The sequence below is a fragment of the Alligator mississippiensis genome, chromosome 2, assembly GCF_030867095.1.
Source record: "Alligator mississippiensis isolate rAllMis1 chromosome 2, rAllMis1, whole genome shotgun sequence".
NCBI lineage: Eukaryota > Metazoa > Chordata > Crocodylia > Alligatoridae > Alligator > Alligator mississippiensis.
In genome coordinates, this window is record NC_081825.1 from 277,796,993 (window position 1) to 277,868,931 (window position 71,939).

Here is a 71,939-nt window from a genome sequence, read left to right on the forward strand (position 1 = left end):
CAAAGGCAGTGAATCACCTGGTAAGAGATGCAATCCAGCAATTAGTGCAGCTTTTACTCATTTTGCAGAAGCCAAGGCTTACCAAGCCAATGAAAACTGCCAAGGCCATGGCAGTGGCCTCAGTAAAAGATAAACCCCCTGACCTCCCTGAATTGTTGAGAAAAGCCGGAGAAAGCCAGCCCAAGACACCGCAATCAAAAATGTGGAAAGACTTGTTAGCTGCTTGTTTCAATAAGGTGCAAATCAATAGACTGCCCACCAATGTCTTGCAAGGGTGGTGGGCTAAACACTGTACCAAGAGGGCAAACCCAAAAGCAGAGCCTTTTGCGTCACCAACAGTGTCGCCGAAGAGATTCTCTGCCCTGAGGGCAAAACTGTCAACATTTTCCCAGGCACATGCGGGGCCGCCAGCCTTTACCCTGCCTAATCATGTGGCCTAGGGAGTCCAGCCGGCCAAACCCCCAAAGAAAGGGGTCACAATGGGGGCAGTAGCAAGCCAGAGACTGGTATTAATATTAATATTAATATTAACCCCTTAATTCGGATACCTGTACAGATTTAATTAAATGGAAGAAAAAAGTCAGCTAACATGCTACTAGACACTGGTACCCAGCTATGCGTTTTAGACTGTGCAGAATGGAAAGGGGCACGGGAAACCCCCTACTAGATAGTAGGAGTGGGAGGCGTCAAACGACCAAAACGCCTGGTCCGACCCAAGTTCACCTTGCCTAATGGTTCCGTAGTAACAGCAGCTGCTGTAATGCTCCGGAGAGGGCCAAATTTGCTGGGTCTGAACTTGATGCAGGGGCAGCAGATTATCCTTAAGCAGGAAACCTGGCAGTTTGGCTGTGCCACGGCCCAAAAGAGCGAGCAGGAAGACGTGATGATGGCAGCAGCCCGATACTCCATGACCCCGCTTGCCTTGCCGGCCATGAAAGGGGTACACCAACCTAAAAACCACACACCCCCTGAGGCAACGCAACTCATCCAGGACATTATCAATCTGCAGCTGGAGGATGAAACCATCATTTGAAATCATTCCCTGTACAATGACCTGGTGGGACCGGTACGTAAACCAAATGGGGATTGTCGATTAACTGTTGATTTTAGGGCTTTAAATGCCAACACCGACCATCTGACAGCCACAGTCCCATCCATGCCTGCACAGATGGAAAGCATTAGGTGCTATGGCCCCCAGTGGATGGGATCCATAGATATTAAGGACATGTTCTTTGCTATCCCCATCCATGAAAATCACTGGCCTTTGTTTACCTTCACATGGCTGGGACAGCAGTACACCTACAAAGTCCTACCTCAGGACTGGGTGCACAGCCCCACCCTGTCCCCTGGAGTGCTAGCCGCAGAATGGCTGCATCGGCAGTATGGGCACCCTGACTGCGATGGCACTGCTCACCTAGCAGCCACCTGGGGCATTCACCTAACTAAAAGGAAAGCACAAGAATTATTCAACTCCTGCATCACCTGCTGGGAGGTCCAAGCTCAACTACCCCTTTGTCACTGTGCGATAGAAAGGTAATACGGCAAGTTTAGTAATGTGATTTTATAGACCTGCTTCCCCATGCTCCCAGAAAGCGATGTGTTTGTAGCCGTAGAAACAGCCACTGAAATGATGTTCGCCCGGGCCTCCACCAAGGCCACTGCACAGGACACCTGCGCAGCACTAGAAAACTTGTTAACCATCTACCCACCTCCCGTAGAGCTGCAAAGTGACAATGGTTCACATTTTCGCAACCATTTTGTCTATGAGTGGGCCGCAAAACATCATGTGCTGTGGACCTATCACATTGCCTATTACCAGCATTCTAATGGATTATTAGAATGAGCCAATGGTATCTTAAAGTGTAACCTGCGAATGGCCTTTGGTTTGGCCTTCAAGGACTGAGACTTGCACCTAGATCGCTCAGTCAACTGGGCCAACAATTTGCCCCACGCTGGAGTAAGCCCCATGCAGCAAGCCTTTGGTCAAAGCGGGCCCCGCAAGCTGGCAGTGGAATGGCCAAGGGGTGGCTGGGGGAAACTCCAGGTGGAAGACCAGGTAGTAGTTAGGCATCCACAGAGGGACAAATGGGAAGGGGTGCTAATGGCACGGGACATATATAACTCATGGTGGGTGTCAAGGTCAGATCCATCTAATAGGAGCCAGACTCCATTTTTCCTTGTTCCTGTAGATTGGGTCCATCCGCAGGCACAGCCGTAGTGGCCTCAGGGCGCTCTGGAGTCATCATCCTGCTTTAGTACAATGTTGCCACCCTCATCCAGCAATGAAGGGGTGGAACGCCATGATGATGGGACTGCTATCATTTGCTATTGTTTGACTAATGTATGGTATTCCCATGCTCCCGCACCCCAGATTGCACCCACTGCCACGGCCTTGGACACACTGGGATACTGGAAGCACCCAGCTGCAATCAAAAAAGTGCGAAACTGACCTCTCAGTCATCGGCGATGGATTGTGAACTGTCAAGGGGGAATCTGTCACTGTTACTGTGGGACAGGGTGGTTACTCTGTTTCCTCCCATATGCCAAAATCGGGAAAAACATGTGTGGGACAGGGGGAAATTGTTGTGTTTTCTTCCAATGGCCCTGTTGCTGTTATATTCTGCCTGCAGGTATGCTGCCCACCCTGGGGTCCCAATGTGACCACTGCTGCAACCCCACCTGCAGCTCAAAATTCTACAACCACCCAGAGCCCAAAGAGGCAACCAAACCCTCCAACCCTACCTCCATGGGAGACAATAACTCCAGCGGTTCCTCTGCCCAATGACACTTTGGCACAATAGTGTACAGCTCACCAAATACACCGGTCCTCCAGGTATAGCAAGGTACTACGGTGGTTTAAAAACAGCTCTTATGCTGTCAAGTGGTGGTCCATGGAATGGGAAGCCAACACGTCCCATGTTCTGGGTATTTTGTGGTTCTGCCATGTGGATGAAGTGGGACATGCTTATGGAACTGAATATACCATAGATGCATATCTCCAATAAGTTTGGGAAAATCTGCAGGGCACAGCCCTGGTCAACCCAGAACAACTGGCTGAGCCCATGGGGGGCACCGTACCAGAATCATTTCTGCAAGATACCAAAGCCATAGTTGTACCTGGGTAGTGTGCATTTAAGTACACAGATGGGGACACACCCAAGCAGATATACTCCTTCGACCGACCCGGTTGGGAGATTTACCAATCCCAAAGGGAAGAAGGAAGATGGTTAAACACCTGAACAGGAGAACACCTAGCCACTTTTTGCATTAAGCAGGGATGTCTGTTGTTAATCCAGAAGGAGCCACCACAGGTGTACCTGCTACCTTGCTTATCTAATGTCACTCCCTGGTGGAGGTCCCAGACCAGGGCTCCAGTCCTCCTTGTTCAATGCCTGTATCACATTTAACCCCAAGCAATGGTTTGTCAGAACAGGATTTCCTAACTTCTCTGTCGGTGCTCGGTTGGCAGAAAATATGCTGTGCTGGGCCTGGCCAACTCTTTTCCAACCCACAGCCCAGCCTCCAATCACCCAGAAAAAGAGGGATACCCTAGATCCTGTGTGGAACAGGCTTAATTCAGCCATGGGCGTTTGGAACATAGATAAATCTCAGAAAAACACCCAAAATTATGGATATATGAGAAGCCATAGATTTTCTCACTAAAGGGGGTATGATTGATAACATGGCCCTAGAATACACTGATGAATTAGCAGCAACCATGGGCCGAGAAGCAGCACAAATAAGTTACCTGTTAATGCATGCAGCCTTTAAAGCCGATGTTAATCAAACTTGTGCCCAAGTGCAGCTTTCACTTAACTTTCACTTCTCCCAGGTGATGAGAGATCTCAAACACAAATGCATCTTGGGAGAGAATGGTCTGGGTGATATGACTGGATCTGACACGATTGGCATAGAGTGACAGGAACTTTGCCTCAGAGGCCTAGATGTTGAGAATAGGGTGATTGTGGCATATAAAAATCTGGAATTTTGGTATTGGGGGATGTGTGTGTGTGTGTGAAGATTTTGTGAATTGCAATTGTGTGTGAAGGAGTGTATAAGGGTGTGAATCTATGACTAAGTGTTGTAGTGGACACTGTGGCTCTTGAATGTGTTTAGTTCCATTGGGGTATTTTGATTTGGCCTTATGAGTGGAGTTGGATTGTGAGTATTTGTGTGGCTGGTAGTTCATCCCATGGGGTGAGTAAGATACAGACCCTGATAGCCCAATCTACTGCACTGATCTCCTGAAATCTTCCTGCTTTCACCCAAATTGGATTGGCTTCTTTTGGATTTGGGTTACCAGATTGACTTTGACTTTGCTTGCTGCTCAATACTCCAATATTGGGAAAGTATAAAGTGCATCTGTGTGTACTTTGTGTTTATATTTCTTAAATTGTTGCTGCTGTTGTTGTCTTTTACTAGAGCTGTGCAAAGCTTCGGGCGCTGATTCAATTCAGAGGAGATTCAGTCTGATTCAGTGACCAAAGCTCTGAATCCAAATCGAATCAGGGGATCATTTAAAAGGTCTGAATCAATTTGAAGTTCATCAAATCAATTTGGAAAACATTTGGAGATCTTCAGTGATTTGGGCAGTCCTCGCTGGCTGTAGCAAGGAGCTGGACCCAGAATCCATGCTAGTAAGTAGGGAGTAGGGGAGGGAAGGCTGGAGGAGTGGGGAGGGGACTATGGGGGGACCCTTGCCAGGCCCCATCCCTTGCCTGCTCCCCCAGCCCCCCTGAGAAGTCCTCAAACTACTTCTGCTATCCCAGCCCCCCCCCAACGGTTCCCCTGCCCGGCCCCAGCTCCCGGTTGTTTTAAACAAAGCCCCCACTCACTGGGTGCTGCCAGGTGGGGGGGGTGATCCCCGCTGCCCCCCACTGCCCTATGCTGCATGGGGGAGCTCTGCCATAAGCCCCCCGATACCCGCCCACTCTCCCATCCCCCCCCATGGCTGCCCCACCTGTCTTAGCTCCTGGCCCTTTAAAAAAAACCAAACAACCCCAGGCACACTAGCTGCTGCAGTGGCCTTGGGGCTTCTGGGGGCTCACCCCCCATGCAGCACGGGGCAGTGGGGACGAGAAGGGATCACCACCCCCCGGCGAGCAGGAGTTGGTAAGTGGGGTTGGGAGCGGCAGCCATTGAGAGTGGGTGGGGAATGGGGCCTGTGTGATTTGAAGATTTGCCCGATTCGGTAGCAGCCAAATCTCCAAATCAGATTCGACCAAATCAATTTAGGACAGTGATTCGAATCACCAAATCAAATCACTGTCCTCCAAATCAGCTGAATCCAAAATGAATACTAGCCTCTTCGCACAGGCCTATCCTTTACCTCTGTTAATATTCCCTATTGCCTTCTCAATAAATCTCTGTTCATATTTTAAATTTTAAAACTGATTCCCTATGGGTGTATATACACATGCCTCTTTTAAGAGGGCTTAACCTAAAATAGCCACTTTTAAGGCACATTATGGGCTCATGTCCACACACGTGTGCCCATAATGCACCTTAAAAATGGAAATTTAAGGCTACGTGACCCTAAATTTGATATCTGCATAAAACCAAAATTTTACTCAGATTTTGATAAAGCAGGTATCAAATTTAGGTGCGAATAGCTAAGTTGCATTAGTCCATGTGTAGACATGCTAATGGTCTTTAATGCAGTATGAGATATATATTACACTGCATTGATAAGCATTAGTGCATCTACACTTGGGCTAATGCAACTTAGCTAAGCTATTTGCTTAGCTAAAGCAAAGGCACATTCAGTTTAGGTGCATGTAAATACACATATAGACATGCCTGTGTGTATCAATAATAACCTTCTCAGCAAAACTCAAGGCTGGCACACTCACTTCTCAGTGTGCTGGACAACCACACTGAGAGTGAGACTGATACTAACCTACCATTATTGCTCACCATCACCCCAGCAGGTTCTTTTCCTAAATCTATTTGTTCCCACTACATTACCAAAGACAAAGAAATAATAGAAAGGAAACTAAGAAATTAGAAATGTGTACCAGAGAACCAAATTTTGTAGTTGAGGGAAATGCAGTTTAATATGCCCAGTAAAAAAGGACAGTGAAAGCAGATGGTCAATAAAAGAGAAAAATCTGTCAAGTAATTCAGAAAAAAAATTGGGAGTGGTGGCACATTAAACATCTGTTTGCGATGCACAGTAGATATCACTATCCCAGGGGAGCTGGGATGCCAAAGGAACCCCGGGGCAGCAAGGAGTCCTACTCACCTCCTGCAGGTCCGGAAGAGCCAGGGGAGGCATGTACGCCAAGGACGCCGGCGCGGGTAATCAGCCGGGCATTTATCCGGCTGCGGCAGAGCAGCAGGGGTAGAGGACGCCTCCTGGAAGAATCAAAAAGCAGCCCCGCCGAGGCAGTGGGGCGGTTGAGGAGGAGAGACCACGGGAGGGAACTCCAGCATGGAGGAGATCAGCCGCCGCTCTTGGCCGCAGCGAGAGCAAGGGGTGGAGCCAGGGCAGGCTCTGAGAGAGCCGGCAACACAACCGGCAGTAGTGTTGACGGTGGGACCGGCTCCAACGCTGTCGGCAGCACCGGTGAGGGAGCCAGCCGTATTGTAGGCAGGAGAGCCGGTGGAGGAACTGGTGATGTCGGGAGCAGCAGAGCCGGAGGAGAAACTGACTGCGTTCCAGGCAGTAGAGCCGAAGGAGGGACCGGGGGCGTCTGGGACAGCGAAGCCCATGGGGAAATTGACAACATTGCAAGCAGCAGAGCCGGTGAAGGAACCGGCGGCGCCTGGAGCAGCAGAGCCAGTGAGGAAACTGGCTGCATCGCGGGTAGCAGAGCCGGGGAAGGAACCGGTAGCATCCTGAGCAGCAAAGCCGGTGGAGGAACTGGCTGCGCTGCAGGCAGAAGAGCCAGTGAAGGAACCAGCCACTTCGGAAGCAGCAGAGCCAGGGCCGGGACAAGCGGCCAGATTAAGGAAGGAGCCGAGGTGGAAGGTCTGGGCTGGCGGCCCTGGCAGACGCCATATTGAGCCGGAGACCTGTACAGACGGCTGGCAGGTTGGGGGTGAGACAGTGGCGGGCCTAGGACATTGGGGAAGCCAAGATAAGGTAGAACCACAGGTGGCGAGTGGCTGGGGTGTAGGGGAGGACGGAGCCCCAAGACCACCCCCTGGGGACCATGCCAGCTCTGGTGGCTACCCCAAGGAAGGACCCCCCACTGAGATTACATTCAAAGTCATGGCAGGTGAGTTCAGGGGTCCTCCTGACTTCAGCAGAGGTAGCCTCTGGGGCCCACCTGTAAGCCCGGGGCCCGCAAGATCTAGGGCTCGGGCGAAGGCAGTGCGGGAACACCTACTAGAGCGGAGGCGGGTACAAAGTGGTGCATTGGCTGGGAACATGGAAGACCCGGACATGGCGGCCTATGCCACTGCCCAACCCGTGCCTATGACCATGGCTGATGTTCTCGGGCAGAACTTGCAGGCCCTCACCCAAATCCTCGATTCCCAGCAGCAGATGTTCAACCACCAGCAGGAATGGCTCAGACGTAGCCAGGTGTCATTTAAGATGCCGAAAATGACAAAGGATGACGACCCCGAGGATTACATCGAGGCCTTCGAGCGCCATGCCCTGATGACAGGCCTTCCCCAGGACTACTGGGCCAGCCAGTTGGGGGCCCTGGTTGTTGGTGAGGCACAGGCTGCCTATCGGGCCTTCCTGAGGGATGAGGCCCGAAACTACGAACGGGTGAAACAGGCGATACTTTACCGGCTGGAGATCAGCCCCGATCATTATCGATGCCTGTTCCGGGCCAGGAAAGGGCCCGACAAGAGACGGCCCCGGGTACTACTGCAGCTGCTTTGGGACCTTCTTGATAAATGGGTGAACCCCATGGGGTCCAACCGTGAGGACCTGGCCGATCAAATCGTCCTGGAGCAATTCCAGAATGACCTGGAGGAGAGGACGCAGCGCTGGGTCCGGCAACACTCCCCACAGAATTGTGAAGAGGCTTTGAAGCTGGCAGAGGCTTTCGCGGCTGCGGAGGCTAGCTATCCAAGGGAAAGGAGGAGCCTGGGACCGGTACCGGCGGTGCTGAAGGAAGCAGAATGGCGGCGCCCCCCCATTTGAGGGCCTGGCAGGGAGGTAGTCTGTTTCCACTGCGGGCAGAATGGGCACATCTCGTGGGAATGCCCCAGTCAGCCCGCTGAGTGGTGGGTTCTGGCTGACAAACCCCGAGGCTTCCCTGACCGGCACCGCGGCCAGGAGACAGGCGAACCCATGGATTGCAGCTATGCCAGCTGTGAAGGAAATGCAACATGGAGCCGCCCGGTGGTTAAGGCCTGGGTGGACGGGCACCCAGTGCAGGCCACTCTTGACTCCGGGTGTGCTCAATCCATGATAAGGGTGGATATGGTCCGGCGGCAAGCGGGAAGAGAGGTCCCGCCGGTGACAGTGGCCTGCCTCCATGGCGAGGTCGAGCGGCTAGGACAGCAGTGGGTCCAGCTGTGCGTCATGGAACACCAGGGGGAACTCCTGGTGGGAGTGGTGCCTAAACTGGCATGTGAGATGCTGCTAGGCAGGGTTTGGACACCCATCTATGATATATTGGAGCTGGTGAGAGATGTGGAGCAGGCTTGCAAAAAGATGGGAAGTCATGAAGGTTGGCTGGGGGAGTTAGAGGAGGACCCCGACGCCATTGAGGAATCCGTAAGCCTTGACCTAGATGGCATCACCAGCAGTAGACAGTTTCAGGAGGTGCAGGTCGAGGACCCAGAGCTCAGAACCCTCTGGAAACAACCCCACAGTGAGAGGGATGAGGACGGATCATCAACAGAAGAGCGCCCCCGTTTCGAGGTAAGGAACCACCTCCTTTACTGGGTACCGGGCCATAGGCAGGAGGGCCCCATAGAAGCGCAACTGGTGGTACCGAACCAATTCCGCCAGGTGATCTGGCAGTTGGCCCATGAGAGCCCTGTGGGAGGCCATTTAGGGCAAGATAAAACCCTGGCAAAGGTGAGCCGGTGGTTCTTTTGGCCTGGGATGGGGGAGGAAGTGGCTCGAGGGTGCGCGGCCTGCCCGGAGTGCCAGAAGACCCGGACTGAACGTCCTGCCAGGGCCTCACTACAGCCAATGCCAGTCATAGACACCCCCTTTTCAAGGGTGGCCTTGGACGTCGTGGGACCTTTACCCTGCAGCAGCTCCGGCCACCAGTATATCCTAGTTATGGTGGATTACGCAACGCGTTATCCAGAGGCCATCCCGTTGCGGACAGTAACTGCGCCTCAGGTGGCAGAAGAACTAATAAAGTGGATCGCAAGGATGGGGGTCCCAAGGGAAATCTTGACTGATCAGGGTAGAAATTTCATGTCAGGCTTCATGAGGATGGTGTGTAAAACACTGCAGATCCGGCAGATACGAACCTCGGTGTACCACCCTCAAACCAATGGGTTGGTAGAGCACCTAAATGGTACCATTAAGAGGGTATTGAGACGGTGTATTCAAGGGGACCCTCAGAAATGGGATCTACTTTTGCCGTTGGCGCTATTCACTCTTAGGGATACTGTCGCAGGGCACCTCGGTGCCCCTGCTCCTAGAAAGGAGAAACTGCCAGTGAGCGAGTGAGTGCGCCCTGGCCTGACATAACGAGCCCAGCTGAGGCTTGCTCAGGTAATGAGCGCAGCTGCGGGTTGCCGGAGCAACCAAGGGGAACCAGCTGCCTGTAGGAGGCAGGACCTGGCCCTTATAAAGCTCAGGGCTGAGGCCAGGCTGGCAGTTCTCTGCCAGCAGCCGGAGAGGCAGGAGCTCCCTCAGCCGAGATATGGGGAGAAGCCCAACGAGCGAGTACAGCTCATGATAGCCCTGAGAGGATTGGGCACTAAAGGTTTAGCCACTGGGCTTTATGTTTGTGTTACAGCCAGGAGGCTTGTGTTTGTTTGGCTCTGTATATTACACCCGGAGGCTTGGGTGAGGCTGTAGGGGTTGGAGGAGGCCTCAATTATAGGGACCCCAAAGAGTGTGGGGTGCCCTAGCGCCAAGAGGGCGCATTATTTTCATAGCGCCAGGGAAGGCGCAGCTCGCACGCCAGTGCGTGAGCAACTGGCGGCGAGGAGCGCGGCCAGTGGGTCGCGGGCGCAACCCGTAGGTTGCAGACGGGGGACTGAGACCCCGGATTGCGTGCGGGGTACATAGACCCCAGCCCCAGGGAGAGGGGCGATCTGATTGAGAAGCCCCGTGGGGGGCACGGTGGGCCCCAAAGAGGGGCGCGCCAGTGTATATGATTAAGAAGCCCCGTGGGGGCGCGGCGAGCCCCAAAGAGGGGGAGCGCCATTGTATATGATTAAGAAGCCCCGTGGGGGCGCGGCGAGCCCCAAAGAGGGGGAGCGCCATACTGAGGAGCCCTAGAGAGAGGGGCAATTACTGAGAAACCCGAGATGGGCATAGCGAGCCCGGCCGCAGGCTAGTGCGGCAACACCCCTCAGACTGAGGCAGGGCGCTGCGGATGCCCCGAGAAGACAGGGAGTAGCAGCGCGGTGAGCCGGGGTCAGAGAGGGTATCCGTGCTGTTGGCCAGGGAAGGGCTGGGGCCCGCTAGGGAGTCCCTGAGCGGGACCGTACCATCAGGGGAGGCCCAGCGGGAGGCTGGGCACGAGAGAGACAGACCCAACAATGTCTATTACATCTGCGAGGCTTGGGGCGTGGTATTAGGGGCTGGTAGGAGCCACGCATAGCCCACAAGGCTAGGGTGTCTGGGGAACACCCACTATATCGGGAGACCCCCAGGGGGTCCGGAAGAACCGCGGGGACAGAGGTCCCGAGTAGCCGTGCCCAGGGAAAACACAAGGCAGCCTCCCAACATTATATTGACCAACAAGACGTGGCGGGCGAGAATTAGAGGGTGTCTTGGGCCGGCCTGACATGGAGCGAGGGACCTTAAGGAGATCACAGCCCTCCGCGAGGACCCCGCCGTGACAGATACCCTGCAAGATTCCTTGAAATTTTCCCCCTTCAAGCTGGTTCTGGGGCATCGTCCCCAAAGATCGTTACAGGTCCTACAGGATGAGTGGGAACAGGATAGTGGGGTAGAACCACAGGTGGCAAGTGGCTGGGGTGTAGGGGAGGACGGAGCCCCAAGACTGCCCGCTGGGGACCATGCCAACTCTGGTGGCTACCCCAAGGAAGGACCCCGCACTGAGATTACATTCAAAGTCATGGCAGGAGAGTTCAGGGGTCCTCCTGACTTCAGCAGAGGTAGCCTCTGGGGCCCACCTGTAAGCCCGGGGCCTGCAAGATCTAGAGCTCAGGCGAAGGGAGCGTGGAAACACCTACTAGAACGGAGGCGGGTACAATCACCTTAAGAAATCCTTGTCTCTTTCATATTCAGGTATTGTATCATGGAATGGAAAGGTAACAAACTGTTTATATACAGCTCAGTTATGACTGCAATGCCACAAGTAATTGGACAAATAGTTGCTTGTGAATGCAGGGACAAGACTCAATAGCTCGAGGTCCCTTTCACTCCTCCACAAGGCCCTGAATATGGACTTATCACTTGGCCAGAAGAGGTTGTTTTTGTTTGTCCTTCAAATTTGAAGATGACTGTAACATCACAGGTTGGTTTAGTTTCTGTGGACACATGAATGGCTGATCAGGTCAATTTGTGCTTTGGACTGTCTACTGCACACTGAGCAAGAGATGCTGCTTTGGGTTGCTTAGAGGTTACTAAGTACATGTACAAGCACACACTTGCACATACAAAAACAAAGGATTCTAGGAAGCCCACTAGAGGTATCTCTATGCAGGTGTAAAATAGCTTTGCCACGTGTTAAGTACATAGTTGATGTTATGTTTGACAGACTGTTTAGACCATGTGTCCTACCTGTAGAAATCCTGACCCATAGAAATGACATAAAACAATTTAATTTTTTTAACTTTGTTTATTAATTTCCATTCCTGTGACCATACACAGACAACCATATTATTCAAGGTCAAACATAAAGGCCAGGAAATATACCACGAGCTTGGTAGAGAAACAAAACATTGAGAGGTGTCCTAAAACAAGAGGAAAATAGCATGAAGGTAACATAAAAGTATGAAAAAAGTAATAGGCATCTTCACTATAAATGTGATCTGAGAACTTTTTGTATCCTAGCACTAAAGACAGACCCTGTACAACTGTGACTATACAGGGAACCCCCACTTAATGCTGTTTCGCTTAGCGCTATTTCGCTATAACGCTCGTTTTAAATTCATACCTGATTTCACTTAGTGCTCAGCGAGTTTCCTTATAATGCTTATGGTTGCCATCTTGGGTCATTAAAAACAACTGTGGTCGCCATCTTGGGTCATCAAATACTTTTGGTTTTGCTTAACACTCATTTTGCTTAATGCTTGGTTTTTCAGGAACCAATTAAGAGCGCTAAGCGGGAGTTTCCTGTATTAAGTACAAAGCAGGCATGGAGCTCAGTGCAGATATTTTAAGGTATATTTTGGGATCATAAAGTGCTTGCACCTCAAGACCCTGTGATTTTAAATAAGCAGTTATGTAAAGGGTAGTGTAAGTTACAGGATAATGGTTGGATGCTACAAATGCTTACTGCTGAAGTGGTGTTTGCTACCATGAGTGATTCCACTGGGGCAGATACATTCTTCCCCTGGCACAGAAACACAGGGAAAATGTTTTTCCTGTTTGCATGGAGACAACTTGGGTTTTGGCATGGGCTAGAATAGCTGCCTGGTTGACCCAAGTAGCATTGTTGTTCAATGACTTAGTGGGCTACTTCAGGAGTGTTGAATTGCTAGGACAGATCTGTCAACACTCCTGAAGTGGCCCATTATGGAGAGCTTGGTCATACCTTCTCTTATTGCAGTTCTCTTGTCTGACCCAGTTCTTCAGTCTCCCCTGGAATGCCCCTGGGCTTCAGGCTCCTACAGAGGTAGCATATGGGCCCTCTGTCTCAGTGCTAATCAATAGGACAGTGGTTCTCAGCCTTTCTAGATTGAAGGCACCCCTTGGAAAATACCAGCTCTCAGTTTTCACTTGTTTTTTGACTGAAAAAAAGAATAGAGCAAATCTTCTGCTGCAAAGAACTCAGAAAGACCACAGCAGGGAAGAATCTTTGGGTTTATCTGGTGAATTATGTTTAAAAACTAAACAATATTAAATTGCTTGGCACCCTGTGGCAACCTTAAAAGGATCTCAAGGCACCCCAGGGTACTTGGCACCATGCTGGGAATCACTGCACTAGGGAGATCATAGAACTTCCTCATAGAAATGCAGGGTAGAAGTGATCTGAAGATATCACCTGGCTCCACCCTCTACATTAAGGAAGGATCAAATATACCTGGATTATTGCTGATGGCTGTTTGTCTAATTTTTTTCTTTAAAACTTCCCATGAAGAAAATTACACAACATCACAAGGTAGCCTCTTCCAGTGTGCCCCCCACCCCGTCCTTTTGCAACAGCCTAACTAGCATAAGAGGACCATACTGGGCCATGGATCAGCAGTGGGTGACAAACAGCAGTAAGCACTACACTTACTAACACAAATTTACTAGACTGAACTGTAAATTGGCAAACAAATAGATGCAAGTGGTAAAACAGTGCAACTTGTACTGATTTGCCAGTCAATGTGTATGCAAAAAAGTGTGCTTTACATAGAGTAGAGGTGGATGGGAGGAAGAAGCAGACATAATTTAGTCATCTCCATGCCTATTTCTGCTCTTCACCTCTTGAAAAATGTTTCTTTGCTGTCTAACAAAGAATCTTTCCTTTTACACATGTATTGAGTCCTGCCCAAACTCAACCTTTTTTTTCTTTTAATATGAGCCCAGACTAATATGCCATGATTTCATCTTCCAATCACTTAAATAAAGAAAGTCTCAGCTAATAAAGAAAACATGCAGCATCACAGGGGGAAATGTAAGAGTCCTCTGAAGCCAACTCCATACTGATCAGGTCATAATGTTTATTTAACAATGATTGTAATCAGGCATAGTTAGTATCCAGAAGCAGAGTAACTAGTTATCCTTTGGTATCAGGATTTTCCCCCAAAAGAGTACACTGTTTTTAAACTGTATAAAAAACAGGAATGGTCTCTCGAATTTTATGTTACTAGGAGCAGCCATTGGCACTATTTCCACGGCAGTACCTGCTGCAGCTTCAGTACCAGACTCATGCACTTTCACCATGGCCTTGTGAATAGCCTACAAGGAAATAAATAAATATTACTGTTCTGCGAGTTGAAAGCAGCTCACTGAAAATGAACTTAACTTCTTTGGATCTTGAAGTGCTGATAGAAACAACTGATTAGGAATGGGCAGTAGACAAGTGTGATTGAAAAGCACAAAGCAAAAACGTATTTATATTATTTTGACAACTGATAAAGTGGCTGGGGGGGGGGGAATTAATAATCTATATGCAGCAAGGGAAGAAAAAAATTTTATCTCTATTCCAGAGGCATAGTAATACTATCATGAACACTGACCTTGTTTTCTCTATTACTTATATAAGTGTGAATCAGGACTAGTCCACACTGTTGTCAATGGACGGCATGTGCATGGGCATGTGTGTGTGCGCATGTGTGTGTGCACACATGCTCAGGAAGTACCCACACCTCTTGAAAAAAGAAGAGATTTTAAATTGTTTAGAAGGAAAAAAATACCTAATATTTTAAAACAGTGGGTCTCATCATTTAAGAACTATATACCTGTAATCCCCTATTGCCTTCTTTCCAAGCCATTATAGTTCAACTTTAGTTAAGTCCATAAGGATCATCAGTCTGAGAACTTTACAATTACACATGCCCTATACCTATAGGGTAAATTGCATTGGTTAATAATGATTGCAGAACAACCCCCTTAACCAGCAGGCAGAATTGTATAAATGGAGGCTTGTGTGTATGTGAAGGAGCATGATTGTTGTCCAGTGGTTTTAAAAAAAATCCTCTTGTACATTTCCTTGACCATCATGGTTGCAACAACACTCCAACCTGGTTGGTGGTTAGGGTACTCATCTGTGGGGGAGCAAGTGGGAGGAGAAGCAGAGCCTGAGACTTTCACAGGAATGACTGTTTAATTTAAAGTACAGAATCAGTCCTTGCAACAGGATTCTCTCTATCAGGGATGCCTTGAGTTCTAAGCTACAGACACCTTGTTTGTGCTTTCTCTTAGGCTCAAAGAATCTTGAATTCATTGCTGTACAATGGCTTAGCTTCAAAAGGTGTGGAGAGTGTGTGCATGCAGCCTAACCTATAGACTAGTGCAGTGGTTTTCAAGGTTTTTTAATTTGCAACCCCTAAAAATCATTGAAGCACCCTCATGCCCCAGACAGTGGCATCAGCATTTACATGTGTGGTGCTGCAGTTTATTTGTTTACTCCAGCCTAATAGCCCTGCATGTGTAGATGCTGAGACATTTACTGGAGAGCTTATTAATCTATTCCACAGTAAATGTCTTATACAGATGCACCCAGTGAGATGGTGAAGACGTTGTGTAGCATGGGCCTGTACAACAGAGAAACCTTCTGGGCCAAACACTGTATTGCTGTAATTTGATACAACTGAACAGCATAAGCAGCCTAACTAGTTTTGGATGAGTATTACACGTCTTCACCCACTTTTTACCAATGGCAAAGACCTTTTAAATGGGTTTCTGCTCAGAGACATTGTAAAGGAATGCTTTTAAACATAAAACATTAAACTGAAAGAAACATAATTTACCTCTGAAACCCTGTGCCTGGGTGTCCCAGTTATTCCAGACAGGTCAGCTTTATCGGTGAATAAATCAATGATGCCCATTCTATTAAGCAAGCCTTTTAGTTCATACGTCTCAGAAAGGTTGAATTTTGGAAGATACAGCTCCACTAGCCTGTCCAAAGAGGAATGCAAGAAAATTATTAAACATTTCAATCCAATATCAGAGTACTCTGCAGGCTCAGTAGGGACAACTTCTTGTTCTCATCGACTATGTCTACACATATGCTTTACCACAGAGTAAACTAATTAGCTGCAGAGTGAAGCATCACTGCCTATATGTGTGATGGTATTAGGCCACAGTAAACTAATTTTCTACTGTTCGGAATAGTAGGGTAATTAACTGTGATTAAAAGCACATGTAGCTATTGATCGTTGGTGTAAATTTTGCCCAGTCAGCCCAGCTAGCAGGGGGCCAGACCCCTGCTTGCCACTAGCCACATAGATCTGCACTTCTAGCACTCTTGTGCCCCGGCCAGCCCCTCTGCTACCCAAAGCCACCACCCAAAACCCAGGGCCCAGCAGTCCTGGCATAAATTGCTCTGCCCTGGCTCAAATAGCTTCTGTCCTGGGTGACATATAGACATTGCACCTGGGAGTAGTTTACTCTGACTCAAACTGCTCCAGAGTTTATTGCTTTGGATTATTTGCATCTGTAGACAGACCCACTGTCCCACATAGTGGGCATGGCTACACAAGACATTTACTACAGAGCTGAATAATTAACTTAGCAATAACCATATCAGTGTCTATATGTGCACCCCTACTGGGGTGCAGGAAAATAATAAACTCCAAAAAGGGTAGTAATTCTTGTAAATAGAAGTACTACTCTGCTGTGGAGTTTTTTTCATGCGCAACAGTGCACAAGTAAAGACTGACCTGGCTCACCAGGCATGAAGGTGCTTCAGTGCAGGGGCTGTCTGCTAGGGCTGTGTGAAATTTCACCCGGTATTTCATTTCGAAGCTGTTCTGATGCGTTTTGAGCTCAAAACAGCAAAATCGACATGAAACAAAAGCCTTCGAAACAGCTTCAAAATGAAACAAGGGAACTTGAAATGTTTCAAAAAGTTTTGAAATGTTTGAGTTTCAAAGCCAGGCTTACTTGCTTCAGTGCTGGTCCCAGCCGGCAGGACCTGCCTCTTGTCTTCTGGCAGGCAGTTCGGAGGCTTCCCACACCCCAGGAATGCTGTGGGGGCTGTGCTGGAGTCCTCCCAGGGGTGCAAGCCCCCCAATCTACCTGCCAGATGACAGCCCACACCCAGCGCTGGGAAGATTGATGCTGCCATACTGGAGCTGGCTTGAGGAGGATGCGGGGCCTGGTGCAGATCAGCTCATGCAGGGACCCTACCCCACTCCGGGATCAGGGCAGCAGGTCCCCACATGAGCTGATCTTCACCGACCCTGCTGGCCCCAGGCAGCAGCACCTGGCTCCTATCAGCCGGTACCTGCGGGAGGGCTGTGGGGGCTGTGCTGGAGTCCTCCTGAGGGTGCATGCCCTCGATATGCCTGTAGGGTGACAGGAACTGGATGCTTCCACCTGGGGCCAGCAGTGGCACCAAGCTTCCCGGTGCCAGTCCCAGGCAGCAGCACCCAGCTTCTCTCACCTGGCAGGCAGATTGGGTGCTCGTACCCCCAGGAGGACTCCAGCACAGCCCCTGCAGCCCTCCTGAGGGTGCAGGCAAGCCCCTGATCTGCCTGCTGGATGAGAGGACCCAGGTGCTGCTACCTGGGACCGGTGGCAGCACTGATCTTCCCAGCACTGGTCCCAGGTGGCAGCACCCAGCTTCTCTCATTTGGCAGGCAGATCAGGGGCTCGCACCCCCATTAGGACTCTGGCACGGCCCCTGCAACCCTCCCAGGGGTGCGGGCAAGCCCCCAATCTGCCTGCCTGCTGCATTTTATATTTCCCCATAATAACCTATGGGTGAAACATCGAAACAGCGTTGAAACAGCAAAACAATTTCGATTAAATGAAATGGAACAGTGCTTTATAAATGAAATGAAACTTGAAATTAAACACTGTTCTGTCGAATCATTGAAACAGAAGTTGAATCAGAACGGTGCTGTTTTGCACAGCTCTATTGTCTGCCTGCCAACCCAGCTCTGAAGCAGCCTTGTGCCCCAGCCAGGCCCTCCTCAACACGTGGAGCCCAGTCAGAGCATCCCCAGGCTGGCAGGTTGACCCCCAAGGCCCCAAGCCACCCAGGGCTGCTTCGACCTGGCTCAATGTGCTGTGGTCCAGACACACGTGTAAACAGCACATCCAGGAGCTTCCCAGGAGCTGTAAACTCTGGAGTTTATTTCTGCTTATTAGTGACACGTAGACACACCCAGTAGGTTTAAGACCTGTGACAGAGATTTCATCTGATATTAATTTTTCAGAAACAGGAAGTTTCAGAATAAATGACCTTGGAAGTGAAGAGAAAGAATGGAAGAGAAGGTAAGAGGCTAGCTTAAAACTCAGGAGACTTACATTTAGACCTCTTGTTCTGACACACATTTTGTGTGCGATTGCAGGCAAATTGCTTAGCATAGGTCAGTACAGCTTTCAATACAAGCCCACCACTGCCACCAATAAACAAACTCCAGAATGCAAGAACACATACTTTTGGCCAGCCCAAACTACTCCAGCCCACCCCTGAGCCATCTATACCTCTTAATTTGCAAGTCTGAGAATATGCAGAGTAAGCAGGAGAGGGTGGAATTTATTTCCTGGCATTGCTCTGTTCTGAGGCTCACTCAGAGGCCAAACAGTTGTACCCTTAGGTTCTCTGTGCCTCATCGCCCTACCTGTAGAAAGGGCATTACAGACCATCCCTATCATACAAGGATGACAGGGCAATAAATACATGAAAGGCTATGAGGTGCTTAAAAAAGACAGTTTTCTTTAAGAACAGCTTCTAAGCATATTTCTAAGTAATGTGGGACTGAAACTGTGCTCCTGCGAGCTCTTGGTTACTCCACCATTCAGTCTTTTTCTCTGCCCTGTCCTTTGGCAGCCCATCCAAGCAGAGCTTTCTTACTTCCCCCTCCTACAAATCTGGTGCAATAATGTCTGCTAAAGAAAATGAAAACTCCCATTGATTTTAATGGACATTGGTTCAAACTCAGGGTAATTCCTTTTTCTGTCTATAACCAGAAGAGATGATCAATAGACTCTGAAATCAGGATCAGACTCCAAAACCTGCTGGTCAATTATCTAACCATCTATTTCCTGTTTCCAAAGTGGTCATGAAATAGGCTGCAATGTATTCCTATTTCCAGGGTAATTTTTCTGTCTCAGTCTCTTCAACCAAGATTTGCAGAAGAAACTAATGATTTGGAGGTGCCTCACTGGGCCATCTTAACTATGCCTGATTTTCAGAAGGTTCTGATCATTCACCTTCTGAATAATCAATCTCCTCTTGCATGTCTTAGGCTGGACACCTGAAAATTTTGGCACTTGTCTCTAGATGCTTCTGCAAATGTTGGCCTTTAAGTTTAACAATTAAATCAAACACAGAGGGGACAAAAAAGGGGGGGGGGGAAAGTGACAAAGGGAAGAAGAATATATGATGTTTAATTTGTTTATGATGGAGGGAGGTGTGCTGAGCACAGAAGAGGGATATGGGTGGGTAGTCTCACCCAGAGCCACATCTGATGTGGGGGAGGGAGGGCAGCCTCACTCCCCAACAGCTACAGAATTAACACCTCTCACAGGTGCCATAGACCTGTAGGTAGAACAGGACTGTGAAACCCTTCAATTGGCAGCAGCTGTGACAGGATTAACCTAGTACCTGTTGGCTGGGCACCTCCTCCTGCAGCAGCACCAGCAGCATCTCCCATGGACAGTGGGGGTGGCACTAACACAGGAACTCTTGTCCCACTCTGCACTGCTGCAGCCTACAGCTTCCTGCTGCCACCCTGGTGCCTCCCGCCTCCATTCTGGAGCCACCCCATTAGTCAGCAGCCAGAGTTTATGCCCCCCCCAAATCCCTCATTATGTTACTGGTTTTGATACAAGGTAGAAACAAAGCACACTGAAAATATCTAATTCCTAAATCAAAACCTTTGCAAGTCCTTGGTTTATATAGATTTAGTCAGATATATAGACAATGAATAGTTCAGTACTATCTGTAAAACAACTAATACCTCTCTGTCTCTCCCTTGCTATCCTGGCAGAGATTTTTTAGTAGTTTTTCCTGGAGTTATATCTGGCATCCGCATTTAAAAGTGCTAGTAGATTGATATCATCTAGGAGCACATCCTGAATTGGGAGTTAGGATTATTGTAGGTACCAAGCAGGTTTGCTATGGCCTTCTTGAATGCTGATCTCCTCCCACCTGATCATTGGCAGGAGATGCTAAACTTGCCATCTTAATGACACAGTTGTCAGTGGGCCATCACATTACACTAAACAAGGCAGTCCACCAGGCCTTGCTTGCTGTTAGTGTGAAGGGAGAAATGAAATGTGGCTCACAGACCACCTCATTAAAAGAAGAGACTCTGGGCACAGCTTTCCTTAGCATGTTGTCTTTGAAGTAGCCACACATTAAACAGGTTCCTCTTTATGTGACAGTAACACTCTGCTCTTGTACAACACCTTCCATCCAACAATCTCAACAGCAATAAACACCTCTCCCAACTCCATTTCGAAGTTGGAGAAACAGAAGCACAAAGTGATTAGTGGCTGAACCAGGAACAGAATATGGGTCTTCTGATACTTTGTCTTGGACTTTAAAAATAGGACAAACTCTTTTTCCATAATTATAAAATATCAAAATGCTCTGAAATACACTCCACACAGCTGTACCCCATTCTACATTATCTCCACTTGATGGATTTACTTACAGCAGACACATGGAAGAGGACTGTGCAAACTTTACAACTAAACCCCTTATCTGGTTTGTGAAAGCCATATCACTTCCCCCTTGGAGATCCTCTTTGTTGCTGTGGTATATCCTGAGGTATCAGGGCTGAGACTGAGGTAAAGGTGAAAAAAGAAAATAGAACCTCAAGAAGACCCAGTCTTGCCACTCCTGAGCAGAAAAAATGGTAGGTCATCTGATTCACTGAAGCCCCTTCAGTTGGTAGATGTGACCAAAGATGCAAAGTGTGCGTGTGTGTGTGTGTGTGTGTGTGTGTGTGTGTTCCAGTTTATTTCACATGTGTGATACCATATATATTATTCTGAATCACCTATTTATTCTGTGCTAACTTTAGGAACAATACTGAGGATGCTTCTATTAGTAGGACTGGGCAGTGGAAGTTCTAGAGGCTATCTCCTCAGCTAGCGGGCATACATTGTTCAATAAAAAAGTTTTGTGTAAACAGTTTTGCTATAGTTTAAAAAGTACTGCCTAGTAGTCAATGTAATGACCATTGTAAAACTGTATTTAATTTAATTCCATGCTTTGTCTTGAATTTGGAATTTGATTGTCTAAAGCAGAACTGTCAAATATGCACCTGGATTATTCACATGCACATATGTTACACATGTGTTTTCAGGAGTTATGTAGAGCCTAAATTTGCCTCTTAAAAAAAAGAGTTAATTTTCTATCCATATGGGTTGCAAAGATTATATTAATTTAATTGCTGATCTCTTTAGCAGATAGGATGGGGGAATGAAGCTGAAGGGGTATTGGAAAAGGAGAGTTGTTGCATGAAAGACAGAGATGAATTCACCCCTTTCCAAAGCTGAGTCCGACACCCCAGACTTCCAGTATGAGCCCACCACGAAAGTGGAAAACTCAAGAATTTTACCTTTTTGAGACTAGTTTTCTCCATTTAAACAGAACTTGACATGACAAGCCTTTCTCCAGCTTCTGCATTTGTCCTCTATCAGGCAGAACAAAAAATGCTGTAGCACCTCCTTTATAATCCATCTGCACCACTGTAGAAGACAGCTGCCTGTCATAGCCATATTTAAACATGCCCATCCGAAACATCATTGGGACTTTAATAACTGTGTTCTTATCCACAAAAAAGTCCCTTTGTTTAGTGTATTTGCGATCAAACTGTTTTTCCCAGCCAGCTGCAGATTAAAAACAAAAAAAAAGAAAAGAAAAGAAGAGAGAGAGAATGGGTTACAATTTCTGAAAATGAGAAATCATGGGGTATATCTTCATCCAGTGTGAACTGCTGTAGTAGAATTCATTTGAGAGCTGTAACACTTCACAAAAACTCAGGGTCTGCCCTTAATTTCATAAATCAGAATAATTCAACATTAATACGCATATGATTAAGTAGGAAGGAGCAGGATGTAGCTAAAAGAAACTCTAAAGCTACTATGTAGGAAAGGATAGTTTCTTCAACTGGAGTATATACCGATTCAAATGTCTCTGCACCAGAAACTTGCCAGGCACAGCTTTCAATGATGAGGCTTAATACATTCCCCAGTGTCCTATTAAGGGAGGTGGATTTTCCTGTTTGGCAGTAGCTTTAAAGCGCCTGTGAAACATGGAAGATATTTTATTCTATGAAAACTCTTTTATACCCTGTAGATGAGAGGAAGAAAAAGGATGTCACTCAATTGCAGAGTATCTCCCTTAGTTAGTTCCACACCAAGGCCAGTTTGTATGCCTATTAAAATTGTGTCTCATCATGCTACAATCCATGCCTACCAGTTATGGTGACAGGATCCTTATGAATACCTCGGAGAGACTGAGAATTTAGTTCCAAATGAACCTTACATAACTTCCTTTTTTTCCAAGTGATTATTTCCCCTTCAAACTACAGATTGTTCAAGTAGAAAACTGGTGGAAAAGTTGCCTTTATTGACTGACACAAAAATTCACCTTTCAAAATTTGTTTCTGTCCCAAACAGGGATAACAAGTTGAAATATCAATTTTTTTGTGGCAGAGAACTTTTAACAAAATTTGAAGTAAAAAAAAAAAGTAAAATATTCCAGTTCCACATTTCTGATCAAATGAGTTCTGGTCTCCCCAAATGAAATGTTGAACAGAATCAAAGTGCTTCCATTTCCCCATAAATTAACAGTTTGATATTATCTTCTGCCCAGTTGAGCTACTGTCATTCTCCTGAATGGAATAAGCTGTCTGCTTGGACCCTACGTTCATGGGATCTGCAGCAACACAGGTGGACAGAGACTGATATCCAACTGATATAAAATGAAATGCTTGATTCGTTTCTACAAAGTGAACCCTATGACTCAACTGCATACAGAATAAAATATTTCCTTCAGATTTTCCAGGTGGGAAATAAAAAGTTGGCAAAATCAAATTTCCCATTTACTTTTTCAAGTTTTTGAAACTGCATTTTTCACAAGGAAAGAAAAAATGACAAAGAATGCCAAACTAACAAAACTCAGATTTATATCTGTATTTCATACTGTCCAAAATTCATCCAGAAATGCCCTGTTTCTGATTACTTACTAGTAGTAACAGACCTTTCTAACAAATATACAACAAACTTTGATCTAGTTGAGTAAACCATGAACTGAGATTCTAACACTTCTAAGCTCTAATCTTTGCTCTGCTAACGAATGACTGTGAGGTCGTTTACACATCAATTTACCATCTTTTGATTCCCTATCTACAAAATGGGTATAGCACTACTTACCCTGAACTTAATAAGAGTGCAATGAGAATGAATTACCACTTTTACAAGAGTTCAAATATATAAAATGCTGAACATTTTGAAGACAAAAGGAAATGTATTACTTGGTGGTAGAAATGTCTCTGTGAACAGCACAGTTAATAAGATAATTTTGTTCATGCAAGTTTTACAATAGATCAATCTGCTAAAAATAAGCTCCCAATTTTTGTATCATCAGGTCCAGAAAGCCCAGAATGGGTCATAAAAACTGTTAGCAAAAGTTGCAGGCCCAAATCCTAAGGTACAGAGAATGTACAAGTTTCTAAAATTCGAATATACTTTATAAAAGCACCCGAAATTCAAGATTCTTCTCCAGATCAAACCTAGACTCTAAACCAAACCTTCTTATTTTCCATACACAATTACCAGAAGTAGTTAAGATTTTAAGGTTAGGCCTTCACATTTTCTTTCAGATTGAAAAAAACCCAAAAACCCCAAGGCTAGTTTTCCACTAAATCAGAGCTGGGAAGTAATTTCAGGTAAGGAACTTAATATTTTGGCTAAGGTCAATTGTTACAATAAATACATTTTTAGGATAGATACAGCAGATACCTGTAGTTGTGTATGCATGATGTGCAAGTCCTTATTACCTTTCCTATGTTAATTTATCTCTAATATTAGAATGTATCATGCTTTATTAAGATTATAACTCAGCTTTACCTTACTAGCTATGTAGTATTTTGTTTGCATTCCTGTTTAATTGTTTGGGTGGGCACAATTCACAATTTTTGCCCAGTATAGTGACAGGAAGGAATTCTGAGTACCTGTTAACTAAAAGTCCATCCTGAAAAGGTTTCTTAGAAAGAAAAGAGATGCATTTGGAATGACAGGGCTGCATGAATCAACTGGACTACATTCAAACTAGCTTTACCAGTGTATAGCCAATCCCTACAGAAACGGAAACAAATGAAGAAATGCAGTACAAAAATGACAGAAAAATATGAATGCTTTAAATTTTGCTTAAATAAAAAATTGGAAAAACTATCAATAGAATAATAGTCAAATAATAGTTTACAAAAACACTACTGATGTTTTTGAAAAGAGAATGAAATATTTCAGACTGCAGAAGTCAGGAGTGATTCCTTGTGCCAGTGTAATTACTCATGTGTATAAATACTGACAGAGCTGTGGCCCTGGGAAGATGCAAAAGTTCTAGTTATTATATGTGTTAATCTGAGTAAATACAAGGCTCTTCTTTTAGTTCAGATTTCATGTTTACTGGAACAGTATTCTATGAACTGAACTCAGAACATACTTCACAAGGAAGAACTTAACTATCCCTATTCAGCAAAGCTTGTAAGCATGTGTTTTATCCCTACTATATTCAGCAGGATTTACACGTATAAGTGCTCTGTTGAATAGGGATGCTCTCCTAAATCTAGGCCTACTTAAGCATACATTTTACTTACCTTTCAATCAGAAAAAAATCTGATGGTGTTTTATTTATAAGCATTCCAGCTGATTTGAAAACAGGAAGATTTTTTACCTTAATTTTTGCCAAAACATCAATAGCTCCAATCAGAAAATTATTTCTTTTTAAGACATGACCAGCTCTGTTCATAACTAACAGCATGAGTAAGCCGTCAAGACTGAAGCAAGCTACCATTTCCCCTCACAAATAGTGTTTTAAGGAGCACAAAGGCCAGGGACAACCTGCAAGGTAGGAGACCCAGAGACATGTCTTACCTTTAAAGTAAATATAGCTAACAAGAAGAATTTCAGTTAACGGATCAATATTATTGACCAATTGGACAATTTTCCCATTAGTTTTTTCATTTGCATATCTGTTGATCTTTTCCTCAGCTTCTTTAGTATATCTGAAGTTTACAGGAAAAATTTCTTCTCCACAAACGAGGTTGAGGTTGTTTCGAAACTGCTGTAATAGTTGGAGTTCTTTCGTCACAAACATGACATTTCCCATATTCAGCTCAATGTCATTATTCTGTTGGTTTAACTTTTGCATGATATTGCAAAAACCTTCATGAACTTCCTCCTCCTGAATATTTTCTGAGTTAAAACCAAGCCCTCTAAGAATCTGGTGCAGAGTCTCTGATTTAGCTCCCAGAGCTAACATTGCCAAAGTACCGGTTATGCTGATGGGTGAGAAAAACACATTCTCCTTGTTTCTGGAAGGAGCTGTTTCCTTGTAGAAGCATAATGCAAATTGGCAAATGCTGTTCTGTATCTTATGAGCCCATGTATTTTGGTTTGTTTGACCTGCTTGCTCTTGGTGGCTTACACCTGGATTGAGTTCAGAGTAGCTATTGTAAGGAGGGTACTTTGAATCCTGTGGGCAAGGGTTGTTAGCACGAATCCCAGCAAGCAAAAAGCACAGGCAAAAAAGTGACTTCATTTTCTATAATTCTGTAAGAAAATAAAAGCAGATATTTCCTTTAATAATCTTAATAATTGTTCTTTTTACCATGAGCATAATATGCATGCACTATCTGGCACCAAAGACCACAAACTATTTGAATTCTGTGGATATTATATTACTGTAGACTTAGAGATAACAGCATTGTATTTGAAGGGAACAAATTATGTAAAATTACTGAATCTACTAAACAAGGAAGAAAAAAAATGCTGCTATCAGGAAGCATAGAAAAGGCTGAAGTAACTTAAGAAATATCAGAATTAGCGTATGACAGACTAGAGACTTGTAGTTCTTTATGTTTTGTTTTTTCTATAGCTTTATGATGGACTGATTGTAAACCTGAGGGTTAAAAGGAGTATATAATAAAAACTGATAAGAGAAGGGAACTAATCAAGTATATTCAGTTACATTTTGCAGGCAAAGAAAAAGAAAAATAAAGCAATATTGATGTTAGAGAAAGGGAAATGGAGAAGCTTCCACAAGTGGATTGAGGGAGAGAAAGTAGACCTGTTCATTAATGAAAAGAGGATAAAAAAAGAAAGGTTCCTCACTGTTGGAGGAAGTGAACTGCTTTTTCAATGTCTGTACTTAATGAGGGAAAGGAAATTTCTCTGGGTGGTTAGTATGTCATAAAACCCTTGGTAAATGTGATGTAGCTTTTGGTAAAGAGGCAAACATTTTTGCAAATACATAGAAAATGTATACCTATACAAAGCTGCACATTGCTTGCACTTCCTTACCAAAGCATTATGGGAACAATCGAGTGACTGTACCAAACTGCAAATAATTACTTTTGAAAAATCACAGAGAATGAAGGAGATACCATAGCACAGAACAAGCAAACCTCATGACAAGTAGGAGCAAAGTGTGATTCTGGCTGGGGGTGGTTAGGGAGGGCTGGTAAGTCTAAAATGGCAAGTTCTTGAGAAAACATTTATAGAAGAACTCTGGATGGTGCCCATGGAAAATGACAGTCACTGAAACAAGTGTTGTGGGAACAATCAATGCCAAAATACCCAGACAATATCCTTAAATACTGAAATCACCAGGTATCAACTACACCTATATGCAGTGTCCGGCTTTGATCAATACATTGGATAAAAAACAAACAGGGTGGAATCTATGGGACCAACCCAGACAATGTATGACAGTCAGCCACTCCACAAAGGGATAGCTTCTAAAATACAATGCCTTTATGAACAAACATTCTCCTACATTTCACCAAATTCTCCAAAACCCAGCTAGCCTTGAAGCTGCTACATCCTTAACACACTGCATTATTTACCTACCCTTCACATTTAAAATTGCCCTCATGCATTTTATAGCTCCAGATTCTCTCTTGGCCTTTTCTTTTGTCCTCTAGCCCCTGCCCTCTGTATACAGTTCCTCCAGAGGTTACTCTTCCTTGTATTCTCCAGTAGCTTTCAAGAAATCTTGTCTCATCAACTCTCTCTCCCAATATGATAAACAACATTTGGTACTAAAAAAATATTTAAGTCCTTCAAACATTATGCTGGTGCAGTTTCCCTTCAAAGGAATATCCAGTACAAAGATGTACTACATTGCAGATCTTTCTTCAAGGCTAAAATTGAACAAAGGCAACCTGCATGTGTATAATTCCACAGACAACTTTTCAGGCATTATTTTGCATGTAGATAACATGATTTACAATTCTCCAAGGAAAAAGCATTACTTACAGCACAGTCAGAAGGGCCCTGTCAAATTTACTGGGTCTGTGCTTCTCCTTGCTCTGTTGTCTGTGGTACTGAGCAGAAAGCAGGGTATCCTCTAGTAAAGATTTAATTAGATCATCCAGAGGCTATGACTCATAATTTATAATTTTAGAGATTAGGCAAAGCAAATGATGAAACTAGTTTTACTGGGCATTTAACTTCACTGAATATTCATATCCTACATATGACGTTGTTTTCATTATTCATAATCATCTGATTCTCCTGCTCAGATTCAAATATGCTGTATTTAAGCTGAGCCTACTGAATATCAGTATCAAGTACCCCTCTACATCTCCATTATCAAAATCTTTCATTTTTATAAGCAAAGGAACACATAAAAGATAACAATTAAATCCAAAGGTACTGATTTAGGTTTGAATGACTATTAGACTGCTGCAGTGCTGCATCTCACAAGGTATTTGTTTGCTGAAGTCAGTCTGAAAAGACCATTTGAATCCATGGAGCAGTATGCATGGGGCATGATCTAGGTCCAGCAGAAGATAATTATTACTATTACTACTGGGATAGATCTTTTAGTCCTGCTAAAAAACAAAAGCAACCCTAAATCTGGCTTAAAGACCTCCTGGAAAATTCCCACCTGTCTCTCCTCCCCACCCCCCACCCCTGCAAGGCGAATACTCTAGTATTATTCGATTGATTAGGGGCCCCTCTGTTACTCCCATATCGTGATATGTTACTATAAGGAAGAGGGTATTGTTGGCATATACCCCACTGTATCCAGGTGATTCCCAGTTGATCCTTTGATGGGCAGGTGAATGAGAATCTCACTAGGCTGCTCTGGTTTATGCCAAGGACTAAATTGATATCTTGTTGCACTGGACCTTAGGGAGCATGCCCCTCTGTCCTTGCACTACATGTCATTGGGTCAGACTAGAGAATCTGGCTTACATTATTTAGAATCTAAGCCTTTTACTGAGATGTCAATGCAGACTCAGACCTGAGAGTGCAAAACCAGAGCTTCCATCTGTATGTCTTCATACAACAGGATGTTACAGAAATTCAAGATAGCTTGCTATATTTCACACTAAAAATTACTGAATAATAAATGAGAGAGAATGGTTATTTCATTGAAACAATGAATTGGCAACTGAGAAGATCTGATCTCAGTCCCAGTCTCTACCACAGATTCCCTGTGTGACTTATGGCAAGCCACTTAAATGTCTTTGTTCCACAATTCTGCATCAGTAAAATGGAGACAATAATATGTCCTTTCCTCCATCCTTATCTTGTTATCTTGTAAACTTTTTTGGGAAGGGACCGTCCTGTACTTTGTAGTATGTAGGTAAGAAGTTTTGTGTAAAATTGGGGCTTTTAGGAGTCATTGAAATACAAACTACAACATTAATCAGATACAACTTTGTGGGAGTTATGTAGATATCAGGTTAGTGCTCAATCGCTCAGTCGCGTTCAATATTGGATACCTTCAACTTCTGTTGGTTATTGGCACCACAGATGGGGGTATTCAACACCTTGCAGAAATAGTCCCTTCTAGGGAAAAACAAATGTGTTTTAGAACTGAGAAATAGAAGGCTTTACCGGACACAAAACAGAGTCTATATCCCACGTGATTCTATGCAGGCATGGTATTCACTTGAAAGAGTATTATGATTTCTATTTTTAGTTCAGCTTGCTTAGTGGAAATACCAGGAATCTTATTCAGAAGGAAGCCAAATGAAACACTGATGCCATGCTAATAACAAGGTGATGTCTGAGTGAGTAGGCTATATTTAAACACACACACACCTAAACCACACCTCAAAATGCTTGCAGGAGAAATACTTTATGCTCAACGTGCATTTCAAGCAAGGACAAAGAGACAGTCAGAAAAGTAAATCCATGAGATCTATTCTTTTATAGTGGGAGTATGAATTTCCTACCACTAATGGCATATAGCACAGCACTGAAGTATGCATTTGCCTTTCATGTGGGATTATTTCCAGCATCTGGTTACAAACAGATTAGGTAAAGAAGACAGTAACATAACTCCTGTCTCATAGAAACTCTTGCCTACTCATAGGAACTCTTGTTTCAATTTCTAGTCTGACACTTGAAGATGGTGCTGGTAAGTAGCAGAGATTTGCTGACAATAGTGTAGCAAGAGGTTCCCAAGCACCATAGGTACAACTCCATCAGGGCTAGCAAAACTCAAAGTGAACACAGATCATCAGCTGCTACCAGCCATCTATAGCATAATGAATTACATCTTCCAAAGTCCTGCTTTAAGCAGGGCTTAATCAGACAGTGATGTCAGAAGGTGACCTCTCTATACTAGGTCATCCACCTTCTCAGTGACCAATGTCATTGAACAACTGTTGGCAGCAGGGGAATTCACCCTTTTCAGTTTGTTATAGGATTTTTTAACAGGTGCTACATACCCAAGAGCACCTACCAGAAAATCATCAGCAATAAAGCTCTTCCAAGTATCCTGGAATGCCAAATTACCATGATAGCTTTCTGATGTAGCCCTGACAGAACTCCTCCTGCTTGGTCATTCACCACGCAGTTGCATTAAATTCCCAGAACAGTAAATCCATGCTCTGAAGCTTCCCTTGCTCCAGGTAGTTTGGAACACCCTTTCTTCCTTTGGCCTCTGGTACAGTTCTGGAGTATAAACCCTTTGTCTCTTGTCCGATCACAGAACTGTAAACTTGCTGCTCACCTGCTTTTGGTTCTCATGCACCCTCCCTCCACTCCCCCCCTCCCCACTCAGCAAGACCCCAGTAGCTTAAGCACTCCCTGTTCCACAGCTCCAAACTTGTGGGTACTCTGAGATTTCATTTCATCCACCTTTCAAGGACACATGAGTAACAAAAACAACCAGGCTCAAAGGTATTTTAGCAATTCCTAAATATGTTCTGTCTTTACTTTAACCAGCACAAGAGATACATAGGTTTAGACATAATAATATACATATATTTATGCAGTTCCATGACTCTTGAGTGCTGTCTAGGGCTGTCCAACTTGTGGCCCACAAGGAGTTAACTTCAGGCCCACAGGCTTCTGCCTGGTCACTATTCCCCTCCACTGCTCCTTCCGTTGCTGCCAAAGCCTTTGAGCTCTCTCCGCCTCTTGGAAAGCCAGTGTAGTTAAGGACCTTTGCACAGGGGGTTAGAGGGGTGGAATGCAATGAAACATAGGTGCCAACTTTGGGGGGGGGGGGGCTGATGGGTGTTTTGAGGGGAGGGGGGTTGTTTTGGGGTTTTTTGCATTCCCACTCTGAGTCCTGCGTATGTCCAGAAGAGGCAGCACATTACTTAAATCCAGCTCACCCAACATAGCTTATGAGTGCTAAGCACCCACTAATTTTTTTTGGTGGGTGCTTGAGCCCCCCAAGTACTCAAGGAGCCAGCGCCTATGCAATGAAACATGTCACTGCACCAGTACTAGCAGAATGTACATAGTGTGTACAAAGAGAATGACAACTACACAGCTAGCTGAAAAGGACTTTCCACAAAAGCAATGGATAATATTGCAGCAGAAAAGAAACAGACTGTCCAGCTGAAATGAAACCTTTATTCATTTTAAGTTAGACAGTGTACAGGCCAAAGCTACCATGGAACTGAGGATGGCATCCCAAGTTAAGGATAACAAAAAATTGTTTTTTAGATATATAGGGAGTATAAGGAAGGCCCAGGGAGGAATAGGACCCCTGCTAAGTGGGCAGAAACAATTGGTGACGGACAGGGGGGACAAGGCTGAACTCCTCAACGAGTTCTTTGCCTCAGTGTTCCTAAGCGAGGGGCACGACAAGTCTCTCACTGGGATTGTAGAGAGGCAGCAGCAGGGCGCCAGACTGCCATGCATAGACCCTGAGATGGTGCAGAGTCACTTGGAGGAACTGGATGCATTTAAGTCGGCAGGCCAGGATGAGCTCCATCCGAGAGTACTGAAGGCACTGCCTGACGTCATTTCACAGCCACTGGCGGGAATATTTGAACACTCGTGGCGCACGGGCCAGGTCCTGGAGGACTGGAAAAGGGCCAGTGTGGTCCCCATTTTCAAGAAGGGGAGGAAGGAGGACCCAGGCAACTATAGGCCAGTCAGTCTCACCTCCATCCTTGGCAAAGTCTTTGAAAAAATTATCAAGGCTCACATTTGTGAGAGCCCGGCAAGAAAAATTATGCTGAGGGGAAACCAGCACGGGTTCGTAGCAGGTAGATCATGCCTGAATAATCTAGTCTCTTTTTATGACCAGGTTACAAAGCACCTGGATGCAGAAGTAGGGGTAGACGTCGTTTACTTAGACTTCAGGAAGGCCTTCGATACGGTATCCCACACCATACTGGTGAACAAGCTAAGAGGCTATGACTTGGATGACTGTGTGGTCCGGTGGGTGGCGAATTGGCTAGAGGGTTGTACCCAGAGACTCGTAGTGGATGGGTCGGTATCGACTTGGAAGGGTGTGGGCAGTGGGGTCCCGCAGGGCTCGGTCCTTGGACCGATACTCTTCAATGTCTTCATCAGCGACTTGGATGAGGGAGTGAAGTGTACTCTGTCCAAGTTTGCGGATGACACAAAACTGTGGGGAGAAGTGGACACACCGGAGGGCAGGGAACAACTACAGGCAGACCTGGATAGGTTGGACAAATGTACAGAAAACAACAGAATGCAATTAAACAAGGAGAAATGCAAAGTGCTGCACGTAGGGAGAAAAAATGTCCAGCATACCTACTGCCTAGGAAATAACCTGCTTGGTGGCACGGAAGCGGAAAGGGATCTTGGAGTCCTAGTGGGATCCAAGATGAACATGAGTTGGCAGTGTGACGAAGTCATCAGGAAAGCTAACGGCACTTTATTGTGCATCAGCAGATGCATGACGAACAGAACCAAGGAGGTGATACTTCCCCTCTATCGGGAGCTGGTCAGACCACAGTTGGAGTACTGTATGCAGTTTTGGGCGCCACACTTCAAGAGGGATGTGGATAACCTGGAGAGGGTCCAGAGAAGGGCCACTCGTATGGTTAAGGGCTTGCAGGCCAAGCCCTATGAGGAGAGACTGGGGCGCCTGGACCTCTTCAGCCTCCGCAAGAGAAGGTTGAGAGGTGACCTTGTGGCTGCCTATAAGTTCATCACGGGGGCACAGAAGGGAATTGGTAATGCTTTACTCACCAAGGTGCCCCTGGGGGTTACAAGAAATAATGGCCACAAGCTAGCAGAGAGCAGATTTAGATAGGACATTAGGAAGAACTTCTTCACAGTTCGAGTGGCCAAGGTCTGGAACGGGCTCCCAGGGGAGGTGGTGCTCTCCCCTACCCTGGGGGTCTTCAAGAGGAGGTTAGATAGGCATCTAGCTGGGGTCATCTAGACCCAGCACTCTTTCCTGCCTATGCAGGGGGTCAGACTCGATGATCTATTGAGGTCCCTTCCGACCCTAACATCTATGAATCTATTCAATGAATGTGATTCCAAAAACTGAGTTCAGACAAAATAAAAAACATAAAAATAGCTCATTGGAAGGTATATAGGTAATATTTAGGGCTTACGGTGGTGAGTATAAGCCAACTAAATAAAAGCAAACTAGAAGTACAGGGAAATAAATTAGAAAAAAAAGAGTGTGATAGTACCAGAGAAAAGAGTACCTAGTATCAGTTTGTCAAGGTGTTGGTCTCATTAAGCATGTATACTAGGTTCAGTTCATTGGAGTTGCAGAGGATCAGGATGATTAAGAGTTTGAAGGTAAGTTCCAGGAAATGGGGATATTCTCAACAGAAGAGAGGTGAAAGAGCCCAATTGCCTCTTGCCCTTGGGAATTTTCTCTTCTCCAAAGGCAGACACAGAAAAATGGATAGACTCATTGATCTGTAAAATAGTGAGCAGATGAACCAAAAGAGTGACTGAGCACACCAATGATCAGTGGAAGGGAAAAAAGAACAACACTTCACTTTGTACAGGTGCAAAACAATACTATATTCCTTTGAATAGAAGACACACTTGTCTTTAATCCAAAATTTTCCGACCCTCAGTTAGAAAAAAAATCTCAGAGGCATATTCAAGGACACAACCTACAACGTGCATGTATGGGCTTTTTACATTTTTTTTTACTTGGATTTAAGACCCTGGAAGCCAGGGTCAGGTTAGGTTTGCTTGCTACTAATACAGTACTACCTGTTGCAAGTTAACACCAAGTGCTGGGTGGCAGTTAACCTGGCAACCTCTAGGATGCCCATGGCTTTGGGCAGAGAAGCACCTTAGAAGAGAGTACTTGTCTTACTCCTGGCAGTGAAAATGCTGCCAAAAGGTTGTGGAACTGAAGTCCAGTCCATGATTAGGTGTACTGAGCTCTTTAACCCTGATCAGCAGCTAGGCTAGGACTGGATCCTCAACAGACAGACAAATAGGTGATCTGATCTCCTTTGCTCCCGCAGCCAAACTGATTCTAAACATATTGGCACCTGCCTTTCCTTTGGATTAAACCAGCAAGGCCAAGAGGGGGATGCTGGTGTGTGGACAGCCCAGTGCCTCCATATACCCTGCACAGGCTTTTGCACCCTGGAAAGGTCATGTCAGCTTCACTTTATCTTTCAAGACAGGATGCAACCCAGGAAGCACTAGTTACAAGTTGTAAGTCCAGCTCGTTTGTCAAAGACAGGGATGTTACAGGTTCCCTCTGCCATTGGGAAAGAACATTGTATCCCATTGTTCCACCATTGCCCACCCAGATAATAACGTATTGAACTGTCATGGTCTGCCTGCTTCAATGGGTGCTTGGAGCCAAGAGCAAACTTGAACAGCAGAGTGTATCTGTGCAGATAAAAGCATGTCAGGACAGCCCATGTTAACACAGAAAGCCAGGACCATGTGTACTGGCCTGACTGACACTCTTGTGACTATACAAACTTCATAGTTTGAGTACACAGATTTCATACAAACTCTACAGCTATCCTTGCAAATGTTTAACAACTGATGCCTCACTAAGTGCAAATCTATTGTCTCAAGAATCAGACTGATATCGAGAAGATTCAGGCCATTTTAGAATAAATATTTTATTTGTAACAGGAGTTTTATATTTATGTGACAAGGGGACATTTTTTACTTCCTACAAGGGAGAAATGTTGAGGTATATACCTAGTACCAAAATCATCAGACTAAAAATCATAGAATCATAGAAAATTAGGTCCCCCTGGAAGCGATCTCAGGAGTTCATCCACTCCAACCCACCGCTCAAAACAGGACCACCTCCAACTACACCATCCAAGTCAAGGCTTTGTCTATCTGAGTCTTAGAAACCTCTAAGGATGGAGATTCCGCAACCTGTCTCGGGAACTTGTTCCAGTGTTTTACTACCCTCCTAGTGAGAAAATTCTTCCTAATATCTAACTTAAACTTCCCTTAAGACCATTGCAACTTGAGACCATTGCTCCTAGTTCTGTCATCTGCCACCACTGATAAGTTTGTGTTATTCTTAAAAGACCAAGGAGTTAAACTTACAGAATGATAAAGCTTGTTTATTCAGAGAGCTTTCTGAACCTATGAATCTGCTGATCATTCCCTCTGGTTCCCTCCTGACATTCCCAGTCCAGTATAACAACTTATACATAACACTCTTAAAGGTACCCACACATCTTCCCGCTTTACATGTAACATATCCCCACTGACATTGGAAGTTCAGTTCAATCCATTGTTAAAGCACATTTAACAAGTCTCTATTAGTCTTTGTGTTGGCTTTTTAGCTCTAAGTGATCTTCTCAGTTTCTCTGCATTCTCAAGCCTTATTGGTTCAGTTCTTGTTTGGTTTCCTTGTTCAGATGTCTCTACTTCTGTGTTATGTTCAAATCTCCTTTGTCATTTTTTTTGTTTTGTTGTTAGCTCTGTTTCCTTTGGTGAATCTCCCAATGCTGCTTCTTTTCACTGCTTTACAGGCTGCAAGTGTTGTCCGTTCCTTCTTAATACCTATCCTTCCAGTGTGACTACTTTATAGGATCAGAGAGCTATTTGATGGGAAACTATTGCTTTTTGTTTCCACATTTGTCCATCTGAAATAAGCACGATATTTTGTTGTGCAGATGTGGTAACTCCCTGGAGCCCCTATCACAGTGCCATTTTTGTTTGAGTTTGTCAAATTTTTTTAATGTTTTCACATTTTGCTTTTTCTTCTGATGAGCATCATCCACAAGATTTGGCAGCCTGGTTTTGAGTTTCCTGTTAAACAGGATTTCTGCTGGGGACAATCCATGTTTCATGGGTGTTGCCCTGTAATTTAAGGGTGATAGGTAAACATCAGTGTGTGAATCGATAGCTTTATTCAACATTTTATTCACTATTTTTACTCCATTTTCCACCAGACCATTGGCTTGTGGGTATTTAGGACTTGAGGTGTTATGACAGAATCCATATTTGTTTGCTAACTCTTTAAACTCAAGACACTTGAATTGAGGTCTTGTAACAGGGAACCCTAGCCCTGTAAACAGAAAGCAGGTCTGCCCCTTTAAGGCCAGAACTTTCTGGGCATGGAGTGCTGGTAAGGAAGGGGTTAAGTGCTGAGCCTGGCCAAGCTAGTCAGCTGACCAGAAGGGGCAGGACTATAAAAAAAACTCTGGGCAGAGCGGCGGGGGGGGGGGGGGGGAGGGGGCAGCAGCTGAAGGGGAAGGAGCGCCTCCGAGAGCTCCACAGAGAAGCTGGGTGAGTGGTCCAAAGGCGGGAACTACGGAAGCCATGGAGGGATGGCAGCCGCACCACAGCAAGGACTGTAGCTGACAATAGGGAGCTGAGGCATGAACCCTGCAAATGTAAGCTGACCTGCTGCTTTGCTTGATCATATTGGTTGGTGACAGTTATTATTTTTTCCTTTTATTGATTATTGAATAACACTGGTGGTTTGGGTGAGGCTATTAGGAGATGGAGGGGGCCTCATAGGGGACCCACGGTAGTGTGAGGGCCCCAGCACCAGAGAAGGTGCAGCATTTGGGGGTGCATCGACCCTGGCGCCAGAGAAGGTGCAGCACTTTGCAGGGCTGTAGAAAGCCCAGGTGCCAGTAAGGCGTGGAGTGAGACAGGACTTTAGGGTGACACAGGTGCCTGAAGGCATGATCTTGAAAGGCTGGGGAGGCCTGGTGCACCTGGGGTGCGATTTTGCTTTGTTTTGTTTTTTTGGACTGGGAGGGTTCAAGTTCAGGGCCGTCCCCTGGTCTTGAACTTGTGGCCCCCCTGGCTGTGGGGCCGGTGGCCTTGCCTTGGGGCCAGGGGGGGGCAGGCATCAGATTGAAGCTCCAGACACTGGAAAAGGCTAAAGCCTCAGAGTCAAACCCTGTTTGGTGGGTTTTAGATGGGGAGGCCTTGCTAGAGAAAGACAGGGGTCAGGCCCGTGTAGGCGAAAGGCCCCAGCATACAAAATACAATAGGCAGTCTCCCACTTGCAAGAACATCAACAACAATTTCCATCAAGACGTGGCAGACGAGTAGAGGGCAGGACATAAGAACTCCAAAGAAAACTCCAAGGGCACCCCACATAAGGAACGGATTAACAGGGAAGATGGCACTGGGGAGGGTGACCTGTTACAGGTTTGTTGTCTGTTCTCACAATTTGTGGAATCCCGTGTCTAGTAAAAATCAACTTGATGTGAGTTATGACATGGTTTTCTGTTGTGCTTTCAAGCAACGAAATTAAGGATAGTGAGAATAATATCTGCACTAACACATTTTTTTTCCTGTATGCATCAATAAATCAATGCCCATTTGATACCATGGAGCTATGGGCTCCTCCATGACCATCATGGGTTCTTTTCTTTGCACGGATGTGTACTTTTGGCATGTTGTACAAGTCTTTACAGCATCTTCTATGTCATTATTTGTGTTGGGCCAATACAATGCACCCCTTGCTCTCCTTTTGCATTTTTCAATGTCTAGATGTCCTTCGTGTATTCTATTTAACATGCATTTCTTTAGCACTGCTCGAACAACAAGTAATGAGTCTTTGAACAAAATGCCATCCAGTACTGATATCTCTTCCTTGAACTGAGAGTATAGTCTAAGTATATGTTTTCCAGGCTGACCAGCATGAATAGCTGTTATCACTTTTTGCAATGCGGTGTCCTGAGCAGTAGCTTCTGCAATTAATACCCCCATTTTATCTGTGACAGAAATCACTCTATTAATTAGATTAACATGTACTGTGTCTGAGTCTGGAATTCTGTCATTTTCTATTGCGTCATATGCTCTGGACAACATATCTGCCAAAAACCTCTTCCCTGGTGGGAATCGGGAGATGCTCTCTTTTGATGTACCTGTTCATTTGCTTAGGATCCAGACAATCTCAAGGATCCATCTTTTTTTTTCCTATTATGACTAGTGAATGAACCCAAGCAGTTGTTTGCTTTCCTTTTTCTATTATATCCATGTTAACTAATCTATTTAATTTCTTTTTCAGTTTCTCCCTTAGTACAAGGGGAACATTTCTTGGAGCATGTATGGTGGGAGTATATGGATCGCTTAATTCTAGCTTGTACTCAGTGAGCACATCTACACATGCACTCAACTGCACAGCTGTTACTGCACAATAATTTCGGGCTTGCTTTAGCAAGTCCTAAATGACTGCACAGTAACTGCTGTTACTGTGCAGTCCCAGTGACACATGGGTCACTTCCAACCCTAATGCACAGTAAAAACAAGCTACTGCACAATAGTATTGGCATCATGTTTTGTGCCTGCCCACTCTACGTTGTCATAGCAATGCTTGTCACCGTAGCTCTTTGCTATGGCAATGTAGCAGCTCGTGTAGATGCACCCAGTTGATAGTTTCCCTATGCCTTGAAACACATGATAAAAATCTGTTTCTATGTTCTTGCTTTCTAATTCCTCAATGGTATCCATTTTCTTAATCATACCTAGAGTCTTACAGATTCTCAACCCAATAATTGGCACTAGCTTTCCTGGGACTCTTACTGTAACAGGGTAAAGACAGCCCTGTTCCTTTGATGTTACTAAGTTGCAAGTATGCAGGGAGAGTCAGGTCAGGGACAGGACAAAGTTAATTACTTAGTAAACACAGTTGGGAAGGGGGTCGCACCCAGGGTGAATATTAACTGATTAGGAGCCAGCAGCTACTTAAGTTCACAGTAAGGGGTTTTCCTTTGCCCCCTAGGGCACAGCGTGGAGAGATTCAGCAGGGGACGCCAGGAGCGGCAGAGCCAAAGCTGGAGCAGCTTGCTGATAAAGACCCGCAGACTGGGTGTAGGTAACCATGGCGACCGGTGAAGCAAGGAGGTGAGGAAGAGAGGAGAAACTTACTGGCTGAGAGAAGGTCCCACGGAGAAAGGATTCACTGGTACCACAGGAAAGAGAAAAGAGAGTGGGACTGGAGTGGAGCAGACTGAATAGTGGTGGAGAAAAGGGAGACCGCCAGCTGTGAGAACAGCCAGGGTGCTCCACAACCTGTGCGGAAGTTACTAATAAACCAATTTTCTTTTATCCTACTTCTGGGGTGATTTACTATACCTTCTCTCTTTGGGAAATTAACTTCTTATTCTTCCATCATTCCAAAGCATGGCAGGCGAGTCCCAGGGAGACAGATTTCATTATTCACCCTCTCCCGGCCACAAGTGGTGCATTGGCTGGGAAGCAACAAATAAACCCCGGCAGGACGGAGTCCATGGAGGTCCAGAACCCCACTGATTGGCAACAAGCCCACATCTTGACATTGAGGATTCTGCAAGGACAACAAGTCCAGATGAAGAAGCTTATGCAAATGAGGACACAAGAAGCCAAGGCCAGGATTCATCTGTTTGTGCAGCAACAAGACCTCAGTAAGAAAACTGAGGCACAGCAGGTACACTGGTCCTGGGAAGTGGGGGGAGCCTCAGTGCATTAGATGTGCCCTCAGGATGACATCAAAGCCTTCAGCTATTGTGGCAAAATAGGATCCCAACACCTGGGCCACCCGAAAAAGACCCCTACTGATAAGACTGGCAAAAGTGGCTTACAGAGCATTAAACCAGTCCAAGGCTAGAGATTATAAGAAGGTCAAAATTGACTCCCAAGATGTGCAGACAAAAAAATTAGGGCCAAGAAGCGGGGGGAGGAGCTTCGGCCACACTTACTAGCCCAAAGATTAAGGGATCTAGCTGAACGTTGGCTACATCCCAAAGGGAAGGGAAGACGGGGGAGGAGGTTGTGGACTTGATAATACTTGAATAGTTCCTGACTGATCTGGGAGGGAGTGCCCAGCAAGGGGTCAGGAGGCATCTGCCTAAAACTGTTGAAGCCCTGAAGCTAGCAGAAGACTATGTTGTGGCCGAGGCTGAAGGGGAACCCCTAAAGAGGGAAAGGACTGGGAACCCTGCCAAACCTGGACAAGCAAAAGGAGATTGAAAAGGGAGGAAGATGGAATTCCCTAGTGATGGAATTGCCTACACGGGGCAGTGGCCTCTTTTCAGAGGTTGATGGACTGAGTCCTGGCCCCCCACCAGGAATATGCATCTGCCTACATCAATGATATAATCATCTGAGCCACTGGCACAGCTGTTTAAGCACTCGTGGTGTTCCGGCCAGGTCCCTGAGGACTGGAGAAAGGCCAATGTGGTGCCCATTTTCAAGAAAGGGACAAAGGATGAGCTGGGTAACTTTAGACCAGTTGGTCTTACCTCTATTCCTGGGAAAATGCTAGAGAAAATAATCAAAGAACACATTTGTGCAGGCCCAGCAGGGGAAATGATGGTGAGGGGAAACCAGCACGGGTTTGTCACAGGTAGATCCTGCCTGAGAAACCTTGTAGCCTTCTATGACCAGGTCACACGCTGCCTGGATGCGGGAGCCGAGGCTGATGTCATCTTCCTGGACTTTAGGAAGGCCTTCGACACAGTTTCGCACCCTATCCTCATTGGGAAGCTAGCAGACTGTGGAGTGGAGGCCTACACGGTCAGGTGGGTGGCCAACTGGCTTAGGGACCGCACCCAGAGAGTGGTGGTGGATAGTTTCTTCTCTGCCTGGAGGGAGGTGGGCAGTGGGGTCCCGCAGGGTTTGGTCCTTGGACCAATATTATTCAATATCTTCATCAGTGATTTGGACGAGGGCATGGAGAACACCCTCTCCAAGTTCACTGACGATACCAAGTTATGGAGCAAAGTTAGTATACCGGAGGGCAGGGAGCAGATTCAGGCTGACCTGGACAGGTTGGATCAATGGGCAGAGAGAAATAGGATGCAATTTAATAAAGAAAAATGTAAGGTACTCCACCTGGGAAGGAGGAACCCCCAGCACACCTATAGGTTGGAGAATATCCTTCCCAGCAGCTCGCAGGCAGAGAGGGATCTTGGAGTCATAATTGACTCCAAGATAAACATGAGCCGGTACTGTAACGAGGCCATCAACAAGGCCAATCACACCTTGTCGTGCATTAGCAGGTGCATGACTAATAGAACAAAGGAGGTGATGCTCCCCCTCTATGCGGCACTGGTCAGGCCGCAGTTGGAGTACTGTGTCCAGTTTTGGGCACCGCACTTCAAGAGGGACCCGGGGAATCTCGAGAGGGTCCAGAGGAGGGCCACTTGCATGATTAGTAGCCTTCATGATAGACCCTGTGGGGGGAGGTTGAGAGAGCTGAATCTCTTCAGTCTTCACAAGAGATGGCTGAGGGGAGATCTTGTGGCTGCCTATAAACTTACTAGGGAAGTTCAACAAGGAATAGGGGAAGTGCTGTTTACTAAGGCGCCCCAGGGAGTGACTAGGAATAACAGGTGTAAACTAGTTGAGAGTGGATTTAGGTTAGATATTAGGAAGAAATTTTTCACATTAAGGGTGGCCAGGATCTGGAATGGGTTTCCAAGAGAGGTGGTGCTATCACCTAGCTTGGAGGTCTTCAAAAGGAGGCTAGATAGTCACCTGGCTGGGGTCATTTGACCTCGGTCCTATTTCCTGCCAGGGGCAGGGGGTTGGACACGATGATCCATTGTGGTCCCTTCCAACTCTACAATCTATTAATCTTTTCAGAAGAATGGGGACAGCACTGCAAACATCTGCAGGCCATCCTATCAGAACTATGCAAGGCAGGTCTGACAGCAAACCCAAAGAAATGCTCTCTTGGAAAAAGTGAAACCCCGTACTTGGGGTTCATTGTGGGTCATGGCAGAATTCAGCCAGTAGCTGATAAGGTTGATGCCCTGTGGCAATACACACTCCCCAAGACTTTGAAAAAATTAAGATCCTTTCTTGGGTTTGCTAACTACTATCGACAGTTCATAAGAGATTTTGCTCAAATAGCAGCCCCACTTACAGATCTAACCAGGGGGAAGAAAAATCCAGTCAGATGGAATGACCAAGTAGTTCAGGCCTTTGAAGACATCACATGTGCCTTATGCCAGGCACCAATATTGTATACCCCAAATTTTGAGAAAACATTTTACCTACAGATGGATGCTTCAGGCACAGCCTTAGGAGCTATCCTGTTCCAAAAAGAGTAGGGGGAGGAAAGACCAGTGGCTTATGCAAGCAAGCAGCTATCACCTCCAGTAACCCATTATTCCATTCACATTTCACATAGCTGTAGTGATTCAGTTGGGACGGTGGGGGGATGGAATATTATCTGCTGGGAAGATGATTTGTTTTAATAACGGATTGTGCCCCTCTCAAGTGGCTTCAGTCAGCTAAAACTGACAATGCATGTTTAACAAGACGGTCTTTAGACTTACAGCCTTTTTACTTTTCAGTGGAGCACTGGGCCAGCAGGTCCAATGTAGCTGCTGATTTCCTGTCACAACCTGAAGGATGAGATGCTGTCACTCTTGACTTGACCTTGACAAATGCAACAGAAAAAGGACTGCTCACCATAGTTTTGTTCTTTATGTTCAGACCAGAGGGAGAAGGTGTGTAACAGGGTAAAGACAGCCCTGTTCCTTTGATGTTACTAAGTTGCAAGTATGGGGGAAGAGTCAGGTCAGGGACAGGGCAAAGTTAATTACTTAGTAAACACAGTTGGGAAGGGGGTCACACTCAGAGTGAATATTAACTGGTTAGCAGCCAGCAGCTACTTAAGTTCACAGCAAGGGGTTTTCCTTTGCCCCCTGGGGCACAGCGTGGAGAGATTCAGCAGGGGACGCCAGGAGCGGCAGAGCCAAAGCTGGAGCAGCTTGCTGATAAGACCCGCCAACTGGGTGTAGGTAACCATGGTGACCAGCGAAGCAAGGTGAGGAAGAGAAGATAAACTTACTGGCTGAGAGAAGGTCGCACGGAGAAAGGATCTGCTGGTACCACAGGAAAGAGAGTGGGACTGGAGTGGAGCGGACTGACTTGGGGGAGTGGGCTGCACAGTGGTGGAGAAAAGAAAGACCGCAAGCTGTGAGAACAGCCAGGGTGCTCCACAACCTGTGGGGAAGTTACTAATAAACCAATTTTCTTTTATCCTGCTTCTGTGGTGATTTACTATACCCTCTTTGTTCTTATTCTTCCATCATTCCAAAGCATCTGCTGGGAGGAGCAGATGGCCAAAACAAACCCCTCACGTAGGTTCTTAAACTGCCTGCAGGACCTTCATCTAACCCAGGAGGTGGCCAATCCCACCAGGGGTAACGCCTTGCTAGATCTGGCCTTAGCAACAGAGGATGATCTCATGGGTAACCTGCGAGTGCACAGTAACCTGGGAGATAGTGACCCATCATTTGGTCGAATTCACAATCCAGTGAAGAGTGGGAAAAATAACCAGCGAGGCTAAAGTGTTAGACTTCAGAAGGTCCAATTTTAGTTAACTTAGAAAGCTAGTTAGTGAGGTGGATGAACTCAAGAGCATGGAGCTAATGGGGGTCCAGAAGTGTTGGCGGTTTCTCAAGGGAATGATCCTTGAGGCACAAAAGGAGACTATTCCATTATGCAGAAAAGGGTGCAAGGGGACAAAAAAGCCCCCTTGGTTGAACAGGGAACTCCAGAAAACACTGGGGGCAAAGAAAAAGATTTATAGGCAGAGGAAGTGGGGGGCAGCCACCAAAGAGGAATATACCTCCCTGGCGCACTATTGCAGGGAATCAGTTAGGCAGGCCAAGGCAGGACTGGAGCTTAGGATGGATACAAGAATCAAGGACAATAAAAAGTCCTTCTACAGATACATAGCAAGCAAAAGGAAGGCGCAGAGTAACATAGGGCCCCTGCAGGACAAATCAGGACAGTTGGTGCCGACACAGGGAAAAAGGCAGAGCTCTTCAACGAGTTCTTCACTTCAGTATTCCTGAGTACCTGGCCAAGACAATTCCCCCAATTGGAACTATTAGATAAATGTCCAGGAGGCTCTAGACTGCCAAAGGTTAGTGCTGACTTAGTTAAGGAGCACTTGGAGGGGCTGGATGGGTACAAGTCAGCAGGCCCAGGTGACTGCCATCCATGGCTGCTGAAGGAATTGGCCAGTGTCATAGCTGAGCCACTGGCACAGCTGTTTGAGCACTAATGGTGCTCTAGCCATGTCCCTGAGGACTGGAAAAGGGCCAACATGGTGCCCATTTTTAAGAAGGGGAGAAATAATGAGCCGGGTAACTTTAGGCCAACCAGTCTTACCTCTATCCTTGGGAAAACACTGGAAAAAATCATTAAAGAGCACATTTGTGAAGGTGCAGCAGGGGAATTGATGTTGAAAGGAAACCAGCACGGGTTCGTAGCAGGTAGATCCTGCCTTACAAACCTTATAGCCTTTTACAACCAGGCAACATACTGCCTTGACACTGGAGCTGAAGCAGATGTCATCTACCTGAACTTTAAGAAGGCCTTTGATACAGTTTCACATCCTATTCTAATAAGGAAGCTAGCAGGCTGTGGAGTGGACGCTTACAGTCAGGTGGATGGCAAACTGGCTTAGGGACTGCACTCAGAGAGTGGTGGTGGATGGGTTGTTTTCAGCCTGGAAGGAGGTGGGCAGCAGTGTCCAGCAGGGGTTGGTCCTTGGACCGGTGTGATTTAATATCTTCATCAGCGATTTGGATGAGGGTGTGGCAAGTACCCTGCCCAAGTTCGCAGATGACACCGAGTTATGGGGCAAAGTTAACAAAAGCACACTGGAGGGCAGGAAGCGGATACAGGCAGATCTGGACAGGTTGGAGCAATGGGCAGAACAAAACAGGAAGCAATTCAAGAAAGACAAATGCAAATGGTATTCCACTAGGGAGGAGGAATCCCCTGTACACCTGGGGATGACCTCCTCAGTAGCTCAGCAGCTGAAAGGGATCTTGGAGTCATAGTTGAGTCCAAGATGAACATGAGCCGGCAGTGTAACGAAGCCATCAAAAAAGCCAATCACACCTTATCGTGCATTTGCAGATGCATGACCAACAGATCGAGGGAGGTGATGCTCCCCCTCTATGCAGCACTAGTCAGGCCGCAGTTGGAGTACTGTGTCCAGTTCTGGGTGCTGCACTTCAAGAGGGATGTGGAGAATCTGAAGAAGATCCAGAGGAGGGCCACTCGTATGATTAGTGGCCTCCATACAAGACCCTACAAGGAGAGGTTGAGGGATCTGGATCTCTTCAGCCTTCACAAGAGATGTCTGAGGAGAGACCATGTAGCAGCCTATAAGTTTATCAAGGGAGGGCAACAGAGAGTTGGAGATGTGATATTTACCAGTGCACCCCTAGGAGTAACTAGGAACAATAGATACAAACTAGTGGAAAGCAGATTCAGGTTAGACATTAGGAAGAAATTTTTCACGTTAAGGGTAGCAAGAATCTGCAACGGGCTGCCAAGAGAGGTGGTACTATCACCTAACTTGGAGATCTTCAAGAGAAGGCTAGATAGGCACCTGGCTGGGGTTGTCCGACCTCAGTCCTTTTCCTGTCTGGGGCGGGGGGTCAGACGCAATGATCCTTCGGGGTCCCTTCCAACTCTACAATCTGAATCTATGAAAGCATGGCAGGCAAGTCCCAGGGAGAGAGATTTCATTATTCACCCTTATCTGGCCACACTTACAAACTTAACTTTTACTATGTTGCCCTTGTGTTTTACAAGCAGTGCACAAACACCTTTCTCTATTGTTTGTCTGTTGCCTTAGGTTTTTGCAGTCTTGTAATCCTGTCTAGCTCAGCTTGTTCTGTTTTTTTCTCCAGCTTCTGTAGCCTGTAGCCTTTGTTATCTCAGCTGCTTGGCACATTCTAACCGTCTTTTCCAAATTAAGCTCAGGATGCTCTAGCAGTCTTTTCCTGAGGCTTGTGTCCCTTACACCTAATACTATTTAGTCTCTGATCATGGACTCTTTTAGGCCTCCAAAGTTGCATGTCTGGCTCAGAAGTCTGAGGTCTTACACGGAGGAAAAGGCCAATCTGCTTAATGGGTACTTCGCATCAGTCTTTCATCAATCCAGTGGGACTGCCCTGCTTAGCAAGATGCGGGATGGCCAGGGAGAGGGCATATTTATACCCAGCATCGGTGTTGATCTAGTAAAGGATCACCTTGAGAGGCTGGACACCTTCAAGTCATCTGTCAAGTCCTGACAGATTACACCCTAGAATACTCAAGGAGCTGGCAGGTGTCATAGCCCAACTATTGGCAAAAATATTTGAAAACTCGTGGCACTCGGGTGAAGTACCTGAAGACTGGAAGAAGGCCAATGTGGTACCCATCTTCAAGAAAGGGCAGAAAGTAGATCCCGGGAATTACAGGCTAATCAGCTTGACCTCAATCCCCAGTAAGATTCTGCAAAAAATTATCAAGGAGACCCTTTTGGATAAGCCGGCTGAGGGCAACATCCTGAGGGACAGCCAGCAAGGGTTTGTCGTGGGTAGGTCTTGCCTGACCAATCTCATCTCCTTCTATGACCAGATGACATATCACCTGGACAAGGGAGAAGAGACTGATGTCATATATCTGAACTTTAAAAAAGCTTTTGATCTGATGTTCCATGACCTCATGGAGAAATTGGCCAACTGTGGCCTTGGTTAAACCACAGTCTGATGGCTGAGAAATTGGCTCTGAGGTCAGATCCAGAGAGTAGTGGTCGATGGTAATGGATCATTATGGTGCTCCATGACCAGTGGCATCCCCCAAGGATCTGTCCTTGGATCAGTTCTCTTTAACATCTTTGTCAACAATGTGGACATTGGTGTCGGAAGCGCGCTGGCTAAGTTCGCCAATGACACTAAACTTGGGGGCATAGCGTTCACCCCTGAGGACAAGCTACTGATCAGGACAGGCTGACTTGGATAAACTTAGTAAGTGGGTGGATACAAACCTGATGACATTCAATATTGACAAATGTAAGGTACTCCACCTCGGGGGGAAAAAAACCCGCAGCATGCTTATAGGCTCAGCAGCGCTATGCTTGCTAGCACCACTAATGAAAGAGACTTGGGGGTTATGGCTGACCACAAGATGAAAATGAGCCACCAATGCGATGTCGCAGCTGATAAAGCAAACATTACTCTGGCTTGCATTCATAGATGCTTCTCAAGTAAATCTCAGTATGTTATCCTCCAGCTGTACTCAGTCTTAGTGATGCTACAGCTGGAGTACTGCATTGAATTCTGGGCTCCACAATTCAAGAAGGATGTCGAGAAGCTTGAGAGAGTCCAGAGGAGAGCCACGCACATGATCAGAGGGCAAGAGAATAGGCCTTTTGAAGAGAGGCTGGGAGCCATGGGACTCTTCAGTCTGGAAAACTGCAGGTTCAGGGGGGATCTGGTGGCTGCCTATAAGACACAAGGGGTGTTCATCAGGATTGGGATAAGGTCTGTTCACCAGAGCGCCCCAAGGAAAAACAAGGACCAATGATCATAAACTACTCCAAGATCATTTTAGGCTGGACATAAGAAAAAAATTCTTTATTTTCCAAGCCCCCAAGACATGGAATAGGCTCCCTCCAGAAGTGGTGCAGGCACCTACTCTGGACTCATTCAAGAAATGTTTGGATCCTTTGACCCTAGCTGACATCCTGCCCCTGGGCAGGGGGGCTGGACCTGATGATCTTCGAGGTCCCTTCCAGCTCTAACATCTATGAAATCTATGAAGTCTTTGACAAACTCTGTTATTGTCTCTCACTCTTTCTGCTATCTTATGTGAAAATTATACCATTCAGAGGTTTCATTTTGTTTCATATTCCTCAAACTTTTTAATTACTATACCATAGCTTTTCTGTTCTGCTTCTGACAGCTGTAGGCTATTGTAAAGAGACAGAGCTTCTGGACCTGCTATATTTAAAAGAAATAGCTACCTTCAGTGAATCTTCCTTCTCTGTACCTCCACTGGCAGTCATATATATAGTGAATGTCTGCTTAAATTTCTTCCAGTTTTCTGCTGTATTGCTGGACAGCTTTAACTCTGGAATTCTGAGATGCCCCATTTTTTTGTCTTTCTTCATACCCAACTCCTGGTACCATGTATTGTTCTCAGAAGACCAAGGAGTTAAACTTATAAAATGATAATGCTTGTTTATTCAAAGAACCTTCTTAGCCTACTAATCTGCTGTTCCCTCCTGCTATTCCTGGGTCAATATAACAACCTATACATAACACTCTTAAAGGTATCCACACACAGTCTAGCTCCATCCTCTTTGGAACCGCCCTTCAGGTATTTTAGCCTGCTATTAAATCCCCTCTCAGTCTTCTCTTCTCCAGACTAAATAAGCCCAATTTAGTAAGCATCTCCTCAGAAGTCAGGTGCCTCAGCTCCCTCACCATTTTTGTTTCATTTCTGTAGTGGAGGGCGCAAAAAACTGCACACAGTCCTCCAGATGTGGCCTCACCAGTGCTGACTAGCGGGGAATAATCACTTCCCTTGACCTGATGGCAACATTCCTACCCATGCAGTCCATACGCTGTTAGCCTTCTTGGTAACAAGGGCGCATTATTGGCTCATATTCAGCTTATTGTCAACTGTAACTCCCAGGCCCTTTTCTGCAGAGCAGCTGCCTAGCCAGTCAGTCCCCAGCCTGTAGTGATTGTTCCATCCTAAGGGCAGGACTTTGCACTTCTCCTTATTGAACCTCAGGAGATATCTTTTGGTCCAATCCTCCAATTTTTCTAGATGTCTCTCAGGATATCTACATGTGCAACTAATCCAGGAACAGTCTACTCTTGAGTAAACTACTCAAGAGTAAACTGTCTAGGGCATACGTCTACATGCGCAGGGACATGGGAGAATATTTGCTGCTCCTAGCAGCAGACTGCTCCTGCTCCCTGTGGCTCTGCAAATAGCTCTAGGCCCCTCTTGGGTGCTAGCCCATGGGCCAGAAGACAGCTGTCTCATGGTAGGAGCTGTAAAATTGCTCCCTGCCCCTGGAAGCTGCCTGCTGCCAGGGCAAGCTCTAACACTGGAGTCCAGTTAGAGACAATGTCCCTCTGCCCCAGGAGCAGGGAGCTCCCAGTGATCATTTGATTGCAGGGCCAGGGCTGGGAGATCCTTATCTCCTTATAAGGATCTCCCAGCCCCATGATCATGGAGCAGAGGCTGGGATCTCCTTGCTGCCAAGGCAAGCAAACATTGTCCCCACCTGGATTCTAATGGCAGAGCCTGCCCCAGCAGCAGGCAGCTCCTGGGGGTAGGGAGCAATCCCCCGCCCCCTACTGCCCAGCTGACTGGGAGCATAATTGCTCCCAGTCAGGCATCTACACCTGTGGTCCTGTGCAGTTACTAATCATGAGTAAATTTGCTACTTGCATTTGTAGGTAGCAAATTTACTGACAAGTAGAGCTAATTAGCATGTAGTACGTATCTGCATATGTAGATGTGGATGCTTACTGTGCAGTTATTAGCTCTACTGCTCAGTAAAGCTTCTCATGCAACCCAGTCCTCTGTATCCCAACCCTACCCTCCAGTGCATATACTACTCCCCACAGCTTGGTGTCATCTGGAAACTAACTGAGGTTGCACTCTATGCCCTCTTCCAGGTCATTGTTGAAGATATTGAACAAAACTGGCACCAGGACTGACCCCTGGGGCATTCCACTTGATACTGGCTGCCAACTAGACATGGAGCCATTGACCACTACCCTCTGAGCCCAATGACCCAGACAGTTTTCTATCCACCTTACACTCCATTTATCCTACCCATACTTCCTTAGCTTGCCTGCAAGAATGTTGTGGGAGACTGTATCAAAAGCCTTGGTAAAATTAAGCTATACCACATCCACTGGTCTCCTCACAACCACGGAACTAGTCATCTCATCACAGATGGAAATCAGATTGGTCAGACATGACTTGCCCTTGGTGAATCCATGCTGACTGTTTCTAATCACCTTCTTCTCCTCCAAGTGCTTAAAAATGGATTCCCTGAGGATCTGCTCCATGATTTTTCCAGCAACTGCAGTGAGGCTGACCAGTATGTAGTTCCTTGGATCCTCCTTTTTCCCTTTTTTTAAATATCAGCACTATATTTGCCCTTTTCCAATTGTCTGGGACCTCTCCCAGTTGCCATGAGTTTTCAGAGATGATGGTCAGTGGCTCCACAATCACATCAGCCGACTCCCTCAGCACCCTTGGTTGCATCATGTCCAGCCCCAAGGACTTGTATATGTCTAACTTCATTAAACAGAATCATAGAAAGTTAGAATTGGAAGGGACCTCAGGAGTTTATCTAGTCCAACCCCCTGCTCAAAGCAGGACCATCTCCACCCAGATCATCCCAGCCAAATCTTTGTCTAGCTTCGTTTTGAAAACCTCCAAGGATGAAGCTTCCACCACCTCTCTGGGTAACCTGTTCCAGTGTTTTACTACCCTCCTAGTGAGCAAATTCTTCCTAATATCTAACCTAAACTTCTCTTGTAGCAACTTGAGACCATTGCTCCTTGTTCTGTCATCTGCAACCACTGACAACAGTCTAGCTCAGGGGTGGGCAAAATATAGCCTGCAGGCCGAATCTGGCCTGCGATGTCATTGTATCTGGCCCGTAGGGCTCCTAAAAAATTTGAAAATTTATATTTCTCTGCCCTTGGTTCCTGTCAAAAATCACAGGAACCAAGGGCAGTAGGACCCAGGGGAAGCCCGGTGGGCTCCCATACAGCAGGGCCTTCCCGGCCCCGCCCCCCCAGCTTGAAACCCCAGCAGGGGTTTCTGGCCTGGGACCATGTGGCTGACCTGCATCGGAACCACAGGTAAAGGGAAAGGCAGGGGAGGTGGGCAGGGGAAGATCCTAGGCAGGGAAGGAGCCTGGGGAAAAGTGGCCCAGGGAAAAGCTGAGTGCAGAGGGGGGAAGGTGGACACTCAGCCGCCCCGTGGCTGGTGCTGCAGCCACTCGCAGCCCGCATAGAGATGCCTGTGCCTGTTCTGAACAGCCCCACGTGGGCTGCGAGTGGCTGCAGCAGGGAGCTCCAGCCACAGGGTGGGGGGAGGGGCCACTTTTCTCCCCCCATGCTCAACTTTTCCCCGGGCTTCTTCCCTGCTCCTTCCCAGCACAGAGGAGAGTGGCCCTTTCCCACCCCGTGTCCCATGCTCCCTGCTTCAGCTGCTCACAGGCCACGCGGGGCTGTCCTGAGCAGGCACAGGCAGCTCCACGTGGGCTGTGAGCATTTGTAGCACAGGGTGCCAGCTGTGGGATGGGAGAGGGGCTGCTTTTCCCCACCACACTCAGCACCACCTTGTAACCCGGCCCCACTGCCAGCCTGGGCCCTGCACGGCTCCAGGCTCACCCATCAGGGCTGTGTGTGGCGACAGCAGCTGTGGTCCCCCCGCTTGCTGTGCTGGGCAGTGTTTGTCACCACCACCTGTGGGCTGCCCAGTATGTGCTCTGGGAAGGCAGCAGCAGCCAACACTGCCCAGCATGGCATGCAGAGGGGCTGCAGCTGCTGCTGCTGTGTGCAGCCCCAACAGGCGAGCCCAGAGCTGGGTTACAAGCTGGTGCTGAGCATGGGGGAAAGCGGCTCCTCACTCACCCCGTGGCCAGCGTCCCACACAGCAGCCACTCACAGCCTGAGTGGCACTGCCTGTGCCTGCACAGGACACCCCCGTGTGGGTTGCAAGTGGCTGCAGAAGGGAGCGCCAGCCATGTGGTGGGAGAGGGGCCACTTTTCCCTGTGCTCAGCACCAGCTTCTTCCCTGCCGGCGAGCAGGGGGGGTCGGGGCTGTGCACCTGCCTGTACCACAGGGCTGGGGGGCACTGGGAGTTGGCAGGTGTGGGAGCTAGCAGGAGCATGGGGCCGGCACCGGTGTCCCGGGCACCAGTGCTGGCGGGGCCCAGAGCAAGGTGGCAGGAGCACAGGGTCCTGTCTGGCAGGGGCTCTGGAGCCAGGCCAGTTCCCCCCTCTCCCTGCTGGTACAGGCCAGCCCAGCTCCACAGACCTCTGCTAGCCTGTTCCCCACTTTGGGTCCCACCCGTGCTGGCCCTGGGACATGGGACCAATGTCCCAATGTCTTGGGACCAAAGACATTAGGACATTGGTTCTAAGATGGCGACCAGGGGGCGGGGCAACTGTCAAGGGGTGGGGCTACCCATGTGGCCCTTGACAGCCTGCCAAAACTGGGTAAGCAGCCCTCTGCCCGAAATAAATGCCCACCCCTAGTCTAGTTCCATCTTCTTTCAAACCCCACTTCAGGTAGTTGAAGCCTGTTATTAAGTCTCCTCTCAGTCACCTCTTCTCTAGACTAAATAAGATCAGTTCCCTCAGTCTTTCCTCATAAGTCATAAGTGCTCATAAGTCCCCAGACCCTTCAACATATTTGCTGCCCTCTGCTGGACTCTCTCCAATTTGTCCACATCCTTTCTGTAGCAGGGGGTCCAAAACTGAACACAGTACTCCAGATATGGCCTCATCAGTACTGAATACAGGGGAATAATCACTTCCTTTGACTTACTGGTAACACACCTACCAATGCAGCCCAGTAAGCTGGTAGCCTTCTTGGCAACCAGGGCACACTGTTGGCTTATATATAGCTTATTGTCCATTATAACCCCAAAGTCCTTTTCTGCAGAGCTTCTGCCCAGCCAGTCAGCCCCCAGTCTGTACTGGTGCATGAGATTGTTCCATCCTAAATGCAGGACTTTGCACTTTTCCTTGTTGAACCTCATGAGATTCATTTTGGCCCAATCCTCCAATTTGTTTGGTCACTCTGAATCCTAGCCCTACCCTCCAGCATATCTACTACTCCCCTCATTTTGGTGTCATCTGCAAACTTGCTGAGGGAGTATTCTATGCCATCTTCCAGGTTGTTGATGAAAACATTGAACAAACCTGGCCCCAGGACTGAACCCTGGGGCACTCCACTTGATACTAGCTGCCAACTAGACATCGAGCCATGGATTACTGCTCTCTGACCCCAATATTCCAGCCAGTTTTCTATCCACCTTCCAGTCCTTTCATCCAACTCCTACTTCCTTAGCTTCTCTGTGAGAATACTCTGAGAGACTGTAAAATCCTTGCTAAAAGCAAAGTACACCATAGCCACTGGTCTCCCTGAATTCACAGAGCCAGTCATGTCCTCATAGAAATCAATCAGGTTGGTCAGGCATGACTTGCCTTTGGTGAATCCATGCTGACTGTTCCTAATCAACTTTTTCTAATCCAAGTGCTTAGAAATGCATTACTCAAGGATCTGCTCCATTATTTTCACAGAGACTTTGTGAGGTTGACTGGTCTGTAGTTCCCTGGATCCTTTTTCTTCCCTTTCTTAAATATGGGTACTATGTTTGCCCTTTTCCAGTCATCTGGGACCTTTCCTGATCACCATGAGTTTTCAAAGATGATGGCCAATGGCTCTGCAATCACATCAGCCAACTCACTCAGCACCCTTGGATGCATCCCATCTGGCCCCATGGACTTGCACATTTCCAGCTTTTCTAAGTAGCCCCTAACCTGTCCTTTCAACAATGAGGGCTGCTCACCTCCTCCATAAACTGTTCTGTCTAGTGCAGTAGTTTGAGAGCTGACCTTGCCTGTGAAGACTGAGGCAAAAAAGGCATTGAGCACTTCAGCCTTTTCTGCATCCTCTGTCATAAGATTGCCTCCCCCATTCAGTAAGGGACCCATGCTTTCCCTGACCCTCCTCTTGCTACCAACATACTTGTAGAAACCCTTCTTGTTACCCTTCACATCCCTTGCTACCTGCAACTCCAATTGTGCATTGGCCTTCCTGACTTCAACCCTGCATACCCGAGCAATGCTCTTGTATTGTCCAAGTTTCCACTTACAAGCTTCCTCAATCATTTCATGGTCATTGCTGCCCAAGTTGCCATCCACTTATACATTCCCCACCAATTCTTCCCTGTTTGTGAGCAGCAGGTCAAGAAGTTGCCCACTCCAGCACTTGTACCTGGAAGTTGTCCCCAACACTTTCCAAAATCTTCCTGGATTGCCTGCACACTGGTGTGTTGTCCTCCCAGCAGGTGATTGAAGTCCTCCATGAGAACCAGGGCCTGTGATTGGGAAACTTTCATTAGCTGTTTGAAGAAAGCCAAACCTTCTCCTGGTCTGATGGTCTATAGCAGACCCCCACCACAACACCATCCTTGTTGTTCTCCCCTCTGAACCTAACCCAGACCTTCAACAGGCCTATTTCCAGTTTCAGGATGGAGCTTTGAACAATCATATGGCTCTTTAATGTAAGGTCCAACTCCTCTTCTCCCCTACTTGTCCTTCCTAAACAGTTTATACCTATCCATGACAATGCTACAATCCTGCAAGCTGTCCTGCTAAGTCTCTGTTATTCCAATCATGTCATAGTTCTGTGACTAGACAAGGACTTCCAATTCTTCCTGTTTGTTTCCCAGGCTCTGTGCATTTGTGTTCAAGCACCTAAAGTAACTAGTCAATTGCTCTGATTTCTCAGGAAGAATGAGAGCACTTTCCCTGTTGGCTACTTCTGCTTACACTTCCTCCAGGTCACCCACTTCCCCACTTACCTCAGGACTTTAGCCTCCACCTCCCAGTGAATCTAGTTTAAAGTCTTCTTTACTCGGTTAGCAAGCCTGTCTGTGAAGATGCTCTTCTCTCTCTTTTCATGTGGATTCTATCTCTTCCTAGCACTTCTGTCAGGCACTGTAAGAAAAGGAATACATATATAGCTGAGCATTCAACACTTGCTTTCTGCATACAGTATTTCACCTACTAGGGTTCTGATCAGCAGGAGATATTTCACAAGAAAATGTAACAGAACTTTAATAGTATAAAGTAGAAGTTAGCAAATTTTCACTAACAGCAAACCAAATTAACCCAGGTCAGTCCTGATGTTAATCTGGCCTGCTGTTAATGAAAGTGGCCACAAAGGAAAACTTGTGATCCAGTGCTGTCTCAGCTTCACCGTGGTGAAGTTTCCCTTCCCCATCATGCATTTGATGTTGTAGAACCCAACACAGATGGGCCCATAAAGTAGCAGTGGAGAGGGATGCCAGAACTGGCCATTACTATACTGGGCTTGGAGGATACGGGGTATAGAGTGTACCGAGATGTATACACATTTTCAGTAGGAGAACACAGTCTTTGATCTGCCAGAGCTAAAGGGTTAAAACTAAAAAAGGCACGTATGAGCAAAATAATGTACCTGGAGTGAAGTTAACACAACAAGGGTTATGGGATGAACACAGTAATATTATCCCCAACATGCCTGCTCTAATAGACAGAAGGTACCAACCACTGGGAACAAGTAAACTGTAGGAAATGAATTTCCTAATTGAGGTGCAAACCCCATAACCTGAGAGCATTAATATGCAGATGTCCAAAACTATAGGAAGCAAATCTTAAGAAAGAGAAAAGAAACCAAAGGAATTTGTTAAAGAAACCTTAGGCTTGAATTACTATGACAATACGAGCTAAATGCTACTAGTGGTCTTGTGAGGATGCCACCACAGAGAAACATATATGTAGATAAGAAAGACTAAGAATAAGAAATATTTTCTCCAACTTCCAGAGATATAAAGAAATGGAGCAAGGGATTTCCTGTTTTGCCTGAAAAAGTCTGAGCCAGTTACCTAACAATAAGTTACAATAAACAAGCTCCAGAGTGCAATACAGCCAGAACAATTGTATTTACTGTCTTCAGAAAACACTCAGTGTTGATACTTCAAAGGAGAGCCTCAGAACACCTCAAGAGATTAATTGAATGCTCTTATAGTGAGCTTTGTTAGTAATTTGTTTGTGGCTTTTCATACTTGTGAGTTATATCAATATGTTTAAGTGTTATTCTTGTTAAGTTTTGGTTGGGAAAAGAAGACAGTATTAGAACCTGCATCTTTGAGTAGAGTAGCTTCCCAGATATGCAATTTCTGGGAGAAAAGCAATGCAGAAACACATATTTCTATCCCAGGGAAAATCCTAGAAAAAATTATCAAGGAACACATCTGTGGGAGCCCGCTGGCTATATGATGCGGAGGGGCAACCAGCATGGGTTTATAGCAGGCAGGTCCTGCCTGACTAAACTAGTATCTTTTTATGACAAGGCCACAAAATGTTTAGATGCAGGAGTCAAGGTGGATGTTATCTATCGACTTCAAGAAGGCCTTTGACACAGTATCCCATACCATCCTTATTAATAAACTGAGATTTACCATGGATGATTATACAGTAGAATGGGTAGCAAACTGGCTCAGGGGTCACACTCAGAGGGCGGTGGTGGCTGGGTCAGTGTCAACCTGGAAAAATGTGGGCAATGGAGTCCCTCAGGGCTCAGTTCTGGGGCCAGTGCTGTTCAACATCTTCTTCATCAGTGATTTGGACAAGAGGGTGGGAAGCACCCTGTACAAATTCATGGATGACACTAAAATATGGGGTGAAGCTAACACCCTGGAGAGGAGGAACCAGATCCAGGCTGACCTTGACAGGTTGGGGAAGTGGGCAGAGAACAACAGGATGCAATTCAATAAGGACAAGTGCAAGGTGCCGCATCTAGGGAGGAAAAACTGCCATCATACCTATAGGCTAGGGGGTGACCTTCTCAGCACCACTGAAGCAGAAAGAGATCTTGGAGTCAATGTTGACTCCAGGATAAACATAAGTCATCAAGGTGATGAAGTAGTCAGCAGAGCCAATCGCACCTTGTCGTGCATCCATAGGTGATTCACAAACAGGTCCAAGGAGGTGATTCTCCCCCTCTACATGGCACTGGCCAGGCCACAGCTGGAGTACTATGTCCAGTTCTGGATGCCACAGTTCAAGCGGGATGCAGACAAACTGGAGAGGGTCCAAAGAAGAACTACTCATCTGATTGGAGGCCTGCAGAGAAGGCCCTATGAGGAAAGGCTAGGGGACCTCAACCTTTTCAGCCTCTCCAAGAGAAGAGCTGGGTACAAATTCATAAGGGGGGGAGCAACATGAAGTAAGCAATGATCTGTTTACCAGGACACCCCCTGAAATAACAAGGAACAATGGCCATAAGCTATTGGAGAGTAGGTTTAGACTGGACATTAGAAAAAAGTTCTTCACGGTCAGGGTTGCCAGGATCTGGAATGGGCTTCCAAGGGAGGTGGTGCTCGCCCCATCCTTGGGGGTCTTCAAGAGGAGACTGGACAGGCACGTGGCTAGGATCACATGATTCCAGGTTTGATGACTCTTTTCTTGCCTGCCAGGGGCAGGGGGCCGGACTAGATGGCCCACTGAGGTCCCTTCCAACCCTGGAATCTATGAATCTATATTTGTTAAATAAAAGGAGTTGAAACTGTCACCAAAAAAAGAGACTTATTCTTGAACACCACACACTGTAGGAGACTGTCCCATATGATTTGGGGTCGACCCAACTTGAAGGCAGCCAGCTGATTTTGCAGGCAGATCATGTGGCTGGCTGCCATTTTTGAGAGCTTATTGTGGTCAGCCCACCCATGCCTCTGATTGATAGGGCTGCTCACCTGGCTTCAACCTGCCATACCATCAGTCAGCCTTGCTGAATAAGTTCTGGATAGGGCAAGGACTATGTGCAGCCAGCCTCCACCACTGTGGTTTTCATGAAAATCCAGACTCTAGCTGTGGCAAAACACACACCATGTCACATATTTGTCGATGACTGCCCACTGACTACGTTCCGTGGTGGACTACAATGAACTACAGTGATGGTCACTGATGATGCTATTGCATGGATTGGCAATTACGCACGTGCTGACTGATAAACTTCAGACTCATAATTGCAATAGATCTTCTATAGCAACAACAATTTCTTTTTGCTTAAAAATTATCTAATGTATTAAATTGTCACTTAAGATAAGGTAAAACATGTCAGTTATCATCCTGTCCTGTAGAGGTATGACACTCTTTAAATATGTTAATCCAGTATGTGTGTTCCCACATTTTTTCTTTCTTTCACACACACAACAATTTTTGTCTGCAACTTGTGAGCAAAAAGCCTTTTACAATGTAGTGGAAAAATCAAGCCAAAACATTATCTTACCAGAGGAATCTTTTCCCAAGTTCATATTGGCATATGTTTCATTGCATAGTAAACTTTTACAATAAACAGTTTTTATCTCTTGCTACAACTGGGTAGAATATTGGGTAATAAACACTTCCTAGGATGCCTTTTCTGTTTATATGCAAACTTTTATTTTTGCATGTTACTTAGAAATCTATGCTGAGTCAACTTGTTTTAAAGAGAATGGGGAAATTATAAGTGAAATTATTTAATTTAGGCACACAAATGTAACACTAATGGGCACCCCAAATGGCTAAACCTTTAAAAACATGAAGATACAATTGTAGCCCCAAACTCTAGAGTTCTTGAAAATTTTATTTTTAGCTTTATTCATAGTAAAAATGTATGTTTCCATTCTTCAGTCAGAAATTCATGTTCACATTTTCAAAACAAATGCTTGATCCTGAAATCCTCATGCATTCCAAATTTCCTTTGACTTAATGAGAGCTGGAACTGATTGAGAACCATTGTCTTGGTGCCCAAACATCCTGGAACATACAACCACCCTCTCCCTATACCCTCTTCCTCAGTGATTGACCTAACTGGCCTTTTCTCCAATGTATGTCTGTATCTTTACGAGTACAAACACCATTAAACATTTGGCTTTTGAAGTCTACATTCCAGCAATCTTTAATGAGGCAGACTCCTAAGGGTATGTCTACATGGCACATTGCCTTGGAAAACTGCATCATTTGTCAATTAAATTACATTTGCTATATATATTTTATCAGAGATGAAGACCAAAATAAGCATAGTAGAAGTTTCTCAGTGAAACTTGATGAATTCCAAAAAGAAGGCCCTACTTTTTCAGCATCCTCTTAATTTCAACAATCATTCACTATACTAAATATGTATTTATATGTGCAAAATGAGTATAATCAACAGATGTATGCATTTATGCACTAATCTCTTTTGCACGTAACAATGGATTTTGCTGTCCAAACTACATACATAAGTTGGCAGTCATAATTGAGATTCTCCTCATTGAAATTTTGGCTCAAGAAATGCCTATCTTTGCTGAAGAGAAGAAAGTAGCTACTATATAAGTGTAGTTGCTTTAAATTTACTGGCACCGCTCACAGGAAAAGTGCTTCTTCATTTAAGCCAGGCCTACAAAATTGTGGCCTTATTTTTTAAACAATATACATAGGCAGAAGACTGAACAGAACCTCAAATACAATAATTCATGCTATCTTGCACCAATCACCATTTAATAGGAAAATTAAATTAGAAAGAAATGACAGGATAAAGTGAGTGATTAGCAAAAAAGAGAAAGAGAAAGAATCTGTCTAAATCAGTTTGAATAGTCCAGACCACATAATATTAACCAGGTACAGTAACTACCTTCACAATTGTTTCATTTGTGTACTCTAAAAGCTATCTCCATGTTTGCTTAGGCTTTTGTGGCTTAATGTAAAACAGCAGAAACCCATGTTCAGAAGAAGAAATGTATAACAAATTCAAGGCCAGAAAAAATGGCTTCACAGTGCTGACTAGTCTGAACACCATCAGCAAAAGAGCTAATTGTTCAGAGTTGACAAAATTAGTTGTTCCTATGCTATGTTCTGACCCAAGCAATGAGCAGAATACAAGGTTACAGAGCTATGCAGTGCGGTAGATATTGGGTAGTATTCTAATATACAGTTAGGCCAAGATACAATTTCCTCATAACAGAAAAATAAGACAGACATGCACTCCAATTACTTCCAAGAGATTTATTAGTGGTGCATGTAAAATCAGAATAGCTAGGTAGGGTCAGCACTACTGTATTATATTGGTGTGCAAAATGGGCTGTATTCAATTCGGATTTGGATTCAGCCCAAATCGGGCACAGTGATTCAACTCATTGATTCGGCTCACTGTCCACGATTTGATTTGGCTGAATCTGAATCTGAAGATTCAATGCTGATTTGGAGAATCAGTCATTTGGGCATAGACACAGCTTTAAATGTTTTTTCTACATACCTTGATGTACCAGGTGCAGCTTGTGAACACTGTAATGCTGGGGCAGATGGAGCATCCCACAAGAATGCGGGGGGACCCCTGCGTGCTCAGCGGCAAACTTGGAAGTGGACCGGAAGTACTTCTGGTCCACTTCTGGGTCCACCAGGGAGTGCACTGGGGGGCCCCACTGCACCCCCCCCCCCAGCTTGGCAATCCGCCACAGGGGGACCCCGGGTGCCCCCCCCCGACCCAAGAGACACCAGTTTCCAAGCTGGGGGGATGTGGGGCTCTCTGGCAGACCAGGAAGTGGGACAGAAGTGCTTCTGATCCACTTCTGCTGCTGAGCATGCTGGGGAGCCCGCCATGCTCCTGTGGGATGCTCCAGCTGCACCAGCATCTCAGTATTCACGAGCCGCCTGCTACCTTGAGGTATGTAGAAAAAACATTTAAAACTGTGTCTATGTCTGAATCTCTGAATCTTTCCAAATCTCTTTGAGTCAATTTGGAGGATTCAGATTCAATTTGGAGAGTTTAAAGGGTCTCCTGATTCTATTCAGATTTGGAGATTTGGCCGCTGAATCGGGCTGAATCTCTGCCAAATTGAATCAGTGACTGAAGCTTCACACAGCCCTACTGTATTGTAGCTCTCCAGATAAAGCACTGGCTGCTTGAAGAAGTTGCCATTCAACTCTTACCTAATCTTCAACATCAACGAAAGATGTACAAACAAGGTCTTCCATCACTGTTGATGTGTAGATGAAAATGCATCACAATCAAATATATGCCAAACAAATAATAATATTTTTTACATTGCCTTACCATGGAGATAGAATGCTAACCAGTCATAAACTAGAGCTCTATAACCAACTGAACTGTCAGACATGTACTTTGTGGTCAATAATCCAAGAGGTTAAAAGAGTTAAAGGGAGTGATCACAGATGTAATGCATGAAACTTGTATAACAGCACCAGGCAGATGGAAGGTGTGGCACAAAGAATGTGTTTATAGCACAGGTTAGGAGGCCAGTACACACCCTTGTCATGAGGGAAAGCACAGCCACAGGATTCTGAAAAGAGGTTAGACATAGCATATAGAAGTGGCAGCATGTAGAGATCTGAAGTAAAAGCCCCACCCTCCTCCGCTCCAGAGGATGGGAAAAACCCCCATAGTCCATACAAATCTGAACATGGGATAAAATTCCTTCCTGACCCTAAATATGGTGATTGGAACACTGGCACACCCATCACAATCCCCAGCCTTGGCTGCAGCCAACACCCAATGCCTGTGAGGAAGGCTTAAAAAATGCCTTGACAAATGTAGCAGAAAGAGGGGTGGGGAGAGGCAACCAACAAAGCTCAGACACATGGAAAATACCCATAGTAGAGCATAGGCATCATGATCATCCCTGACCAATGGCTGTTCAACCTCTTCTTGAACACCTCCAGTCTATTCCACTGCCTCACTGTTCTAGTGAAGAAGTTTTTCCTGACATCCAATCTAAACTTACTTTGCTGCAACATTGAGTCCATGTCCTCCTCTCTGAAGCAAGACAGAAAAGATGTTCTCCCTCTTCTTTATGGCAACCCTTCAAGTATTTGAAGACTGCTATCATGCTCCCTCTTAAGCATCTTTTCAGCTCTCTCACAGATCTGAAAACACATCCAAATGATGGGAATGAGGTAAGTCATTGCAGTATTATATGGTATGTTTGCACAGAACATTTTGCATATCATGTGCAAACATATCACATAATATTGCAATGAATTACCTCAGTCCCATGATCTGGATGCATTTTCAGGTTTGTTACTTGCTCCATCAAAATATATCCTCTTTTCAGCATTCCAAAGACTTAATATTCCTAATTCATTATATACACTGTACAGTATGAAGATTTAGCCGGAGTTACTGAGTAACACCATGTGGTCTAAGAAGATATGGTCGTTATGGATAATGCAGTCTGAAACTGCCACAATAGCTATCCTCCTTCTGCAACCTGGATAAGAACATAATGTGGTGTGGATGTTCTCCTGTCTTCCAACTCCTATTCATCAGGTTTCTCCACCAATTCTGATTCTTGTCTATTCCTTTCTGCAAACCCTCTCATACTCATGCTTGATGACTAACTTCCATGTTGCTGACCCATCTATCTGTTAGCTGCATGTTTTCAATCCTTCATACCTGATTCAATCTGAAATTATGGTTTAATTCTCCCTCTGATCCATTCATCTGACTTGGCCGTAGAACTGCTTTCTTTATGGTGTCTCTGATGTTCACTTCCATCCCCCCCTGACCATCACTTGGCCTCTTTCAACCTTGTTCATCAGCCCAGACTGAGTCATGTAGGTACAGATAGAAATGCAGCTTCCTGGTCTAACTCATGGCACTTCATAGAAAGCGCCATCAGTTAGACCGCTCTTCCTGAGCCAAAAGACCTCAGCTGTTGGGTCAGAAGGGTGGAAGATCAGCTGTAATCTGGAGCTGATCCAGGAAGAGAGGCTGCATCCCTGCAGTGTCTTTCCCTTAGTTCTATTCCTCCTCTTCCAGCTCCAGCTCCAGTGTTGTGTCTGGATGAGAGGGGGGAGGAGGGAGCTCATTCTGGGGGGCTCCTCAGCTGCAATGGAGTGAGGGGGCATGTGGATGGGGGGGGGGCTCCAGTCTACCCAACCCATCCTCTGGCACCAGCTGGGCAACACCCAGAATGAGCTCTCTCTTCTCCCTTTCCCCCCTCCCATTCTGAAAACAGCATCAGGACTAGGGCATCTCAGTCCTGCTCCTTGTGCATACAGACAGATATTGAGGGCAGTCCACTTTGAAGTATCTTTATCTGAACCCTGTTGTAATGAGGGTTTAGAGTTTCATGGGATAGGCTCTTTTAAAGTTCTCTGCAGCCCTGCACTTGTGTTTGGTCATGGCAGTAGAGCACTTTCAGGGGCCAGATCAGTTAAAAATTGTCACTTCTGACTGCTTCTTTTGTCTTTCTCTGACTTTCAGTTGCTCAGCATTGCCACTTTCTCATCTCTCAGCCATCTCTTCACTACCCTTTCTTCCACTGCTATGGATTTCTTCATTCAGTGTTTCACTCTCCTTCATTGTGCACTCATTTGACCCTCTCTCTTTACAATGTGTACCATACCTGACACACACATCTACTTCCCCCACTACTGTTCTTGCACAGCAGAGTGTATCTAGTGTAAATCCTAGCTGGCCTGCATAGTGGAAGACCTGCACTACCACTTTGCCACTGCTGACAGCTGGCTGCTAGAGAGGAGGCAGGTCTGGGGAAAGGGGCTGTGCTGGTCAGCTGGGCCAGGCAGCAGGAGGGTGAATGAAGGCCCTGGCTGCCGTCCCCCTCACCTCCTGCAGCTGTGCTGGCTCAGGACTGGGGCCTCTGCACCTCTCCACCATAACTGCTAACAGCCAGCCCCTGGCAGGGGGGCAGGGCTGGAGAAAGGGACCGTACTGTCCAAGGGTGGCCCAGCTGCTTGGCAGGGCTTGGCATTCTCCAGCACCCTGCTGGGAGGCATGTGGTTGCATGCCCAATCTGTTGGCCTTGGCCAATGCAGACAGCCTTCATAACCTGCCCCCCACTGAAGGACAAACAGCTATTCTGTTCACTCCCAATCTAACTTTGGGCACTTAAAGAGTAAAGCACAAAACTCAGACCACTTCTGCTGCAAGCTTTATGAATGTCTGTACCTGACTCATGCTCACTTTCTTCCCTTTCAGTTCTGCCATCTTCCTAGGTAAACACTTCAACGTCTCAAACTTCTTGAATCCTACACTCACAGCTCCCCAGCACCTTCTCAACTTTGACTCCTCAGGCCCTATCCTCCTCCTGCTTCAGCTTTTCTCTCTGCCCAGAATCTCATTTTCTTCCAAGAGGAAACTGACATAATGCAACATGAATTTCCCTTCCCTTTGGCTCCTCTTCCTTTCCTGCTTCTCTTCCAGCATTTCTGTCTTCCTCCTCCTCTTCTATATATCTAGGTGGTTCTGGTCTTCTCACTTCCCCTAACCTCTCTACTTACTCAGTTACCTCATCCCAAGCCAAATTCTGGTCTCCCTTGTATCCAATCACAACACTTCCCTTACTATTCTCCTTTACCTCACACTCTCTGATGGGTCTTTAACCTCACAATGCTTTAGCTACTTCTATCTGAACAAAACAAAAAATCACTCTTGGGCCTACTTTATTTGTAGCTGGGTACACCCAGGGGCGTGTGCCCTATCCTCCAATGACAGTGGTGGGGGTCAGGCAGGGTGCTGATGGAGGGGCCAGCTACTAGAGCAGTTCCCTCTCCTCTCTACAGAGCCAGGCCAAGACCAAGTGCTTAACTATATACAATTTATTACTATAATAAATACTTAAGATAAAACATGAAATATTTACAATAAATCTTAGCATATGTCACTACATATACTATCCCACAATTCACATAAACTATATAACTTACAACATATATAATAATTAATACATTGAACAAAATAGTTAAGATTACAACATGATAAACACATATGGGGAATCAACTTATATAACCCAAATAAGTTAATAATACTTTCTAGACCTACCCAGTAACAATACAAATATACGTATTAACACATTAAGAACATATAAACTATATAAACTTCCTTAAAGAATACCCATAGCTATATAGACCTTGACACAACAACAATCATCCAAAATAGGGAGTGCACTCAGTACCTCCCTGAGGGGTTTCCTTGAAGCCCCTCCCCTTTAGGGCCCTGGGATGTGGACATGCCCCTCCCACAATGAAGGGTGGAGGTGGCAGATCCTCCTGTCCCATGCCTGCCTCCCCTGTGGGGCCCACTTTCCCAGGAACTCATGGTTCTTCTCCGAAGTAGCCAAGGCTTATCCCCTAGAGGCCAATCCCATGAGAGTCTCACTCCAGCAGTGCTTTTGGCTCTCCTCGATGGCCTGGCACCCCTCACTGGGCAGACCAGGGTTCTCTCTCTCATGTGGGAGCTGGACTCTTACGGGCTGTGGTTCCCTGGTCTCACACGAGAGGTCCTCCCTTTCCTGGGCCCTGCTCTGGGCACCGGGGCTCTTTTAGTTAAAGGCGGAGCTGTACTGCAGGGCTCCGGTCACTTGGCTTAGGGCCAGAGCTAACTTGAGCAGCTGCGAGCTGCTCCCAGGCGGATCCTCCATGCACTGACCCACACAGCGGGTAAGGCCCAAGCAGCTGTGAGCTGCTCCCAGGGCAGATGCTCCGTGTGCTGGTCTGCACTCCATGTGGGGCCTGAGCAGCTTTGAGCTGCTCCCAGGGCCAGCTCTCCATGTTCCAAACTGCACATCAATTGCCCAGATGCTTGCTGGGTTCACAGGCTGAAACTGCCTTGAACAGCTCCTGAAGCCTGATCCCCCTGCGCTGATTCGCGCACCACTGAAGCTCAAGTGAGGTCCCGAGGACGACCATCTCTGGAGCTCCTCCCTCCTTGCTGTCTCTTGTTGTCTCTGCCCAGTGTGCTGAGCATGCTGCCCCTTTATACTCTTCAGAGGAGCTCCACCCCCAAAGTTCTCTGGACCTGGCTGGCACACTTCCGATTCAGGTCCAGCTGCTCCTTGCCCCCTCCCTTCAGAAAAGGGTGAGGCATTGCTTCCCTTGTGCTGCCTCTGGATTGGTGGGTGGGCTCCACCAATCAAACAGAAGACCCATGAGCCTGGGACTGAACCCAAGCCCCGAAAACATAAGCCTACTACATATTTATGAATGTACTATTTACAATTGTTGTTTGTAGTTCCTCTACAAATGCCATTTTCCCTAGCATTCAAATGAAGATGCTCTTGACAGTGTCTCTAATGACCCTTACCAAATGTCACAAACAGGGGCGATTCGTAGAGGGTGCATGTGGGTGCATGTGCACCCCCTAAGCATGGTGGTGCACCCCTTGTAAAAAAGGTGCCACCGACACTGTCGGCAGCACTTGCAGGCAGCCGCTGCTCACCACCCTGCTGCCGGCACTGCCAGCAGCATCTGTGGGCAGTCAGCAATCTCCGCTGGCTGCCACCACCACTGCTGGCAGCGCCTGTGGGTGGTCGCTGACCCCTGGTCGGCGCTCTCTCCCATACCCCACCCCTGCTCACTGCCGCTGTGCCCCCCCAGCCACCGGGGGCATGCGCCATTCATGCAAACAGTACTTTATGTCATCAATATACTCCTTGAATTCTGTGACACTTTAAAGACTCTTTCTATGTCAAGTTTTTGAGTTCTGATTGATGTTATGAAACCACTGAATCATGAAACTATCAGTCTATGTAAAAGTCACAATGTGCCGACAAGGGTTGTGTCATGTTCCTCCCAGATGAGGTACAGTGATGAGTAACTTAAACCTTTAATGGTTTATCCAATTTATCCAAATGAACATTGAGTTTCCTAAAGCTTCCAGAAACTTGACCAACTTTTGGCATGAGTTGTACTGTGGAAAATCCCAAGCTACCAAACAGATGAACCAAAGTGTTGATGGCATATCAGCCTGAGTGCATCAGAGGCAAGTTGAGCAGGAGACAGGCATGCAGGGCATGGTTGTATTTAATTATGGGATTGGCCACAATCAGAATGAGCCAAAATGAGGTCCAGAGGAAGAGTTGAGACAGAAAGGGGGAGAGAGAGAGAGAGAGGGAGAAGCCACGAAGTGAAACTTCTGAGGGGCCATGGTCAGGGAAAGGAACCTGAACTCCTCAATGAATCATTCCCCAAACCCAACAGTTTCTTCAGAGCAATGAGGAAATCTGAGCAAGGAAATGTGTGCTGATAAGTTTATTATTTTGTTTAGATCAATGTATTTCTTATATTAACTAAATAAAGAGAAATGATTAGAGTCCTTTGTAAAATCTGTGTGCAGTCTGCTTAACCAAAGAGTTCCTGAAGAGTTAAAACATAAAGCCATAGTGCCCATGTGGCAGGCACTCAGGAAGAGAGTGTGCCTAAACTATGGAGGAATCAGAGTAGGTCTTTTCTAGTCTGAGCAGAGACATAACAAGCAGGATTAGCAACCTGGGCAAACACTGAGGGAGAGTTGGGTTGTGAGGGAGATCAAGTGCTGTAGGGGCATGGGTTCTAAGAGCAAGGCAGAAGGTGAGAGGGAGCAGCACAGGAGCAACCTATGCCAGACTCAGAAACAGTCCCTAGCTGCTGGTAGTGTGGCTGCAGCCCCCTCTGCAGCATGGTTTGCCCCCACAGCTCTTGTTCTTACAGAAGCAGTGCAGTATCCAGTTGCTGCTGCAAAAACAATTAATAGATTCATAGATTGTAGAGTCAGAAGGGACCACAATGGATCATCGTGTCCGACCTTCTGCCCCTGGCAGGAAAGAGGACCGAGGGCAGATGACCCCAGCCAGCTGACTATCTAGCCTCCTCTTGAAGACCTGCAAGCTAGGTGATAGCACCACCTCTCTTGGAAGCCCATTCCAGATCCTGGCCACCCTTACTGTGAAAAATCTCTTCCTAATATCTAACCTAAATCCACTCTCAACTAGTTTACACCCATTATTCCTAATCACTCCCTGGGGCACCTTAGTAAACAGCGCTTCCCCTAATTCCCCGTTGACCTCCCCTAATAAATGTATAGGCGGCCACAAGATCTCCCCTCAGCCACTTCTTGTGAAGGCTAAAGAGATTCAGCTCTCAACCTAGGGCCAAGGAGGTGATCCTCCCCCTCTACGAGACACTGGTCAGGCCACAGCTGGAGTACTGTGTCCAGTTTTGGGCACCCCACTTCAAGAGGGATGTGGACAACATTGAGAGGGTCCAGAGGAGGGCCACCCACATGATCCGGGGACAGCAGGGCAGACCCTACAATGAGAGGCCAAGCACCCTGCACTTGTCAGTATTGAAACTCATCCTGTTTTTTTATCCCACCCCTGCAACCTATCCAGGTATTGCTGCAGTCTTTCCCTCCCTACTGGCGTATCCACCTCACCTCAAATTTTGGTATCATCAGCAAATTTAAACAGGTTGCTTTTCACCCTGTCATCCAAATCACTGATAAAGAAATTGAACAGTGTGGGCCCAAGGACTGAGCTTTGGGGGACTCTGCTGCCCACTTCCCCCCATGTCGAATATGACCCATCCACCACCATCCTCTGAGTATGACCCTTCAACCAATTTGCAATCCATCTGACCGTGTAGGCACCAATGCCACAGTCCCCTAGTTTTTTAATGAGGATGGGGTGGCCGACAGTGTCAAAGGCCTTGCTGAAGTCCAGAAAGACTACATCCACGGTGACACCTGCATCCAATGCTTTTTTGACCTGATCGTAAAAGGCAATCAGGTTGGTTTGACAAGACCTACTGTAACAGGAGGGTGGTCAGGGTTGCTGTGCCCTCCCCTGCTGCCTACTTTACCATGCCAAGCTGCCGACTTGCACCCTCCAATTCTCGCCAGCCACGACTTTGATTTTATATATTTTTATAGGGAGGCTGCCTTCCGTCTTCTTGGCCACGGTTCTCCTGTCTTGGGTGTTCCGTACACCCCAGCCTTATGGGCTGTGTGTGGCTCCAACCACCCCTGTACCACACTCCAGGCCTTGCAGGTGTCACGGACATTGTTCTGTCTCTTTCTGTCTCCACGCCCTCTCTGGCACTCGGGCTCTCTGCAGCCCTGTCTCTCTCTCCGTGCCCTCCCTCCAGGGCCTTCTCAGTAATGCCGCCCTTCTCTCCAGGGCCTTCTCAAGCGCTGCCCCCTTTCCTGGGGCTCACCACAATGCTGCCCCCTTTTCCGGGGCTCACCATGCCCACACTGGGGCTTCTCAGCAACGCCCCCTTCTCTGGGGTTTCTCATCTGCCCCTCTCTGGGGCTGGGGTCTATGCACCCTGAATGCTGCGCCCTCACTGGTGCTGGGGTCCCCACTCTACTGTGAGTCCCCCATGAGGCCTCCTCCAACCCCAATAGCCTCACCCAAACCACTGGTCTCAAATAACAACACAAACATAAGCCCCTGGACTATAACATAAACATAAGCTGCCCAGCTATAACTAAACTCAAGCCTACCAGGGATTCTTTATCCCACCGCAGTGACTGATGCTGCTCTTGCATTCAGGCTTCACTTCCCTTTCCTGGCAGGGAGCTCCTTCTTCCTCAGCTGCTGGTAGCGAACTCCCTCCCGGCCTCCTGCCTGGGATTTATATAGAAGCCAGGCCCTGCCCCTTCCTACAACTGGCTAGGCAGGTGTGGGTCATTATTTCCCACTAGTTGCCTCAGCAACCAGCACCTGAGGAGTCTTCCCTGCTCTCTCAGTGGCAGGCACCTTAGTGCCCTGCTACACCTGCCCCTAATGAAACCGTACTGGTTGCCCTTGAGTATCATCCCCGATGCCGGCCCATCACAGATGTGCTCCTTGATGATCTTCTCAAAGAGTTTCCCCAGGATTGAGGTAAGATTGACAGACCTATAGTTGCCCGGGTCCTCCCTCCTCCCTTTTTTAAAGATGGGGACCACATTGGCTATCTTCCAATCATCTGGCACCTGGCCCAAGCACCACAAGCGCTCGTAAAGCCATGCCAAGGGCCTTGCAATAACCCCTGCTAGCTCCCTCAACACCCTGGGGTGGAGAGCATCTGGACCTGCTGATTTGAATACGTCCAGCCCCTCCAGAAGCACTCTAACCCAGTCCTCCTCAACCTTAGGTCTGGAGGTGTTCCCCTCGAGTCCGTCTTGAATCACGTTGGGGGAGTCCCAGTCCCTGCACAAGAAAACAGAGGTGAAGATAAACATGTCTCATTGTTTTCAGGAACTTCCTAGTCCATGAGTATCCACAGATACATAGATTCTAGGCTTTTAAGAGGCTCTCTGTTAGGTTGTATAGCCCCTTGTCCCAGTGAGTCCTGGCCTACGGTTTGGACTCTTATGTACTACATTAATACCTATAATAATAATGTCATTTTATTGCCTAAGATACAAGATGTACAGCATTAAGAGTCTATGCAGATATCCTACTTAAATGCACATATAGCATAAGAAAGAAATCTGACTTAACTTTGGTAAAAATATAAAGGAAGAGCACTGCAAGAAAGAATCTATGATCACATGAATAGCTCTGAGAGTCATGTTTGCCTGCTGTAGTGATATAAAGGGAACAGTTAGTATATGTGATTGTTGTTGCCCTCAGGGTCAAATGTATAGAGAGAATTCTGTGTTCATAGAATCATAGAAAATTATGGTTGGAAGGGACCTCAGGAGCTTATCTAGTCCAATCTCCTGCTCAAAGCAGGACCAGCCCCAACTACATCACCTTAGCCAAGGCTTTGTCTAGCCAGGTCTTTAAAATCTCAAAAGATGAAGAGTCCACAACCTCTCTGGGTAGCCTGTTTCAGTGTTTTACTACCCTCCTAGTGAGAAAATTCTTCCTAATATCTAACCTAAACTTCCCTTGCTGCAACTTGAGACCATTGTTCCTTGACCTGCTTGCAACACTCCTACAAGTGCAACCCAGTATGCCATTAACCTTCTTGGCAACAAGAGCACACTGTTGGTTCATATTCCACTTATTGTCCACAGTAACCCCTAGGTCCTTTTCTGGAGAGCTGCTGCCCAGCCAGTCAGCCCCCAGCCTGTACTGGTGCATGTTCCATCCTAAGTGCAGGACTTTGCACTTTTCCTTTGTTGAACCTCATGAGATTTCTTTTTGCTCAATCCTCCAATTTTTCTAGGTAATTCTGAATCCTAGCCCTACCCTCCAGCATGTCTCCTACTCCCTGCAGGTTAGTGTCATCCACAAACTTACTGAGGGTGTACTCTATACCATTGTCCAGGTCACTGATGAAGATATGGAATGAAACCACCCCCAGGACTGACCCCTGGGGCATTTCACTTGATACTGACTACCAACTAGATATTGAGTTATTGATTACTACCCTCTAAGCCTGATGCTCCAGCCAGTTTTCTATCCACCTTGCAGTCCATTCATCCAGCCTGTACTTCCTTAGCTTGCCTGCGAGAATGGTGTGGGAGATCATATCAAAATCCTTGATAAAATCAAGGTATACCACATCCACTGGTCTCCCACACCCACAGAGCCAGTCATCTTCTCATAAAAGGCATCAGGTTTGTCAGGCATGACTTGCCCTTGATGAATCCATGCTGACTGTTCCTAATAACCTTCTACAAGCGCTTAGAAATGGATTCCCTGGGGATTTGCAAGCAGATTCTGCTCTATAATTTTTCCAGGGACTGAGGTGAGGCTGACCAGTCTGTAGTTCCCTGGCTCCCTCTTTTTCCCTTTCTTAAATATGGGAATTATGTTTGCCCTTTTCCAATCATACAGAACCTCTCCTGATCACCATGAGTTTTCAAAGATGATGGGCAGTTGCTCTGCAGTTATATCAGCCAACTCCCGCAGTACCCCCAGGTACATCCTGTCCCACCCCATGGACTTGAATATGTCCAGCTTTTCTAAATAGTCTCTAACTGGTTCTTTTACCACTGTTGGCTGCTCACCTCCTTCACAAGCTGTGCTGCCAGGTGCAGTAGTCTGGGAGCTGACTTTGCCTGTGAAGACTGAAGTGAAAAAGGCATTGAGCACTTCAGCCCTGTCTGTATTTTCTGTCACAATATTGCCTCCCCCATTCAGTAAAGGACCAACACTTCCCCTGATCTTCTTTTTGTTACTGAAATACCTATAGAAGCCCTTCTTGTTACCCTTCACATCCCTTGTTAGCTGCAACTCCAGTTGTGCTTTGGCCTTCCTGCCTTCATCCCTGCATGCCCGAGCAATAGTTTTATACTCTTCCCTAGTTGTTTGTCCAAGTTTCCGCTTCTTATAAGCTCCCTTTTTGTGATTTAGTTTACTGAAGAGTTCCCTGATAAGCCAACCTTTGTCTTCTACCATACTTGTTAGTGTTCCTGCACATCAGGATGCTTTTTACTTGAACTTTCAGTAAGATTTCTTCGAAGTACAGCCAGTTCTCCTGGACTCTTCTCTCCCTCAACTGGGCTTCCCAGGGGATCATGTCAATGAGTTATCTGAGCCAAATCGAAGGCTCATTCAAACCTAGTACCAAATGTGGGCAGGACATGTGGTCAGCAGTTAATTCAATAGCACAAGCCCCTGCACTATTGCTACAGACCATACAATGGCCTTTGTTTCCCTCTGCTTGTTCTATGTGATCTAACAGTGACTTTGCTAATAAACTGCATTATTTTCCATGCTGCCCATCTACACTGGAGTAAGTGCCATGCCTTGTTTCTCAAATCATTCTTTCCTACTCTACTGTACACTTGCTAAAGACATATTACTTTGAACTTATTACAACAAGTGAACTAATTTACATATCAGAAATACTAAGCTTACTTAAATGTATGTTCTTATTACAAG

The 71,939-nt window shown here is 46.3% G+C and overlaps 1 protein-coding gene and 2 long non-coding RNA genes across 4 annotated transcripts; 1 reads left to right on the top strand and 2 right to left on the bottom strand.

Moving 5' to 3' along the window:
- Positions 1–11,889: 11,889 nt before the first annotated feature.
- Positions 11,890–27,493, bottom strand: LOC102567485 (alpha-1-antitrypsin-like protein CM55-MM). The gene is made up of 5 exons (XM_014596407.3): positions 27,395–27,493; positions 25,010–25,687; positions 21,469–21,739; positions 15,694–15,841; positions 11,890–14,179 (listed from the first exon to the last, which is right to left on the bottom strand). The coding sequence occupies exons 2-5, from the start codon at positions 25,674–25,676 to the stop codon at positions 13,994–13,996; spliced, it is 1,272 nt and encodes a 423-aa protein (XP_014451893.2). The 5' UTR covers positions 25,677–25,687; positions 27,395–27,493; the 3' UTR covers positions 11,890–13,993.
- Positions 27,494–34,442: 6,949 nt separating this feature from the next.
- LOC132248433 (uncharacterized) lies at positions 34,443–54,308 on the bottom strand. The gene is made up of 3 exons (XR_009459627.1): positions 54,174–54,308; positions 53,585–53,687; positions 34,443–35,641 (listed from the first exon to the last, which is right to left on the bottom strand). It is a non-coding gene; the product is annotated as an uncharacterized LOC132248433 (long non-coding RNA).
- Positions 36,042–42,778, top strand: LOC132248823 (uncharacterized). 2 transcript variants are annotated; one of them, XR_009460258.1, is made up of 4 exons: positions 36,042–36,177; positions 38,529–39,212; positions 40,172–40,305; positions 42,088–42,778. It is a non-coding gene; the product is annotated as an uncharacterized LOC132248823 (long non-coding RNA). The 2 variants fall into 2 exon arrangements; XR_009460257.1 differs by having other exon boundaries at positions 38,529–40,305.
- Positions 54,309–71,939: the final 17,631 nt, after the last annotated feature.

Bases quoted from the DNA above. Each gene is read 5' to 3' on its own strand.
- LOC102567485 (XM_014596407.3), bottom strand. From the start codon at position 25,676: ATGAAGTCACTTTTTTGCCTGTGCTTTTTGCTTGCTGGGATTCGTGCT. The intron at 15,842-21,468 runs GTAAAATTCTTG...CTCTTTGGACAG, and splicing joins AGAAAACTAGTCTCAAAAAG to GCTAGTGGAGCTGTATCTTC. The intron at 14,180-15,693 runs GTAAATTATGTT...ATTTCCTTGTAG, and splicing joins CCAGGCACAGGGTTTCAGAG to GCTATTCACAAGGCCATGGT.